This window comes from Narcine bancroftii, unplaced genomic scaffold (genome assembly GCF_036971445.1).
Source record: "Narcine bancroftii isolate sNarBan1 unplaced genomic scaffold, sNarBan1.hap1 Scaffold_116, whole genome shotgun sequence".
NCBI lineage: Eukaryota > Metazoa > Chordata > Chondrichthyes > Torpediniformes > Narcinidae > Narcine > Narcine bancroftii.
The window spans coordinates 234,152-306,240 of record NW_027211851.1 but is presented as its reverse complement, the minus strand read 5'-3'; the positions used below and the strand labels follow the sequence as shown (position 1 = coordinate 306,240).

The window sequence follows — 72,089 nt, the reverse complement described above, 5'->3', positions numbered from 1 at the left end:
TGTCCAGTGTCCACTGCTGTTAAACTCTTATTAATATCAACTTCAATAGATGTAATTTCTTCACACATACCAGCCATTTATTTCCTTCATACCAGCAAATTGATAATTTAAAGTTTCAAAACCTTAGTTCACAGAAGACATCATATTTTCATTTTGATGGATCAGTTCTGTAGAGGGGCCTTGAAGTCTGGGGAAGGTATCTGGTGAAACAACAGCTTTCATTGGAGAAGGAGATGTTCTTCAAGCCTTAGGCCTCCCTTCATTGAGTCCAATTGCAGCAAGTAGTCATTCTTGCTCTTCTTCTTCTTGAACCTCTGAGTTGTCCTCCTCCACCTCTTCTCTTCCACATCATACCTGGCAGCCGGACTGTAGATCGGATCCAGAATTTCCTGCAAGTGAGAACATCTCCAGATGCTCCGCTGCATACAGGCAGTCCCCTTCCCGGTATCTAGAGCTCACATTCGGGCATTCACCCCCCACTCTCCTTAGTCAAGCCCGGCTCGTGTCGAATTCCTTACTTGCACTCCTCCTGGCCCGGCCAAAAATCTTGGCGCCATCTTTCATCTCCGGATGTGCAGAGGTTGCAGACATTTCTTCCAGCTGCTCCCGACTTGCACGTTGAGGATTCAGATCCATGTCTAACTTGTCCTGAAATTCCTTCTGGAAGGTCGTCCTTGCTTCTTCTGCACTTTTCACAGGTTGACAACCTAGGTTTTTTCGAAGTTGCTTGTAATGAAATGGTATTGTATGTACTGACCAGTACAGGCACGGGCTGGCACCCCCCACCCCCGCCTCCTGATGACATCCTCTCCTGGACTCCTCCCTGGACTCCTCCCCTGTGATCCAGGCCTTCACTTCCCTCACTTGAACCCGGGCCTGCAGTCTTGTGTGTAATAAAGCCTATCGTTCCCCTCAGTCTTTGTCTCTGTGATAATTTGGGGCAACTGATCGTGCCCAACACTGTTTTTTTTCCTTTCTTCATTTCCAGAATTCTACAGTAGAAAATTATTGTTCAAAACATTGATAAAGTCAAACAAGACATTACAGTTCGAGTATTGAACAGTTCAGTCAGGGAGAGGTGCCTTCGAACTTCTTTTTCCTACGCCATCTTGCCACACCACCCCCCCCCCCCCCCTCAGCTGACTCTTTGAACACCATCCAATCCATGGACTCAAGGCAGACCTGCAGCTGTCTTCCCTCCCGTGACCACCTTCTGGTTGTCCTGATCTCGTAAGGGTTGTGAGCAATTTTAGGCCCCATTTCTAAGAGAGGATGTGATGGCCCAGAGGTGGTTTACAAGAATGATCCTGGGGATGAGAGGAATAATGTTTGAGGAGCATTTGATGGTTCTGGGCCTGGACTCGCCCGAGTTTAGAAGGATGAGGCAGGACCTCACTGAAATCTGATGAATAGTGAAAGGGCTGGATAGCGAGGATTTTGCCAGTAGTGGGAGAGTTTAGGATCAGTGGGCACAAACTCATAATAAAAGGATGTCTGCTTAAAACGGAGATGGAGAAATCTTTTCATCTAGAGCAGTGATTTTCAAACTCCTCCTCCACACCCCCACCCCCTGTATCATATTCCACTAAATCCCTTTGCCAGAAGTGCTCTGTTAGTAAGGAATTAATGAGCTATGTGATTGGGGAAAAAATTTTCAAAACCACTGTTTTAATCATATGACATTGACTTGTTCTGTGCGTGGTTTCATAACTCCAGAGGAAATGGGCCAATGACAATTTTTCTCAAGCAAAATATTTCCTTCACAATTGGGTCCACTGCAGTCTTTCTCAGCCTTTTTTCTCATTCATATAACACTTTAAGCAATCTCTTACTCATTTTTTGACTCTCCAATTAATAAAGTCCCAACCTGTTCAACCTTTCCCTGGAGCTCAACTCAGGAAGACCTGGCAGCGTCCGAGTAAATCTTCTCTGCACTCTTTCAATCTTACTAATACCCTTCCTATAGCTAGGTGACCAGAACTGCACACAATACTCCAAATTTGGCCTCACCAACATCTTATACAACCTCACCATAACTTCCCAACTCCTATTTTTAACATTTTAATTAATGAAGGCCAAGATGACAAAAGCTGTCTTTAGAACCCTGTCTTCCTGTGACACCACTTTCATGGAATTATGTAACTGTGTTTTATCTCTTGCTACCAATTTCTATAACTTGCTGTTCAATTTCATATCGTTGGCTTTTGGATTATTTTATTGTGTCCCTTGACCTCGAGAGTTCTGGCAGAGCAAAGGAATTTTGTTTTCTTTTGTCAGGTCAAATTTTGTCACATTGATCCAAAAACAAGTATTTTCACCATTCCTTCATTTCAGATTCTCTGCAGCTGTCGTATTGTACCTCACAGTGACGGCATTGTGTTTGTCTTGTTTATCCTTTACCCCTCCATCCAGACAGATGTGTTGATCAATGAGTGGACTCCACTCATCCAGCACCACTGCCATTTCTGCTGCTCAGGCTTTTCATCCCACGTAATCAATTTGTTATTTCCCTCTCTTCTTTTTCTCAGCAAAGAGAATCAGGTTTATTTGATCATCTTTCTGAATCTCAGTGAAAGGTTATCGACCTGAAGGTTTTAACTCCGATTATTTTTCAAGTAGATAACCTGCTGAGTATTTCCAGCATTGAGTTTTTATTTTACTGCATTGGTGTATTACTGAGTGCTTTGAATGGGAGAAGAAATGTGGTTTGTGTTAAGTAAAGATGTCTAGATTATGGGGTGGATTTAGAAAAATAGACGTAAATGTGGAGGGTTCATGGAAATAGTTGATACATCTTTTCGATATTTGGAGTCTCCTGCCAGAAAGCGTGGGATACTCACGGGCTTAATTCAAACCCGCTGGCAGCAAACTCTTAATGATGTCCCACCTTGTCCCGTGGAGCCCAGCACATATAACCATATGACAGTTTACAGCACAGAAACAGGTCATATTGGCACTTCGAGTCTGTGCCAGTTCACATGAACAACTCCACTAGTTTTCCCCTCCAACACTCTGCCCTTATCCCTCCAACCCCCTCATATCCATGTACACATCCAACCTTCTCTTAAATGACAGAAAGGACCCTGCCGCAATTATCTCTTCTGGAAGATCATTCCATTCTGCCACCACTCTCTGAGTGAAGAAACATCCTCTAACATTCCTCCTAAAGTTTTGCACCCTTACCTTGAACTCATGCCCTCTTGTTCCAACCTCCCCTGCCCTCAGGGGAAAGAGTCTACTCACGTCCAGTCTATCTATTCCTTTCATAATTTGAATACCTCTATCATAACCCCCTTCATCCGTCTACGTTTGAATGAATAAAGTCGCTGTCTCCTTAATCTTTCTCTGTACTCTAGATGTTGTAAGCCACGTAACATTTTTGTAAATCTTTTCTACACCCTCTCCATGTTACCTATTTTATTCCTATATTTGGAGACCAGAACTGAAAACAATTCTCCAAACCTGGCCTCACCAATGCGTTAAACAGTTGCTGCATCTCTTCCAGCTATACTCTTGTCTATGATATGATTTCTGAATGCCAGCAGATCATATCTCAGGATAAGATATTGGACCAATGTTTCCTGCATCTTGGAAGAAACACCTTATTGACCAGAGACACAGCTTATCTCATCCATCAATCAGAACATCTGTCAAGCTCATGTCAAATAAATATGTATAGCATGGACTGAGAAAAGGTGTCGAGCAATGGATTTGCATATGTACCTCCTGCCAGACTGCCAAGATTCAGTGCCACACTAAGGTACCTCTTCAACATTTCCCGACGGTATGCAGGCAGTTAGAACACGTGCATGTGGACCTGCTTGGACCATTGCCAGAATCTCAAAACATGAGATACATTCTAACAGTTGTAGAACATTTCACGTGCTGGCCAGAGGCTGTCCCGTTGCCATCCAGTGACACTGAGACAAGGGCCAGAGCATGCATCGTCAACTGGATTTGGTTTTCCCACATCAATTCAGTCCGCAGAACACAATTCACCCTCATTCCCACTGGCAACTGAAGTCCACTTTTAAGGCCCGACTCACTGGTCCCAGTTAGGTTGATGAGTTGCCATGCATTCTTTTGGGAGTGCACACAGCTCCAAAGTAAGATATGTCTGTATTTTCCGCAGAGATGCTTTATGGTCTGGTCCTTACAGTTTCATGGGACATTGATTTCACAACCAATTCTGATCTGAACATCCTTCAGCAGCTTCGACATGGTATCACGATCAGCAAAGCTTTTCCTACCCACTGGCTTGGATCCCCTTAACAGAATGTGCCCCACCACTCCTGGACGCTGATTTTGTTTTTGTGCGCAGACAGGACCCAGGAATGCTGTTACAACGACCGTATGAGGACCTTTTCTTCATGGTGAAGAAGGATGGGTTTGAGTATACTTTGGACGTTGGGGCACATTCGCAGCTGTTTAGTTTGGACAGACACAAGCCTCCCCATGTGGATCCCGCTTCACCCATTCAGTGCCCCCAGCCCAGACGATGAGGGTGTCCACCTAAGGTGCATGAAGCTGGTGTTTTACTTTCTGGCGACCGTTCTGGGGGGTGTAGCAGCTGTGTAGCGGGCCGAGTAGGCAAGTTTCTTTGGCAGGCACATGAAATCGTAAGGCAGATAGCTGGGAACTCATCCATTTAATTGACCACATGCACGTGGTGCTGCTGCCAAGGAACAGCAAGTTGGTCTGTGATTTCTCCTGCCGGAAGGTGCAGGACACTCACAGGGCCCGTGGATCTGCAGCAAACACATAATGATGTTCCACCTTGACCCATGGAGCACAGGACATGCTGTAAATAGAAGAAGCCTGTAAAGACTGAATAAAGCAGTCTTGTATTGATTAAACTGTGTGTGTGTGTGTGTGTGTGTGTGTTGCTTTAATAGCTCTGTCGAAGTAGCCGCTACATATATAAATATTTGGAGGATTATTGCACTTTGAGGATACTTTTCATCCATCTCACAGCCTGTGGGAAGAAGCTATTCCCCAGCCTGTAAGTCCTGATTTTGATGATGGACGTGGTGAAAGATGCTGTTCACTAGATCAAAATGGTCTTTGTACTATTCCTTGAGCCCGATTTGAACAACATTCCCAGTAAATGTCATCTACAGAAAAAGGGAGACCCCAGTGATCCTCACTACTCTGCATCATTCCTGTCTGATGCTTTACAGCAACTAGATCATCCAATGGTGCAACCAGACAGGAGACTCAACTGCGCTCCTGTAAAATCTCAGAATGAGAGCCGTTGGCCTTGACCTCCCCAGCCTCCTTGGGAAATGTAGGCCCTTCCTGACCAATAAAGAGATGTGATTGTTTTGTGTATTAATACGTGTGCTGTATGGATGGGAATTTTATGTGATTGTATTGTCTATTCTTGCTCTTCAACAATCTTTAGTGGATAGAAAAAGCGCAAATCTAAATAGGTCATATGCATTAAATGGTAGACTATTGAGATGTGCAGACAACAAAGGGATGTAGGAGTGATGCTAAATAGTACCCTCAAGGCTGATACTCAGGTAGATGGTGTGGTGAAGAAGGCATTTGGAATGTTGGCCTTCATAAATCAGAGTATTGAATTCAAGTGTAGGAAGGTTATGATGAAATTGTACAAGGCATTGGTGAGGCCAAATTTGGAGTTCTGTGTACAGTTTTGGTCACCAAATTATAGGAAAGATATAAACAAAATAGAGAGAGTGCAAAGAAGGTTCACAAGAATGTTGACAGGATTTCAAGGTTTGAGTTACAGGGAAAGGTTATGCAGACTGGGGCTTTTTTCTCTGGAGCGTAGAAGATTGACAGGGGACTTGATAGAGGTGTTTTAAGATTTTAAAAGGGACAGACAGAGTAGATGTGGATAGGCTTTTTCAATTAAGAGTGGGGGAGATTCAAACTGGAGGGCATGGTTTAAGATTGAAGGGGTAAAATTATAAAGGGAACATGAGGGGAAATTTCTTTACGCAAAGGGTGGTAGGGATGTGGAATGAGCTTCCGGCAGACAGTTGAGGCAGGATCATTGGTTACATTTAAGTATAGACTGGATAGTTACATGGAGAGGAGAGGACTGGAGGGGTATGGACTGGGTGTTGGTCAGTGGGACTAGGAGGGTGGGAATTTGTTATGGCACTAGTTGGGCCGAACTGGCCTGTTCTGTGCTCTAAGTGGTTATATTGTACCTTAGGATGTACAATCATGTACAGATTGTCTTTAAATAGTCATTTGGCCCAGATGTCTATTCAGTCCAAGAATACTTTCAGTTACAGGCTGATTTTGAACAATAACGCCATTGATTCTTAAACAAACATCGTTTTTAATTTTCTTTAAACAAAAAAAAAACAGGATCAAACTTTAACTTATCACTATTAACAGTCTTCCATTACCACCATCTAATTTTAAGTGCAGGTCTATTTAATGTGCATAAAGTTCTTTGACACAATTCCAAGTTCACCGGTGTCTATCAATTCTTATATTGTGCACAGAATTCAACATTTATGAATTTGCACCAAGCTCTGGTGCTTAAAAGTAAATGTGTACCCTCCAGGAAGGCTCTTATTGGTTTCAGAGAGGGATTGCTTGCTCATTGGACACACATAAACTGATTCCCTCTGATCAGCCATTTTGGTGTCTTGCCAAAGAAACTTGACCCATCAGGGTTTTCCAAATGATAACCTCTTCTGCAGGTCACCATAGAGTTCCTTTTGTTTCCCTTTTTTCAAGTGAAACATCATTTCTATCCAGCTATTTCCTCTTATATGGACAACAAAGTTTTTCAACACGCTGAACTGAGAACTAACACCCCGTCTTCAAAACAAGATGCCAGCTTGCCATCTCTCTCTCTCTCTCTCTCTCTCTCTCTCTTTCTCTCTCCCTCTCTCTCTCTCTCTCTCTCTCTCTCTCTCTCTTTTTTAGAAAAAAGCCTACTTGGTCTCTCCTCTCTGCTTGCAAAACCACATGAACTTCTTAGAACAGCAAACTGGAACCAGCCAGATTACTGCACCGGACCCAAACTTCTGAGTCCATTCATCTGTTCCTTTAAAAGCAATAATCAATTTACACCTGCTTTTGAAATTCTTTAGTAAAACAGTCTCCTTGTTTTGTCTTTGCAAAGGCTCTTGGTGCCTGAATGACTCACTCTCAGCCAAGCTCTTGCATTTTAAATAAGAGCTGTATTGTGAAGTGTATGTGTTTGTTTGTGACCTAAACGACTCCTCCAATTCATCTCTTTCAAAAACATCTCTATATACAATATAAAATATATAATCTGTCACAGGACAGACGCAGCAGAGGAGTTGTGATAAAATCAACGGTGTCCTTGCAAAAATAAAAAGTGGGAAGAGGTATAATCTGGTGAGTAGAATTTGTAATAGTTTGAAACTTGAACCTCTCTCTGTATTTCAGCAGACAATTTACTGTCATGTAATTAAAAAGTGTCATATCACACAAAATTGCTTTTTTCCTGCTGTAAGACAGACAGACTCACCTCTGGCAGAAATTGCCTGAAATGCCTCTTCCACCCACCATCCCCTGCCACCCTGAACCCTGGGCTAAGTCACTGAGGGTCTGTGGATTCTCTTTCAATGCTCACAGACCATCCAAGTCATTGGCAATGTGAGCTCCAGTTTTGAACCTCTGACATAATTAGGAACCATTTAGCACTCACTCATCCAAGGTCTGATACCTGACATCCTTTTAGCCAATTCTGACCCACTTTAGCAATCCACAGCCTGGTGTGAGTTCCTTGATTGCTTTGTCCAGAAGCCCGCAGTCTGTGTGGGTTCCTCTCCTCAAGTCACCAACAGCCTGCCACCTATGTGGGTCTTTCAGTTGCAGAACCCCTCACTGGTCTGCTTCCTTGGTCACTGACCCATGGATTGAATCCTCTGCTTCTGAGATGTTGGTGGGGTGTGGTCTTTCTGTTTTATGGTGCCCTGCACTAGTCCTCCACTTCCACAGAGTTTGCGGTGGTGAGGAAATCTAACAAATCTAAATAAAAGATTTTGAACTTAGAGGAGAATCTCACATGTCTAGAGGGATGGAAAGGGCATTATTACAAATTGAAGCCTAATATTTGAATATTCAGTTGCCAAATTTGCAAAAGCATAGAGTATATATTTCTCAAGCTATATGTAATTCTTTCCAAAGGAATACAACTTTGAATATTTGCATGTCATCTTGGCATCCCTAAAAAAATATATCTATATATATCTGATTTCCAAGTAAATGCAATACATGTCCTCATCACCGCTAACGTTAATTTAACTAATTTAAATTGATATATTAATAGATTTAATTTGTGCCTTGTTCCTTCAATATTTCCTAATAAAATTAAGGTCAGATTCTGCGGAAAAACATATCCTATAACTTGTTCCATTAATATTGTAATTCTCCCCAAAAAGATCTTGCATTAGGACAAAGATAAGTTGAATGCAAGAAAGTTGCAACATCTTCAACACACCTAAAACATTGATCTGATAATTCTGATTTTATTCTATTCAATTTCACTGGTGTAAGAAGTAACTGTAGAAGAAAAACTAGTTGTGAATTCCTTCCTCACTGCTGCAGTGTGGAACTCTGGTCAATAGTTCCAGACTGCTGAGTTGAAGTGAATTAATACATCTCCCCTGGATCACGTGATCTCTATTGCCAAATCATCTTCCTGTAGAGCTTTTCAAATCCAACAGCCTGAGTCACCTGACTCCAGGTGCAGCTTTCAGATAAAATCCTTTCTGACATCTGTTACATGACTGATGTCAAAACAATTATACTGAACTAATTTGTATATTACATTGAGATCCTTATATGGATCTGCCCATATTTGCCAATCAATTACAATATTCAGATCCATTTCCCACCTTTGTCTCAACTTATGAACTCCTCATTTAAAAGTTCCTACTTGTAATAAAGAGGACATCATCAAATAATTGTTTTTAACAATTCCTCTAAGTTGGAAATAGCAAAAAGATTGTGATGAGTTATACGATATTTATTTCTCAGTTGCTCAAATGACATTAATTGACCCCTTTCATAACAATCTTCAACATTTATAATCCCCTTATGAAACCAGCTATCCAGAAATTGATGATCCTTTAAAAAAGATACGAGGATTTTGAATCAAAGCCATTCTGGGTGATGGACATCTACTTACACCAATTTCATCATTTATTTTATTCCATATATTAATCAAATGTTTCAACAATTGTGTATCTTTATCACCAACCATTAATTTTGATTCCCACTTGTACATAAATTCTTCTGCTTTTCCCTCTCCTATTTTATTTGATTCTATTTTAACCCTTTCAAAAAAAGAAGCAAGAAATCTCATTTGAGCTGCTCCATAACAATTTTTAAAATTAGGAAGCTGCAGTCCTCTCAATGCAGAATTTGCATTGGGTTACTTGTAACATGGGATTCAATTGGAAATGGGTTCACGTGACATAAAACCACGATGCAGAATGTTTTCTAAGAATGGAATTCAAGAGGAGGGTTGACTAGATCTCCAGCAGGATATAGATCACAAGATATAGGAGCAGAAGTAGGCCCGTCGAGTCTGTTCCAACATTCTTCCACTCACCCCCACTCCTCAACTTTCTCCCAATAACCCTTGATTCCTTGTCAATCTCTGCCTTTAATACACCCAATGACGTCACGTGGGTTTCATGACCCACTGACACAATCAATTTTTCCACATTTGTTTTAAATTGACACCCTTTTATCCTGAAATTATGCTCTCCTGTCCTAGAATCCCCTACCATGGGAAACATCTTTGCCATATGTACTCTGTCCAAGCCTTCCAGCATTTGAAATGCCTCTGAGGTCCCCCTTATCCTTCTGTACTCCAACTAGTACAGTCGAAGAGTCGACAATTGTTCCTCATACACTAACCCTTTCATTCCTGATATTATTCCAGTAAATCATCTCTGGCCTTCTCCAACACCAGCACAGCTTTTCTCAAATATGGCACCCAAAACTCTAATTCTGATTGAATGGAAAGGCAATTCTCCAACGACACAAACACAACAGTTACATGATATTATGTCTTGTTGATATTTACCACTCGGGAAGGTTCTGGTTGGTTTTCAGATAGAGGTGTGTTGTTCAGGGAAGCATTAGGGTGTTTTTGTGACTCAACGTACCAGCATCTGAAGTCCATTTTCTCTTCAGAAAAGCTCGATAGGTTAAGCATGGAGCAGAGCTGAGCCACGACTTTGCAGATATTTAAGGGAGTGTGTCGGCAGGGTTTGTTCTGGACCAACAATCTCACCAAATGACTCTGCTTGAAATCAAGATTCAAACCATTTTGAGGAATACAACAGGAATTGTTCAACAAGAGCCTGGTATTCCCTGAGGAGTTTTCTTTCAATAGTGGAAATGATTTTTTTTTAAAGCCAGTTAATCTTCCTGATACAGATCTTTGTATTTAACTTTCAGGTTGATATCTGTTGTTAACTTGGAGGCCTTTAATGGGGTGACTGGGTGGAATCTTTGCTTTAACCAAGCAGTTCTCTTGCAATTTTCCAGCTGTAGGATGCGGTGCAGTTGCTTGCCAGTTGCGCAAGTGGGATGATGATGTGAAACTGCAAGTCACAGCGTCATTTTTGTTTTTGAAAATGCCAAGGTGAAAATTTTGACTTTAGTCTTTTTGGTTTGCTTAAGTTTACAGAGGAGATGTTGGGTCAAGCTGAGAAGACAGAGTTGGATGCCCATTTGGCGAATGGGCTGAGCAAAGCAGAAAGCACAAAACGAGGGGCTGAAAAATTAATGAAGCAAACTGAAGTGCCGTTGAACCCAAACCCAGGTAAAGAATTTAATTTGAGCAGCAATACTTAAGAGATCAAACGATTTGGGCTTTTAGTGGTGACCTATTTAAATGAACAAAATCTGATTAGAATAGAAGTTTATCTAATGTTTGGAAGTTGCCACAAAAAAATGGAGCATATAAATTAGATGTTGTAATTAAGATAAATGAACAATACAATGAGCCTGGTGTCACAGCTGTAGAGCTCGTCGAAAGAACCAAAGACTTGTTGATCCAAACCAAGGCTTTTATTAGCAAAAGACCGGAGCTCTTCACAGGTGGCCGACCAGTCCGGAATGATCCGACCTGGCTAGGGACACAGCCCTTTAAGGCCCAGGTAATGGGTGTGGCTTAGCTCTCAGCCAATCGCTATAAGCACAGTCTAGATACAGTAACTATATACACTACTATATACACTATGTACATTGGTGATAGATATGTACTATCACATTCACCCCTTCTTGGAGAACTGACCCTGGGAAAAACAAAACGAGGGAGAGAATGAAAGGAAGGGGTAGGTCAAGGACTGTAGCGGTCAGGGGGTCTGACCATCCGGTGTGACCGCCGTGGTGCCGGGATCGGGGTCGCTGGAGTGGTGTCGCCAGCGGGCTTGTCGGGTGCGACTGCTCCGTCGCTCAATTCCCCAGTCGTGTTGTCGGCAGGGTGGCCCGGGTGCGGTTGGACCTTCTGCTGCGGCACGGGGCCTGGAGAATAAAGAGTTGGGGAAGGTTGGGTTGGGGGGTTTGCTGGTTCTCCCGCGTCCTGAGCTAGGTCCCGCACCGAAACAGTGTCCTCCCGCCCGTCTGGGAACCCAACGTAGGCGTAATGTGGGTTCGCGTGGAGTAGAGTCACCCGGTCGACCAAGGGGTCGTTCTTTGAGTGCCGGACGTGGCGTCGCAAAAGGACGGGGCCAGGGACGGTGAGCCATGCCGGTACAGTGGTTCCTGATTCGGATTTCCTCGGGAAAAGGAACATCCTTTCGTGGGGGGTGGCATTTGTTGCAGTACATAGGAGGGAGCGGATGGAGTGTAAGGCACTACTGAGAACCTCCTGCCAGTGAGAGGTGGGGAGACCTTTAGACCGGAGAGCCAGTGTAACCGCTCTCCATATAGTGGCATTCTCCCTCTCGATCTGGCCATTACCGCGTGGGTTATAGCTCGTGGTCCTGCTTGAAGCAATACCACACTCCAGAAGGTACTGTCGCAGCTCTGCACTCATGAATGAGGAACCCCTATCACTGTGGATGGAATTGGGGTACCCGAAGATGGTGAAAATAGTGTGAAGGGCCTGTATCACTGAGGTGGCAGTGGTGTCTGGGCAGGCCACAGCGAATGGGAAGCGGGAGTACTCGTCGATGGCTGTAAGGATGTAGGTATTACGGTTGGTCGACGGTAGGGGGCCCTTAAAGTCTACGCTAAGACGCTCGAAGGGGCGGGTGGCTTTGATAACGTGGGAGTTATCCGGACGGAAGAAGTGGGGCTTGCATTCAGCGCACACCGCACAGGCTCGGGTCATGGAGCGGATCTCCTCGACTGTGTAGGGTAAGTTGCGCGCCTTGACAAAGTGAGCAAACCTAGTGACCCCTGGATGACAGAGCGCCTCATGGAGTTTCCGTAGTCTGTCCATCTGTATGCTGGCGCACGTCCCCCTGGAGAGCGCGTCAGGCGGGTCGTTGAGTTTACCAGGCCGGTACAGGATGTCGTAGTTAAAGGTGGAGAGTTCGATTCTCCATCTGGCGATTTTGTCGTTTTTTATCTTACCACGCTGGGTGTTGCTGAACATGAAGGAGACTGCACGTTGATCAGTCAACAGTGTAAAGCGCCTCCCAGCGAGGTAATGTCTCCAACGACGCACTGCTTCAACTATGGCCTGCGCTTCCTTCTCGATCGAGGAGTGTCTACTCTCAGGACCCTGGAGGGTTCTGGAGAAGAAGGCTACAGGCCGACCGGCCTGGTTCAAGGTGGCTGCCAGGGCGAAGTCGGATGCATCGCTCTCGACTTGAAACGGGACAGACTCATCGATCGCGTGCAGCGTCGCAGCAGCAATGTCAGATTTGATTCGATCGAAAGCCGCTGTGGCTTCGGTCGAGAGGGGAAAGGAGGTGGTCTTGATAAGAGGACGCGCCTTGTCGGCATAGTGTGGAACCCATTGGGCGTAATACGAGAAAAGGCCCAGGCAACGTTTGAGAGCTTTCTGGGTATGTGGGGGGGGTAAGTCCATTAGGGGACGCATGCGGTCAGGATCTGGCATGACTATCCCGTTCTCCACCACACAACCTAGAATGGCGAGTCGAGTGGTCCGGAAGACACACTTGTCCAAATTGTAAGTCAGGTTCAGCCGACGGGCAGTTTGGAGAAATTTGTCTAGGTTAGCGTCGTGGTCCTGCATGTCGTGGCCGCAGATGGTGATATTGTCCAGATACGGGAAGGTAGCGGTTAGCCCGTTCTGGTCCACCATCCTGTCCATTTCCCGCTGGAAGACCGCGACACCATTAGTGACCCCGAATGGTACCCTGAGAAATTGATATAGCCGCCCATTCGCCTCAAATGCCGTGAATGGTCGGTCCTCACAGCGGATCGGGAGCTGGTGGTAGGCCGAACGTAGGTCAATAGTGGAGAAAATGCGGTATTGGGCGATCTGGTTCACCACATCCGTGATGCGTGGCAGGGGGTACGCATCCAGGAGTGTGAAGCGGTTAATGGTCTGGCTATAGTCGACCACCATCCGTAGTTTTTCCCCATTCTTGACAACCACCACCTGGGCTCTCCAGGGGCTTGAACTGGGTTCGATGATGCCCTCATCCAGCAATCTACGCACCTCACTCCTAATGAATTGCCTGTTTTCGTAACTATATTGCCGACTTTTGGTGGCCACAGGCTTCCAGCCAGGGGTGAGGTTTGCGAAGAGTGCCGGCGGGGCAATCCGGAGTGTGGAAAGGCCGCAGGACTGGCCCCGGGGCACAGGGGCGGGTTGCTCGGGTGCTTCGGGGGTGGGGCGATGGCAGACCGAGAGGGGGGCATGGGGTCCCCCAAAGTGTAGGGACACCGTTCGGAACTGACACTGAAAGTCTAATCCCAGCAACACTGGGGCGCACAATTGGGGAAGGACGAATAATTTAAAGTGGGTGACCGTTACGCCCTGTACTTCCAGCGTGGCAATGCAATACCCCTTTATCCCAGTCGAGTGCGACCTCGTCGCTAATGAGATCCTCTGGGTAGTGGGAATAATGTCAAGTCCCCAACGGAGGGCCAGATCTGGCTGAATAAAGCTGTCAGTTGACCCAGAGTCAAATAAGCAATTGGTGTAGTGTCCATGCACTTTAATCAGTTCCATTGCTCTGGTGAGGGGATGAGAGCATTGCTGGTTTAATGTTATTGAAGCAGTTGACCGGGGAGTTTTGCGCGATGACGTCACGCAACGGGATGACGTAGTCAACGCTCGAGGAGCAGATTGGAGGACTTCCCGGAAGTGCTGTTGTGGCGGCGTTGGCGGGTGAATAGTAAGTAGTGGGGTTTGTAGTTGTTCGGTCGCGGCGGTCGGGCCCTGGCGGTCGTCGGTGATGGACGCTGGGGTGAGTACCTGGTTGGCCACGGGGGTGGCTGCGGCGGCGGTAGCGTCGGCCCCGGGGGTGTCTGTGGCGGCTGCAGCAGCGGCGGTAGCGTCGGCCCCGCGGGTGGCGGTGGCGGCGGCAGCAGCGGCTGTAGCGTCGGCCCCGCGGGTGGCGGTGGCGGCGGCAGCAGCGGCGGTAGCGTCGGCCCCGCGGGTGGCGGTGGCGGCGGCAGCAGCGGCGGTAGCGTCGGCCCCGGGGTTGGCTGTGGCGGCGGCAGCAGCGGCGGTAGCGTCGGCCCCGGGGGTGACTGTGGCGGCGGCAGCAGCGGCGGTAGTGTCGAGTGTCCCGCACAGGGGCGAGAGGCGGGCCATCACCATGGTTGCGAGGGTGGGCTGCCCCTTCCGGGTTCGGCGTCTCCGTGACGTCAGGCGTTGCCGTGCAGGGGAGCCCTCGCTCTCATTGGACGAGAGCTCTGTGGAAGAAGTGTTTGAATGGGATAGTGGCGGTTGAGCTTCACACGAGGCACTGTGTTTGCCGGCGGCCATTTTAGACCTACAGACTGCAGCAAAGTGGCCGTTTTTAAGGCACTTCTGGCACTTGGCTTTTCTTGCTGGGCACTGGGACCTGCTGTGCTTGTCCCTCCCGCAGAAATAACATTTCGGGTTCTCACGGGGCAGGGTAGCAGCAGCCGACAGGCCGTCAGGGGTAGGGTAGAAGGGCACTCTACTCACATCAGAGCGAGGGGTCCAGTCCCTAGAGAGCTCGGTGGACTTTAAGGCTGCATCCTCCATTGTGATTGCAATCCGGGCCACGTCCTCTAGTTTTTCTACCCCTTGTTCGAGCAAGCGCAGCCTCACTTCATTTGATCTGAGCCCAGCCACATAGGCATCCCGGACGAGATCATTTGTGATCTCGGCAGCAGTTTTGACAACACAGTTACAGTCCTTGCCCAATGCCTTCAATACTTGTAAATATGCTCTGCTGGACTCAACGGGCTGTTGCTTCCTCGACGCAAGCACGAGCCGGGCATGAACTCTGTTCACCGGTTGGTTATACATTTCTTTCAGTACCTTTATGGCTGCGGTGTAAGTGGTCTCATCCTGGATGTTCTCGTAGACTCTCAAGGACACCATAGACAGCAATGCTGTTAGACGCAGGTTATCCTCCTCCACCTCAATGAGCCTTAGGAAGTTTTCAAAGTTCAGCAGCCAGAAGTTAAAGGCTTTGAAGGCTGTAGCTGACCGTGGGTCGATATCAAGTTTTTCTGGCCTAATTAGATGCTCCATCCCTTTCAAAAACATTTTTCTTTTGCTAATAAAATTGTAGAGCTCGTCGAAAGAACCAAAGACTTGTTGATCCAAACCAAGGCTTTTATTAGCAAAAGACCGGAGCTCTTCACAGGTGGCCGACCAGTCCGGAATGATCCGACCTGGCTAGGGACACAGCCCTTTAAGGCCCAGGTAATGGGTGTGGCTTAGCTCTCAGCCAATCGCTATAAGCACAGTCTAGATACAGTAACTATATACACTACTATATACACTATGTACATTGGTGATAGATATGTACTATCACAACAGCATCTGCTTTAGTCTACAGTACATCACCATTAAACCTGATCCCCACTTTACTCCTGGTGTCAAATTATCTACCTCAACATACCGTAAATCACTGTTAAACGTTCTCCCACTGTGAACCTGGTGTCACAGTATCTGACACAGTTCATAGTATATCACTGTTAAACCTCACAAATGTGAATCCTACGATAAAATAATGCACCCCTTCTAAGTCTCACAGTATTCTAATCCCCACCTATTTAAAAAATTCCAAAAAAGAGAGAAAAATCAATCCCAAAACAAGCTACTCAAAAGTAGTAGCCCCCTAAAAATTTGGGTGCGGTAAAGTCCACAAGTGGCAGGTGACTAAAGGACTCAGTGTCACCCACCCCCAGTCAGACTTTCACAAAGTACTGAAACAAAAACATTCAGCCCAGTGATTCCAGTCCCACTGATTGTTCCGGATCTTCAATATCGAGAAGACTTTGCGTCAATTCAACTTTTTTCCCATTCTTTCCATATTTTCCAATCTTCCCATTTCCATTCCCATTGACCCTTCCCTTCGGTGACAATGGTGACGATTGCCCATTTCCTCGTACATCTGGCAATGAATTAGCAAGTATTAAAGCATCATGGTCATTCTCAAAAAACTGAGATTGAAAATTCCCATAAAAATCTTTCAATACTGCTGCATGACGAAAAGCAAATTTATATCCTTTTTGCCACAATACTTCTAAGGCTGAATTAAATTCTCGGTCTCTTCTGATAATTTCTTGACTCAGAACTGCATTAAAAAAAACCCTATTATTTTGAACCATCAGTGGATCCTGATTTTGCCGTGTTTTCTGCACCACCAATCGGAGGATCATCTCTCTGTCTTGTTATTTAAAACAAGGAATCAAAACTGCTCGTGGTAATTGGCCTGGAAACGGTTTATTCCTTAACGCTCTGTTCACTCGATCTAATTCCAGTCCATCTGGAACAAATTACCTGCCCTTCACTTCTGGGATCCATTTCTTCAAAACCTTCACGGGATCCGAACCTTCCATATCTTCCGGAAGACCTACTATCTTAAGATTATTTCTACGACATTGGTTTTCTAATGAGTCAAACTTCTTCAATAATTCCTTCTTCTGAATCCCCCAATCTACAAAAGGATCTTCCACTATTTCCATTTTTTCTCTATTACGCTCCACTTGACACTTGCATTCAAGAAAACCTCCTCAATCTTTTTAAAATGTTCTTGCAGTGTCCACTAATCGTGTCCATCTCGTAACATCACTCTTAACTACATTAATATCTTGCTTCATAAAAGTTATTTCTTCACACACAGTGTTCATTTGAGTTTTCATTTCCAAAAATCCTTGAGTCATCTGATGAGTCATCTGCATTGATATATTTGCCATATCTTCCATGAGCTGAGCAATCCCTCCCAGAATTGCAAACACAGAATCCAGTCCAGGATCCATCACCTCCCTTTGAGGCCGACCGACTTTTGCCTCAGTTCCCAGTTCTTCAAACTCTAATGAAGTTGAGCTCTCTTCTTCCTCCAAAGCAGTAGGTCCTCTTCCAGTGCAGCTGCAGGTCTGGACACCCGACAACAGCATGCCTACCTCGTCAACTGGCCATCGCTCGGGCTCCCCCATAGCCCACACCGTCTCCAAAGGTTCATGGACCCCCGACGCACTGTGCATGCCCGGTAGGGCCACCGACTGCGCAGGTGCGTCTTCTGATGCTACACTGTACCTCTCCTGACCACCAGGCAATGCTGCAGGCTCATGGGCCTGTCCTCGCTCAGCTGGCCCACCCTCACGCCTGTGTTCATGAGTGCACGAGTCGAAACCGCTGAACTCATCGCTGAGCTGGTGCCATCTTGCGATAGCGCAAGTGGTGCCGACGGAATACTTCGCCGGGCAGGAATCCTCTGAGGCTTGGAGACGCCAGTCGACAACTCCGTTGCTTCAAGTTGAACTCGGCCATAATTCTTCAACACTTTTGTAAGGTAATTTCTTCTGGAACTGAGTTTTCGATTTTTTCACATTTGTAGCTATTTTGATCCTTCACAATTCCAAAGTCTATAAACAGTATTTTTAATCACTTTTACAACTTTTAAAATCGAGCATTTAATAGTCTAACTGGGGAAGGGTGGAACCACATGTCTACCCTCTGCACCATCTTGTCACAGTATCTAACACAGTTTATAGTAAATCACTGTGAATGCTGACTCTCAGTTTCTGCCTCAATCTACCGTTCATCAACGTTAAACATTCTCCCCCTGTTAACTTCGTGTTAAAGTATCAGCCTAAGTTTACCATACATCACCATTAAACCTTCTCCCCATTGGGAGACCGGTTTTACTGTATCTGCCACAGTTTATCGTACATCACTATTATACCTTCTCACTACTGTGAACTCGGTGTTACAGAGCCTGCCACTCTACCGTACATCACCAGTAAACCTTCTCCTCAATGTGAGCCTGGTGTTACTGTATCTGCCACAGTTTAGTGTACATCATCATTAAAAATTCTCCCCAATATGAAGCTGGTGTCACCATATTCGCCAAAGGTTATCGTACAACTTTGTTCAACATTTTCCCCACTATGAACCCGGTGTCACAGTAACTGCCTCAGTTTCCCATACAACACCAATAAAGCTTTTTTTGCCCACTCTGAGCCCAGTATCAATGTATCTACATAGTCTCCTGTACATCACCATTAACCTCCACCCACAGTGAACCAGATTTCACAGTATCTGCCTCAGTTTATTATACATCATTTTAAAACCTTCTTACTACTGTAAACCTGGAGTCACAGATTCTGCCTTATTCTACCATACTTCTCTGTTAAACCTTCTCAGTACTGTGAACACAGTGTCTCAGTATCTGCCAAGGTCGTCGACTGTACATCTCCGTTAAATATTCTCCCAACTGTGAACCTGGGGTCACAGTGTCTGATACAATTTATCGTACATTACTGTTAAACCCGCCAGATAAGCTCCAGATAACGAAAGAGGAGTTCTCGCATCTGAAGGAACTGGGGATCATTCGTCGCTCTGACAGCCCTGGGGCTCACCGCTCCACCTGGTCCCAAAAGCCTCCGATGGCTGGCACCCCTGCGGAGATTATCGACGGCTTAATGACATGACAGTATCTGACCGTTACCCCATCCCTCACATTCAGGACTTTATGGCCAATCTGCATGATATGAGAGTATTCTCCAAGGTCAATCTGGTGTGCGTGTATCATCAAATCCCATTGCACCCCGAGGACATCCCCAAAACGGCCATCATCACCCCCTTCGGTTTGTTCGAATTTTTATGCATGCCTTTCAGGCTCAAGAACACCGCCCAGACCTTCCAGCACCTCATGGATACAGTGCGCAGGGATTTGAATTTTGTGTTCATTTATCTGGATGACATTCTTGTCGCCAGCAGAGACTGGGCACAACACAAGTCTCACCTGCACACCCTCTTCTCCCGACTGGTTGAATTCAGCCTAATGATCAGCCCGGCCAAATACCAGTTTTGTGCAGAAGAAAATTTGGATGGGATGAAACTAATCCAGAATCCATTGCACAAGATTGGAAAAATTAGATTGAGCGTCTTCAAATACTTGGAAGTTTTGACGTCAACAGACTTTGGAGTGGCCATATTTGCTCAGTTACACCATTTTTCTGATGTAAGTGAAGGTGGTTTTGATCCTGTCAGTTACTGAGTCCTGTGAAATAACCAAGTGCGAGTCGATGGTGGATTTGTAATGGGAAAAGCCAGAGTGGCTCGATTAAAGTCAGTCACCAGACCTTGAATGGAATTGACTGCTGCTATTATGGCGAGCAAAATGGACGCTATGTTAAGAAGAGAATTACAGATGGAGTTAGCAGATCCTGTGTTTTGGACTGATAGAACATCAGTGCTTAAATATATTAATAATGAAATCATGAGGTTTCATCTCTTTGTGACTGACAGAGAGAATGAAAACCTGCACAACAACAAATGGCAGATTTACCACAGGACAGAGTTTCACCTGATGAATTCCCAGTTACATCCGTGGAAGTTGATTATTTTGGTCCTTTGCAAGTAAAGTGCGGACGAAGTGTTGAAAAACGATATGGAGTTATTTTCACTTGTTTGACTATGAGAGCAATTCATATTGAAGTAGCGTCATTGCTTGATACAGACTCTTTTATTAATGTTCTTTGGCGTTTTATTCCTAGACGTGGTCAAGTAAAAGAATTATGTTCTGATAATGGATCTAACTTTAAAGGAGCTGAACGAGAATTATGAAAAGTTATTCAAAATTGGAATCAACATAAATTCATGATGCATTACTTCAGAAAGAAGTTAATTGGATATTTAATCCACCCATAGTTATGGGTGTGGTATGGGTAAGGGTTAGTTGGTTGTGGAGAACGTTTACAAAGGTCTGTACTGGGCAGTACTGGGCAGCAATGCTTAATGTTGGAATGGATGCGGAAGCTCTGTGAAGGGGTAAGGGAGGGACTGGCCAGGAAGTCTGCAGATGCTGGGTCCGAGGGCAATGCACAAACATGCTGGGGAAACTCATGGATAGTTTTGTGAGGAGCAGGTCCTGCATCATGAGTCAAATTGAGTATTTCGAGGAGGTGTCAAAGGAAATAGATGAAGGTCAAGGTCTGTATGTGCTGCACGTGGATTTTAGTAAGGTGCTTGACAAGGTCGTCACGGTGGCCTCATTCAGAACATCGGGAGTCATGGGATCCATGGAGCCTTGGCTGTGTGGATTCAGAATTGGCTTGTCTGCAGTAAACAGAGGGTAGTAGTAGATGAAACAATGACTAGTGGCTCTCCAAATGGATCTGCTCTGGGACCCCTGCTCTTTGTGATTTTTATGAATGATGATGGGAGTGGGAGGGTGGGTACATCAGGGGATGACACAGAGGTAGAGATGTTGTAGACAGTGTAGAAGGTTGTCATAGGTCATCCAGTTTGCAGAGAAGTGACAGATGGAGTTCAATCCTGTAAATCAGATGTACTTAAATAAGCAACTGGTCCAGGTTTTTTTCCAGAGTCATTTTCAAGGGCACGAATAACAGTTATTCCAAAGAAGGTTGGAGACCCATTAAAATTAGCTTCATATAGACCAATATCTTTATTAAATGCGAATTACAAGAACGTGAGGGCAGAGCACTTGGTTAATGGCAGGATTATGAACAGTGTGCAGGACTGAGATATATTTAGATCCTGCGCCATAAATCGCTCAAAGTTGCTGTGCAAATTGAGAGGGAGTTTAAGATGGTGTATTGTGTGCTGGCCTTCAGGAGTCAGGGGATTGAGTTCAAGAACTGAGAGGTAACGCTGCAGATGTACAAAATTCTCGTCAGACCACACTTGGAATATTGTGTGCATTCCTGGGGCGAGAATACCAGTGGACGTCTAAATAAGGTGAGATGAGGGAACTTTAGACAAGATGTGAGGGGGATATTTTATTCACACAGAATGTAGTGGGTGGCTGGAATATATTGCCAGGGGTGGTACTGGAGGCTCATCCAAAAAAGGCATGAAAAAGATTTTAATATAGGGACAGGAATAAAAGAAAAACAGAAGGTACTGGTGAGATGGAGGGAACAGTAATATTGTTGTGGGGTAGGTTCAGATGGGTCAGCTGAAGGGACTCGACTGATCCATCCATGATTTGTCCAGCATCTTGCTGCTATGTCATGGTGAACCAGGGTGTTGCCTGATGGAGTCACGTTGCTCTGAGCTCTGCAGAGATAGACCGTGCTTTTCTCCAAAACACACTTCCTCAGGTAAAGCAGAGGAATGGAAAGGGTCCTAGTGTGCAGGGGTAGGGAGGGGGGTGAGGGGGAAAGAGTTGGGGCCCTCCAAAGTCATCATGATCAGGCCTCGGAGATGGCATCTCTATCACTCGTATTTCTCTTCCCAGGAGAAGGAGCGATCTCAGAGACAAGACACGAGTCCAGAAGAACATTGCATCCCAGCTGAACAGAGGACGGACAACATCATGATGGCCTGAACCCCTCCCCTTCTCCCTCTGGCCCTGCCATCTCCATTCCCCACCTCTTCCATATCCCTTCACCCACTTCCCCTCCCATTTCTCCCCTACCTCTCCTCCATTCCAATCCCCTCCCACTCACCTTCCCCTTCACCTACCCTCACACCTATGCTCTAAACTTAGCCCTCCTCCCTTCACCTCCCCTTCCCCTCTCCTTTCCCCCTCCCCTTCGCCTCCTACCCTTCCCCTCCTCCCCTTCCCCTCCCCTTCCCTTCCTACCCCTAACTTAAGGGAAGGAGGGATAGGGGAAGGGGGTAGGAGAAAGGGGGGTAGTGAGAGGGTAGGGGTAGGTAATGGGGTAGTGGTAGGGGGTGCGGGTATGGGGTAGGGTTAGGGGAAGGGGGTAGGTGTAGAGGATAGGGGTAGGGTTTAGCTTCGGGTTGGGGAAGGTGGGTAGAATTAAGATAAGGGTCAGGGACGGGTAGAGGTACAGTTAGGTTTAGGGTTAGGAGATGTGGGCTCGGGTTAGGTCGAGGTTTAGGGTTAGGTTTAGAGTTCGGGGAAGTGGGCTTTTGTTAAGTTTAGGGGAAGGGGGTAGGAGTAGGAGGTAGAGGTGGGGTGTGAGTTGGGGTTAGGGGAAGGTGGGTAAGATTAGGGTTGAGTTTAGGGGACAGCGTAGGGATAGGGTTAGAGGACAGGGTGGAAATAAGAGTTAGGGTTGGGGACGTGGTGTAGTGTTTAAGGGTATCGGTAGTGTTAACGTTAAGGTTAGGGTTTGTTAGGGGTTAGGGTTAGGTTGGGGAGGGGAGCGTGGGCGGCGAGCGGAGCACAGGAAATGGGGAGGTGATGAGGGAGGGGAATGGGCAGGGAAATGAAGAGGGGTACGGTGTAGAGGAAATGGGAGGTGAATGTAGGAAGGCACCCCTTCCCCCACATTATCCCTGCCTCCTCTTCTCCTTCCAGAGGAAGCCGGACCTCATTCCGGCCAGAACCTCCCTGTAGTTTCAGAGACTCTGTTTCAGAAAGTGCCTTCGACGCTTGCCGCTGGACAGACATCTTGTCTCTTGATTCATTCTATACCGTTGATATTAAATTTAAAAATGGTTTGGTCTTTTAAAGCTTGAACTCAAAAGGCTGGTCCAGATAGACAACACAGAAACAGGCCCTTCGGCCCCACTCTCCTGCTGGCTGTGCTGTTGTAATCAGTCCATATTCCTCTCCACCTTTTCATTCTTAGCTCCCATCAAGCTCATGTTGCCTTGTCAATCTCACGGCCTGTGGGAAGAAGCTATTTCCCTCCCTGGCTTCTCTGCTTTTATTCCTCCATATCTCCTTCCTGATGGCAGGGGGACAAAGATGCTCTTTGCTGGATATCTGTGAGTCTATTTACCGAGCCCATCCCTGCAAAAAATTCAGGGGTCCCTTGCCTTGAGGTTCCACCCATGTTGCCTCTCCCTCAGCACTCTCTCGTTAGAACACAATTGCAACCTCCTTCCCCTCCTCTCCCAGGTCTCAGTATCCCCCTGACAATTCCAGTCAGCTGCCATGTCTACACCCTGCCCCACCTGCTATCGAATGCCCTGCATCCTCCTTCCCCATTGGTTTCCTCCTGTTATCAGGCATCAGGATGGACCCCACCCTGTTAAAACTACCCGTATTCTCACTGTTTTCTCTGCGCCTCTGCCCTCCATCCAGGGGTCTTGGTTGTCTTGTGGTGATGGTGGAGAACAAAGTACCAACTCAAGGAGATGGGGAGCTGTAAGGAGACCCCCAGTTCCAGGTGACAGGGAGAACCACAGAGATGCCCAACTCTGTCAATCCGGTAGAACCTGGTCATCAGGTGCAAGGAGCTCTTGGTACTGCTGCATGTGAGGCAGGTGTGGCCCAGCCCCATACCTCCACCCTGTCAATTCCCAAAACACATTTCCTATTCATGTGGGGGTCCAAAATGGATAGAGTCTGGTGGACCATGTACATCGTCAATCAATGGGGGAATAACCCTAACCAGCATGGCTATTGTGTATGGCTGTGCTTGGAAACAAAGTGCAAGGGCACCAAAAGCCGCTATGTGCTGAGGTTCTACCTGGCTCAGGTGTTGCGAAAGATTGGTCTGGCCCTGATGCCACACAATGTCCTTGTCAGCTGGACTTTGCCCCATCACCTTCATGGGAATGGTTGCATAGACAAACACTATTGACCACAGGGCCATCAGGCAGTGGTCAGGATGGAATTCCTGCTGACACAGAGACTAGGACTTGATGAGATACTGTGGGGTGGTACCCTGAGCAAAGCATCGAGAGACAGACATCCAGAACTGCTGGATGACCAGAATCTCAGTGAAAGATGCCCTTTGGTCTGCCTGAAACCCAGATAAGAGAAGCAAACACTAGAAGCCCAAAGCAAAGGGAGGAAGGTTTAGGGGAAATATAAGGGGTACTTGTTTTTACACAGAGTTGTGGATGCCAGGAATGCCTTGCCAGGAGTGGTGATGAAGGCTGAAATATTAGCAGCATTTAAGGGCTTCTTGGACACATGAATGAAGGAAACATAGAAGATAGGAGCAGGAGTAGGTCATTCGACCCTTTGAGCCTGCTCCGCCATTCAACGAGATCATGGTTGATCTTAAATTTCAGTACCCCATCCCCACCTTCTCTCCGTAACCTTTAATACCCTTATACTGAAGAAATATATCTAATTCCCTCTTAAACATATTTAATGAACCTGCCTCTACTGCCCTCTGTGGCAATGAATTCTACAGATTCACCACTCTCTGGGTAAAGAAATTCCTCCTCATCTCGGTCCTAAATGGTTTGCCTATTATCCTCAAACCATGGCCCCGGGTTCTGCATTTTCCCATCCTTGAAAACATCCCATCTGCATCCATTCTGTCCAGTACTGCCAGAATTTTACATGTCTCTATGAGATCCCCTCTCAATCTTCTAAACTCCAGCAAGTACAATCCCAATTTGCGCAATCTTTCGTCATGTCATTCCTGCCATTCCAGGTATCAGCCTGGTGAATCCCCTCTGCACTCCCTCCATTGCAAGAATGGAGGGTTATGAAGGAGGAAGGGTCTAGTTTTTATTTTGCTTGGAATTGATAGGTCAGCGCAACATTGAGGTCTGAAGGGCATAACTGTTCGATGTTAACCTGCTGGTCTTTTAGCACATGGAGATGTGGGTGAGGGAATGCTGCCCACCGGCCTATTCCAGGTTGCTGAGAGATGCACTGAGGCTTGGCGCAGCCAACACGAGGGTGCTGTGGGGAAGGACTCTAATCCTCCGGGTCTTGAGGGGCGGAGACTAAGGGGAACCCCTTCAACCACAGAGTGCAGGGAGTAACCACAAGGTGTCAAAGTGGTGGAATGATGCTAAACAGAGAACATTTGCAGTGAAGGGAATATAGGCATGCAACACGAGGATGAGAAAAGACATGGAACAGTTGTCCTCTTGGTGTATAATTTTAGAATAAAGTTAATTTTGGGGTGAAAAAGAGAAAAGCCCGAACTCAGTCACCTTTGTTTCATGAGATACATTCTCCAATCCAGGAAAGCTCCTCTGTACCCGTTCAAATTTAACCCGAGGAAACTGTGTTCATGGTGGAAATCTCTGCAAACACACAACCGGACCTATGCACAGAGAGACAAATTATACACGTGCAGTCCCTCCCAAAAAAGAAATAAATTCTGTTGAATCAATAGCAGAGTCACGGAGTCTTTGTCTGAGCCGGTCATCCATCATTCTCCATTCTCACTGCTCGCAGGAAGAATCTGTTTCTGGGCCTGGTGCTACTGGCTCCGATATTCCTCGACCTCTTTCCTGATGAGAAGAGCTGCCAAATGCTGTGGGCAGGTGGAAGGGATCCTCGACGACATTGACAATGAACCCGGTTTATCCCATTGATATTTGGGGTGGGTGGGTTGGGGGGAGAGAGTCCCCATCATCCTATCTGCCACTCGTGGTCCTGCCGATCATTTTTTAAAAATATTTATAAACTTAAAACCACAACAAATTCACACAATTAATAATAATGCTCATCTAATGTGTGGCATCTATAAAAGAAAGAATAAAGAAACCACCCCCCACCCCCATACCCAATATCCTACCCCCTCCCACTTCTCTCTTCAATGGAAGTGTCTGCTACAGTGGTGACCTCAGCAGGACCCAGCCCTTCAGTTGGACGTGAAGATCACGGTCCAGGCGGCTCTTCAGATGGTTTGGTTGAAGCTGTCAATGTTCTGGATGTCGCAGCCACACGTGGGGTTCAAACAGGCCAAGGATCAGTTCCACCTCCAAGAGATCACCGCTGATGACATCCATTACTCCTCCATGATGTTCTTGCTCATCAGGACATGGCAGCAAGGCTCATCGACTTCTGACATCAGCCTCCCGAGCAAGGCAAATAGGATGCCCTCAAGGAGCTCTTAACCCGCACCTTCAGGCCACGCCTTCATCCTCCACCTCATTCTGTTCCTGCTCTCACTGTCGCATGGCCCAGACAGTCATCCCAACATGACTCCCCTCATGCTATTTCTTTTCAGCTCTCACCAGACGCCCTGGACCCACTTTTCAGGAACTCTTCCCTCTTCCTCCCTATGTCATTGGTATCTCCATGTACCACAACCTCTGTCCCATTTTAGGATGTCTTGGACACCAGCAGCAACACCCCAGACACTGGCACCAGGGAGGCACCACCTTGAAAAGGTCCAGGGTCCTAGTCCAACAGTCATTTTCCTGAGCATCCAGGCAGCAGAGAAATATCAATGGTTGCTCAAAGCAAAATCCTCATGCGGTGCCCACCAACAATTTGAGGCACAAAGTTTTGTGGGTCTTTTGGGTTACTGGTGCCAACATATTCCCCATCTCACCCTGTCCCTCCATCTACTGTACAATGTTGCCCAGAAAAAAAAACTCTCCGCTTCATTGATGACCTGAACAACAAATGGCTTCTTAAATGGTAAAACACGCTGTTGAACACCACTGCCACTGACCACAAGCACCCCCCAACCCCTCAAAACTGGAAGACTCTTTGAATGACTTGTCTCTGCAATGAAGACAATGGTCTAGTGGAGCCTCGAGCAAAAGATGCAAGGTCGCCGAGTCCCACACAGCTTCTGGTTCAATTCCCTCCTGGAAGCTGCCTCCCGCGACTCCCCATCTGAGTGTCAGATGCTCGCCTGCTCACCACAGAGAACCAGATGGCAGCAGAGACAGTCACACTCCAGCCACACCTCCCCAACATGTGATGGGTTAAATCTGCGGATGCCACTCACAGCGGACCGAAGAAGTGGTACATGGCAGACCGCACAGCGGCCGGGCCCGAAGGGCTGAGCCACTTGCAAGAACAGATCATGTCCTGTCCGAAAGTGACAGCCTCCCACTTGAATGACCCCGAGAAGAGCTTGGCACCATGGCCTGGGGCAAACCGTTCAACACCCTCGATGCTGGACAGCAGGAAAAAGCTTGGTTTACTGACGGCTCCAGCTGGTGGATGTGCGAAAAACAACGGTGTAAAGTGGGAGCGCTCCAGCCCACCACAGATAAAGTACTGACATAAGAGGGTGAGGTGGAGGGGAGAGCCAACTGTCCAAGCTGGCAGCTGTGGCACTGATCCGAAAAGGGACAACCAGGCGGGCCCAGGAGCCTCTTTTCCGATTAGTGCCACAGGATTTCTGGGCTGTGCCAAACAGCACGTCAGTGTGGATGGGTCGGCGTCAGGAGACAGGGAGGCAGATCCATGGCTGCCTGCTCTGAGGACAACAGCACTGGCAGATCTTCTGAGAGGTGGAACAACAAAAGAATAGCCAGGGTCCACCACGTGGATGGACACACCTCCAGGAAAACCGCTGAAGCTGACGCAATGCCACTGTGGACTGAGCTGCTCAAATATGCTCTGCCACTATTTTCCCCAAGCAGAGTGACCCCGGAGCCTTGGCAGCATTGGTGCATCATAAATGTGGGCATATGGGGGCACTATGATGGCCAGAGGATCTGGGGGTCTCATGATGTTGCAAGAACTGTGATGGCCAAATGCCCTATTTGTCAGCAATTAAAACCAAGGGCCGCATTCGCTGGGGTTCGGGAGCTGACCAAGTCTGATAAATTGACCATATCAGGCCTCTCCCCTGCCAAAATAAAAAGTGATATGTTCTCACGATGGTCAGCACATACTCAGATGTCCTGCCAGCGGGCCGACCAAGCACCATTTTAGCGTGCTCCATATGTGGAATACCCTATCGGATAACGTCCGACCAGCAATGGGTGGTGATGCCAAGTATTTGGGGCCACCTGCATATCCCCTACCACCCACAGGCATCCAAGATCAATGAGTGAATGAATGAGCTGTTCAAGGTATCATATGTGACAAGTTGATTGTCAAGTCTTCTATCCACGAGTGGTTGCAAGTGTATCGATTAATCCGGCGAGTTTGTGTCTGTGTGTGTCTTTTACTCCTCATGCGACTTCACTACATGTCAATAAAAGACAACTGTGTTCAAATTCGCCACCCTTGGGACCCCTCGAATCAGTTTCACACACATAATAATTGGTGCAGTGAGCAGGGTCCTTCGAGTTCCGACTGAACACAGCTGCAGTGGAGATGCTTTGGAATTGGGGCAGGAAATCGAGTGCAGGCAGGGAGAACAAGATCTGCGGGTGGACTGACGAGAGTGCAGGGTTCGGGAGCTTGGCAAGCATGCTGGCGGACCACGGCAAACTGGTAGACTGGTCCAAGCTCCTGGATCCACATCTTGAGAAAATAGGTCACCACGTGTGGTCCCACTTCAAGAAGTCGGGGTTCCCAAAATCTAAGGGGAATCAGAGGGTGCCTTTTGGCTGCCAGTGTTTCTCCTGAGAAACCAATGTGAGATCATAGAAAGGAAAGATTTGGAGAGGGCCCAGGAAAATAAGGAGATAAAGGTGGTCCAGCAGCGCTGCTGTGCACTGCAGGAGGCAGCGCAGACTCCCCCAACCTGAGCCACTGATGTCGAGATGAGAGGGACAGAGGAAGCCAACAGGCATGCCGATCAAGGTCTGACTCCCCCCCACACTCCCAGTGAGTGAGTTTGTACTGGCCATGGAGCGATTAGCCGAGGCCATTTGCCAGGATTCAGGCATTAAAGGTTTCAGAACAGGCCAGGAAGAGCATGAAATCAATTTATTTGCAGAAGTTGTTCTGATATATCTGACAGACCCAACACACTCATTGCCCACACTCAGGTGCTCCACCCTGGAGGACTATGGGGACATCTCTGGGTATAAGTTCTTTTGGGATATGTGCAAAATCATGTCACTTAGGAAGGGGGATTAGAGCCAATGTCAAGAAAATAGTCAACAAATGTGGCGGCAAAATGGGATCAAATATCTAGGAGTTAGAATAGATAACAACGAGTAATTTAGACCAGCTGAATTATTCTCCCCTTGCTTGGGGAAATTGAGGAGGATTTAAATGGTTGGATGTCCCTGCCCATTACACTAGGGGTGTCACAGAGAGGGGAGGTGTCACAGAGGGGGGAGATGATGACACAGAGGGGGTGATGATGTCACTGCATGGGGCAGCCATAGCTGAGTCGTGCCATGGCACAGCAACAAAAGAAAGATGTCTCTCCTGGAAGGGGATTCTGGCCCACGTGTCGGAGTAGGACGCTGTCTCATCCCAGGGACCCTCTGATCAACAGGGTTGTGTTTGGAAGCACCCTGCACCCTTGGGTGAGATAAAGAGCCTGTTACAGGCTCCCCTACTGGGACAGAGACTCCTCTGGCACCATCCTTTACCCAGTGTGGGCGGAGAGAATGGAGGCTACATTTAATCCCCTCTCCCCATCCTGAGTGCAGGGCACTTTATGAGGCAGCTGGAGGGGACTGTGGAGGGGAGAACAATGGCATGTGAGGGGATAAAGGGATGGGGTCTGTAGGACAGGAGGGGAGAACAAAGGAACGGGGTAGCACCACAGGCTAATGTCAAGGGAGATTGGATCAGAGATAGGGGACATAGGGTTGAGCTGGGGGGATGGGGTGCGAGGGGACGGAAAGCACTGGGGAAACCATGGGGGTGGTGTTGGGTGGGGGATGAGAGTGTGGTAGAGGATTTGGTGCAGGGGAGAGTGTGAGGTGTCTGAGGGAGAAGAGAAGTTGCGAGGGGGTTGGAAGGCAGACCTTTCAACAGAAATGGGACAGAGCTCCCCCTCCACCTGGAATGGGATCTGTCCACTGAGAGACAGGACCGCTCCTCCACCCGCCACCCCCCCCCCCCACCGTGGTTACAAGATCCCTTCCACCCTTGCATACACCCCCACACCCCCCCAACCGGGATAGGATTCTTTCCCCCAGTGGACCTTGATCAAGGTGCTAGAAAGTGTTTCTGCTGCGGCGGACCCAACAGAGTTGAGCGGTGAAGTGTGGGGCTCTCTCCGCACCACCTGCTCCCTCAGGCGACGAGGTCTCGCTTGCATCATGGAAGATCACGGTGTTGCTGAGCTTCTGGGAATGTGGAGGGCTTCTGCTAAACCCGTGGTAGGGTTCAGAGTGGTTCATCTCCCCGGGACGTGCTGAAGGTCAAGATGACCCGATCCTCTCAGTGAACGGCTGCAGAACTGGCCTCAGTCTGAGGAGAGTGATCATAGAAGGACCTGGGGTGGCAATATTTCTACTGAGAGAAGCTGGAACGAACCACCAGAGGATCAATTCTGACATTTAGGTGACCCTTGGAAGGGAGTTAGAGGGAGGGGTAGAGACTAACTTGGACAGCAAGGCTGGGTTGGGATAAATGACCTGTTGTGTACCCTCTGGGTGTGTAAATGCTGCTGCTTCTGCCCCAGAGGACATGGCAATAAGGTCACAACAGAGGTGGCCACACCGTGTCATGGACCCAACGTCCCCAAGGTGGTGTCCTGCACAGATGTTAAAATCATCGACAATGGATCTTTCGGTGTGGTGTACCAGGCAAGGCTGGTGGACTCCGGAGAGCTGATTGCCATCAAGAAGATCTTGCAAGACAAGAGATTCAAGGTGAGGGGGAGGAGCAGTTGTGTGGAAATGAAAAACCCTGATATTTAAATTTAGGGCCTACAGCACGTTCACAGGCCCTTGCGACACATGAGCCCGTTTCACACAATTACACCCAATTGACAAACACCCCAAACACATTTTTGAAGGGTAGGTGGAAAGAGGAGCATCTGACAGAGACCAAAGCAGCCATGGGGTTTGGAAACAGAGAAAGTCACACAAACCCACAACAGCAGCCCCCCTCCCCACACACAACCCCCCACCCCACACACACACACACACTCACACACACACACACACACACACACACACACACACACACACACACACACACACACACACACACACACACACACACACCTGGCAAATATCAAAGATTTTCTGCAAATTCATTGTTTAGTAGAAGCTGGGAAAACAATCATAAAAACTGAAATGATACTTCATTGAACCCCCTGACAAGTCCCCACTCCAGCTACACGAAAAGTCCCCCCCACTGACTCTCGAAAAGTCCCCTACTTCGGCCTCCCTTGGAGTTCCCCACCTCTGACCTCTTGACAAATCTCCTCCCCGCCTCCCCCCTCAACTTGGACAAGTTGCCCCTCAGGGCCCCGACCCATCGCCCAGCCTTGCTGATGTTCTTCTCTCGCCATAGAACCGCAAACTGCAGATCGTGCGAAAGTTGGATCACACCATCATTGTCCCTCTTCTCAACTTCTCCTCTGTAGTCAAGGTAAGATCCACCTGCACCCACCCCACCCTCACTCTGAGAATAAGTATTGGTATTGGTGAGGAGAGAAAGGGTAGTGAGGGGAGAGGGGTGGAGAGGATGATGAGGATGGATGTTGATTGGCAGGGAGGGGCCCTTCACCCACCTCCCCTTACCCTCAGGATATAGACCCGGCCAGTGTGGAGGCAGAGTGGGTCATGTTATATCGTTGTGTTGCCAGATGTTCATGTACCAGCTGTAGCAGAGCATGGCCTACTTCCATCCTCAGGGGGTTTTCCATTGAGACATCAAGCCCCAGAAGATGCTGGTAGATCCCGAGATGGCCTTCTTATTGCTCCTTTATTTCGGCAGGTAGATCCACCCATGTCTGTCTGTTCACCACCTCAACGCGGTCCTGATCCCTCTCCACAACACGGCCTTGTCCCCTCCCCACCAGCTCTCACCCCTCCCCCACCAGCTCTCTCCCCTCCTCCCTCTCCCAACTTGCCCCTTCCACAGCTTAATAACTTATTCTAAATATGATTGTGGGGGCCTTAGATGGAATGAACAGCCAGAAACCTTTCCTAAAGTGTCAGGTGCAAATCTCAGAGAGCATCCGCTTCAGGGGAGGGGAGATTTTTTTTATGCAGACAGTTGTGAGAGCTTTGAATGCGTCACCGGAGAAAGTGGTAGCGGTTGGTAGAATACGTACATATAAAAGTCTCTGAGACGAGCATGTGGATGTAAGGGAACAGAATTTTTACATGATAGAGGAATTTGGGGATATGGCGAGAAGGCAGGGTAGGTCGAGTTTGGTCATAAATTAGATCAGCCATGATCGTATTGAATGGCGGAGCAGGCTTGATAGGCCATTTTTGTCCTATTCCTGTTCCCACTTCCTATGTTCCTATGGGTGTGGTACAGGTCAAGGTTGTGGAGAACATTTACAAAGGTCAGTACAGCCTTTATGGGCCAAAGGGCCTGTACTGGGCAGCAATGCTTGATGTTCTAATGGATGCGGAAGCTCTGGGAAGGGGTAAGGGAGGGACTGGCCAGGAAGTCTGCAGATTCTGGGGCCGAGGGCAATGCCCAAACATGCTGGGCAAACTCATGGATAGTTTTGTGAGGAGCAGGTCCTGCTTCACGAGTCAAATTGAGTTTTTAGAGGAGGTGTCAAAGGAGATAGATGAAGGTCAAGGTCTGTATGTGCTGCACGAGGATTTTAGTAAGGTGCTTGACAAGATCCCCACGGAGGCCTCATTCAGAATGTCTGGAGGCATGGGATCCATGGAGCCTTGGCTGTGTGGATTCAGAATTGGCTTGTCTGCAGAAAACAGAGGGTAGTAGTAGATGGAACAATGACTAGTGGCTCTCCAAAGGGATCTGCTCTGGGACCCCTGCTCTTTGTGATTTTTATGAATGATGATGGGAGTGGAAGGGTGGGTACGTCAGGGGATCACACAGAGGTAGAGATGTTGTAGACAGTGTAGAAGGTTGTCATAGGTCATCCAGTTTGCAGAGAAGTGACAGATGGAGTTCAATCCTGTAAATCAGATGTACTTAAATAAGCAACTGGTCCAGGTTTATTTCCAGAGCAATTTTCAAGGGCACGAATAACAGTTATTCCAAAGAAGGTTGGAGCCCCATTAAAAGTAGCTTCATATAGACCAATATCTTCATTGAATGCGGATTACAAGAATGTGTGGGCAGAGCACTTGGTTAATGGCAGGATTATGAACAGTGTGCAGGACAGAGAAATATTTAGATCCTGCTCCATATATCACTCAAGGTTGCTGTGCAAATTGAGAGGGAGTTTAAGATGGTGTATTGTGTGCTGGCCTTCAGGAGTCAGGGGATTGAGTTCAAAAACCGAGAGGTATCGTTGCAGATGTATAAAATTCTCGTCAGACCACACTTGGAATATTGTGTGCATTCCTGGGGCGAGAATACCAGAGGACGTCTAAATAAGGTGAGATGAGGGAAATTTAGGCAAGACATAAGGCGTACATTTTATTCACACAGAATGTAGTGGGTGGCTGGAATGCATTGTCGGGGTAGTAGCGGAGGCTTGTCCAAAAAAGGCATGAAAAGGATTTTAATATGGACAGGAATTCAAGAAAAATGGAGTACTGGTGTGAGGGAGGGGAGGGTTCAGGGGTAGGGGGGATGATGGGGGAAGTGTTGGGACCCTCCAAAGTCATTGTGTTCAGGCCTCAGAGACAGTATCTCTATCACTCGTATTTCTCTTCCCAGGAGAAGGAGCGATCTCAGAGACAAGACACGAGTCCAGAAGAACCTCGCATCCCAGCTGAACAGAGGACGGACAACATCATGATGGCCTGAACCCCTCCCCGTCGTATCCCTCTGGCCCTGCCAACCCCATTCCCTGCCTCTTCCATGTCCCTTCACCCACTTCCCCTCTTCTCCTCTACCCCTCCTCCATCCCAAACCCCTCCCGCTCATCTTCCCCTTCCCCTGCCCTCACACCTATGCCCTAACCCCAGCCCTCCACTCTTCACCTCCCTCTTCCCCTCCGCCCTTCCCTTCCCCATTCCCCCTCCCCTTCCCCTCCCCCATCCCCTCCCCTAACCCTCCCCCTTCCCCTCCCTTTCTCCTCCTCCCCTTCCCCTCCCCCTTCCCTTTCCCCTTCCTACCCCTAACCTAGGGGAAGGAAGGGGAGGGGAAGGGGGTAGGAGAAAGGGGGTAGTGGAAGGGGGGTAAGGGTAGGGGTTGTGGTAAGGGGTAGGGTAGGGGGTAGTGGTAGGGGGTGCGGGGATGGGGAAGGGGTAGGAGGTAGGGTTAGGGGAAGTGGGTAGGTTGTAAGGGATAAGGTAGGGATAGTGGTAGGGGGTGCGGGTATGGGGAAGGGGTAGGGTTAGGGGAAGGGGGTAGGTTGTAAGGGATAGGGTAGGGGGTAGTTGTAGGGGGTGGGTATGGGGAAGGTGTAGGAGGTATGGTTAGGGGAAGGGGATAGTTGTAGGGGGTGCGGGTATGGGGAAGGGGTAGGAGGTAGGGTTAGGGGAAGGAGGTAGGTTGTAAGGGATAGGGATAGGGTTTAGTTTAGGGTTGGGGAAGTTGGGTAGAGTTAGGGTTAGTGTTAGGAGACATGGGGTAGGGCTATATCTTGGTTTATGGTTAGGTCTATAGTTCGGGGAAGTGGGCTTGTGTTAGGTATAGGGGAAGGGGGTAGGAGCAGGGGGGTAGAGGGGGAGTGAGGTTTGGGGTTAGGGGATGGTGGGTAGCATTAGGGTTGGGGTTAGGGGGTGGCATAGGCGTAGGAATAAAGTTAGGGTTAGTGGATGGGGTGAGGGTAGAGTTAGGGGACGTGGAGTGGTGGTAGGGGGTATCGGTAGTGTTAAGGTTAGGTTTAGGATTTTGTTAGGGGTTAGGGTTAGGAGTAGGAGGAAGGGAAGGGGTAGGGGAATGGGGGAGGCGAGCGGGGGACGGGAACTGGGGACTGGAAGGGGGAGGGGATGTGGGAGGGGAACGGGCAGTGGAAAGGGGAGGGGAACGGGGTAGAGGAAAGGGGAGGTGAACGGTGGACGGCATCCCTAGCCCCTCCCCTCCCCTTCCCTTCCCCCACATTTCCCCTGCCTCTCCTCTCCTCCTTCCAGAAGAAGCTGGGCCTCTTTCCGTCCAGAACCTCCCTGTGGTTTCAGAGCCTCCGTTTCAGGAAGTGCCTTCGACGCTTGCTGCTGGACAGACATCTTGTCTCTTGATTCATTCTGTACCATTGATAATAAATTTAAAAATGATTGGGTTTTTTAAAGCTTGAACTCAAAAGCTGGTCCAGATAGAGAAAACATAAACAGGCCCTTCAGCCCCTCTCTCCTGCTAGCTGAGCTGTTGTAATCAGTCCATATTCCTCTCACCCTTTTCATTCTTAGCTCCCATCCAGCTCATGTTGCCTTGTTAATCTCATGGCCTGTGGGAAGATGCTATTTCCCTCCCTGGCTGCTCTGCTTTTATTCCTCCATATCTCCTTCCTGATGGCAGGGCGACAAAGATGCTCTGTGTTGGATATCTATGAGTCTATTTACAGAGCCCATCCCTGCAATCAATCAGGGGACCGTTGCCTTGAGGTGGCAACCATGTTGCCTCTCCCTCAGCACTCTCAGAACACTACTGCACCCTCCTTCCCCTCCTTTCCCAGGTCTCAGTAACCCGCTGACAATTCCAGTCAGCTGCCATGTCTATACCCTGCCCCACCTAAACCGATGGATCGACCAGCGCCTTCTCCCCTGAAGAGTTCGAGGAATCCACTCTCTTGCAATGTCCTGCTATCGAATGCCCTGCATCCTCCTTCCCACTTGGTTCCTCCTGTTATCAGGCGCCTGGATGGACCCCACCCTGTTGAAACTACCCGTGTTCTCACTGATCTCTCTGCGCCTCTGCCCTCCATCCAGGGGTCTTGGATTTCTTGTGGGGGTGGTGGAGAACAAAGCACCAACTTAAGGAGATGGGGAGCAGTACAAAGACCCCCAGGTCCAGGAGACAGGGAGAACCACACAGATACCCATCTCTGTCATTCGGGTAAAACCTGATTATCAGGTGCAATGTGCAAGGAACTTTCGGTCCTGCTGGACGTGGGCCAGGTTTGGCCCATCCCCACACCACCACCCTGTCAATTCCCAAAACAAATTTCCTATTCATGTGGGGGTCCAAAATGGATAGAGTCTGGAGAAGGACCGTGTACATCATCAATCAATGGGGACAAGGGTGTAACCAGCATGACCATAATTGTGTGTGGCTGTGCTTGTAACCAAAGTGCAAGGGCACCAAATGCTGCTCTGTGCTGAGGTTCTACCTGGCTCAGGTGTTGCGAAAGATTGGCCTGGCCCTGGTGCTGCACAATGTTCCAGTCAGCAGGACTTTGCCCCTTTACCTTCCTGGGAACGGTTTCATAGACAAACACATTTGACCACAAAGCCATCAGGCAGTGGTCAGCAGAGCATTGCTGACACAGAGACTCCAGGACTAGATGGGATACTGCGGGGTGGTCCACGGAGGAGAGCATCCAGAGATAGACATCCAGAACTGCTGGAAAACCAGAAACTCGGTGAAAGATGCCCTTCAGTTTGCCTGAAACCCAGATGGGAGTAGCAAACACTAGAAAACATCTGTCTAAAGCAAAGGGAGGAAGATTTAGGGGAGATATCAGGGGTATTTTCTTTTACCCAGAGTTGTGGGTGTCAAGAATGCCTTGCCAGGAGTAGTGATGAAGGCCAAAACATTAGGGACATTTTAGGGGTTCTTAGTTACATTGAGGGGCTGAGATCAAGGAGGATATTCTCCAACAGCAGAGGGTGGCAGTAACCACAAGATGTCAAAGTGGTGGCAATGAAGCTAAACAGAGACCGTCTAATGTGACTGTGCGCCTGGCTGCGGGAATTTGGACTTACGATATAAACCTTGCTAAGTGCTAGTTCAGGTTGGAAACGTTCGACTTCCTTGGGGGTCAAATCAACAGGCACGGAACTAAACCCTGCTTGAAAAGGTAGAGTTTGTTAAGTGCTTCCTCAAACCCCACATAATGAAGGGGCTGCAAGAATTCACTGGTACGATTAATTTTTATCACTGATTCATACCGGTTGTGGCCGACATCATTTTTTTGTTTTTAAACTTTATTTAAGATTTTATAACATGAATAACATATAGAATTATATTTAAAAATTAAGAACAAAATAATAAAATTACAATACAGTATCAGTAATCTAAATAAACTATACCCTCCCCAATAATTATTACACATTAATAACCCAACTCAAATTAGTCCAACCCCCCCTTCCCCCCAAAATAAAGAGTGAAGAATTAATAAAGTTAATAATATATGTGAGAAAAAAACCCACTTACAAAAAAAACAAAAACATAACCAATTAAAATACTAACAAAAAGAAAAGTAATTAATACTAAGATATCAGACTTAAAAAACATATTTAAATCAAACTTAAATGCATATATTTAACAGAGTTAAGATGAAACATATAATTAACAAACTTAATATAAAAAATTAGTAAAATCATAACATTGTCTATCAAAAATTCTGAAACAATAATCAATTCTTTAAAAAAAATTGTAGCATGAGAAAAAAAAAGATGAAAAATAAAACTTTCTCAATAGAGATAAACCTTCACCAAATATCAACTAACTTCACATCTAACATCATATTAGTCACATAAACCACCATCTTAAAACAAAATTCCAACCTCATCAAACATTGTACAATTCAAATTTGGTACTCTTCCACCATTTTTCCCTTTTAACCTTGAATAATTACCCAATAAAAGCTCCAAAACCACATTTAAATATCCCCAATCATTACGTTAAAATTCAGATATCCAAATATAAAAATACATCTGCAACGAAATCTATATCTTCAACAAATGGAGCATAAGCCAAAAACAAAATTCAAGCCTCATTAAGAATTGTACAATTCAATTTATAACTTTCACCATTATTCCCTTCGTTCTATAACTAAAATAGCAAAATAATATACACCAGAATTACCACTCCTTTCACCTTAAAGTTAAAGAAAAAATATTAAAAAAAAACTTATCCATCCCATTCACATTTAAATTTCAAATATTCCTTATCTACTGAATAAACTTTACAAAAAAAACCACATGAATTTTTAGTTTTTTAAACAATCAAATACTTTCTTATGCTTTTTTTTATAAACACAAAAGAAAACCCTTAACTCTTTAATCTAATAATACAAAAAAAGGAAAAAAAAACAGGTAGGAGGTTAAAAATACCCCCTCCCGTCTAAACCGCGCAATGCGGTAACTCCCAAAAAAATGGGTGTGAGATAACTCACACGTAGCAGATGACTTTCAGGAAATAGTGCCCATCCAGTTCTCTCCCCCAACTCTCACTTCATCTTAAACTAACATCATCATTATTTAATATTTTAAAAAAAATTTAAAAAAAAGAACAACTCTTCTTTTATTCTGCTCCAACTGCCGAGTCACCATTACAACCATTCCTTCTTGTAGCACGGCTCTTTTCTTCCATCTCTTGTCTCCTTAGAGATCGCGGCGGACTACGTCTCTGTTGAAACCGAGTAATTGGCAGCTCTTGAGCAAATGCTATAGCTTCCTTTGGAGAATCAAAGAATTTTGGTTGGCAACCATCTTGAAAAACCTTCAAAACAGCTGGATATCTAAAGGTTGCCTTATAACCTTTCTTCCACAACAACTCTTTAGCAGAATTGAATTCCCGTCATTGGAACATAACTTCTTGACTCAAATCCGCATAGAAGAAAACTCGATTATTTTGAATCATCAAGGGTGATTTTCTCTGTTGTGCATTTCTAATAGCCACTCGTAAAATTATTTCTTGTCGTAATAATTCAAGCAACGAACCAAAACAGGTCTTGGACTTTGACCTGAAATAGGTCTTCTACGCAAGCCTCTGTGAGCACGTTCCAGTATTATACCTTCCAGGAAATGTTCTTGACCCAGCACCTGCAGAATCCATTCAGTAAAAAATTTTCTTGGGTCTGGTCCCTCCATTCCTTCCGGCAAACCAATAATCTTTATATTGTTCCGTCTGGATTGGTTTTCCAAATAATCAATCTTTTTCACCAAATTTTTATTTTGAGTTTGTAAGTCTTTGACCATTTTGGTCACATCTGAAACATGATCTCGTATTTCGTCTATATCTTCTTCACACGAATTAAATTTATCTCTCACTTCAAGCTTAAAAGCTCCAAACTCAGCCATCTGTTGAGAATGTATTTTCACCACAGAGTATTAAACCTAGTACCAAGTTCAGTCATAATCTTGGATAATCCCTGCATTGTATAAGATCATTTAGATTCAAGATTCACAAGAATCTTTTCAATTGGAAGAGATTCTGGCTCAACAGATTCCTGCTTCTTCTGCATAACCAAAGGGTCTTCTTTTGCTTCCTTCATTCTGGTTGCCTTCCTTGTAGTATAGCTGCGTGTGGAAACCCCAGCCACAGCCTCTCCAGCAATGACTGGAGGACGCTGGCCGGGGTTTTCCCCAGTCCATCAAGTTGTATAGGTTCTTTTATCTCAAAAGGTGCAGTTTGCAGTGCCACCGCTACAGTTGACAAATGCCTTTCCCCAGCTGGTACTTGAACTGATGTTACTACAAGTGGTTCATTCATAACATTGCCGTCAGATGGTACTGCACATGTGCGAACCTGAGTAACTCTTTGTTCTAAAGGCTGTTTGGCGCCCACTTTAGAGGGCTCTACCGATGTAATATTGAACTCTACATCCGAAAGCTGTACCTTTCTCCTGGGATCCATTTCAGGCTGAGTCTCGATGTCTTTCCTGTAGGTAGGCTCCAAAACTTGAACTTTTGGAAAATGTAGTTTTTTGATAATCTGTTGTCGTTTTTTTTTGCTCTTTTCCACCAATTTTACCATCATAAGTTAAATTAACATCACGGAAGTTATCTAAACTTTTAAAGAATTTTAACGGGCATTTCTAGACAAAACATTAAGATAGAGTCAGGAGAGGACTGGAAGGCACGTCTGATCCTTACACCATCTTGCCACGCCCCCCCGTGGCCCACATCATGCGGAGAAAGGTAAAGACATTACCTGGGACAATGAGGATTTGGAGGCGTTCCAGAAGGCCAAGGACGCACTGGCCAACACAACCCTTGTGGTACACGCCAGGCCAGAGACACCCACCACTCTCACAGTAGATGCTTCCTGCACAGCAGTAGGTGGTGCACTGGAGCAATTCATCAAAGGGGAATGGCAGCCCCTGTCCTTCTTTAGCAGACATCTCTGGCCACCTGAACTCAAATACAGCGTCTTTGACTGAGAGCAATTGGTGCTGTACCTGGCAGTCAGGCACTTAAGGTATTTTTGGAAGGTAGACAATTCAGTGTCTTCATGGACCAGAAGCCATTAACTTTTGCCTTCCATAAAGTGTTGGACCTGTGGTCGGCCAAGCAGCAGCGACTCCTCTCATATGAGTCTGAGTTCACTACCGACATTCAACACATCATGGGTGACGCACTGCCCCATCCCCGCAATCAAGTCTATCCAGGCCCTGTCCCAGTGAATAGACTACTTAGCCCTCGGCAGGGGACAGCAGGATGACCCTGAGATCCTTGCAAGCAAGAGAGCAGTGTCCAGGCTCAGGCTGGAGGATGTTAACATCGATCCTGGCAAGTAGACGCTCCTCTGCGACATTCCAATGGCAAACCCCACCTCATCGTGCCGACAGCATTGAGATGGCAGTTTTATGATGAGGTGCACAATCTGACGCACCCAGCCATCAGTACTGTCAAAATGGTGGTCAATCGGTTGGTCTTGCTGAGCCTTCAAAAACAGGTTGTCAGTGGGCCAAGGCCTGCACACTCTGCCAGATGACCAAAATACAGACATACGTGAAGGCACCATGCCAGACATTCGAGCCAGCACCACATAGGTTCAGCCACATCTACAATGACATTGTAGGGTCACTACCGGCCTCCCGCGGGATGAGTTACCTTCTCACCAAGATTGCCTGCTCCTTGAGGTTCCCCGAGGCGGTCCAGCTGGCTGACACAACCACTTGTGTCCTCCATTAAATTGGAAGCGGTAATAAATATAAAGGAAAGTTTGATAATAAATAGTCTCCCTTGCAGTTGGGGTACAATGTATTTCTTGAGATCAGAGGAATCCTGGAGCCAAGACAAAGTGATCCTGTGTTTCCCAAGGATTAGATTGAGTTGTTGGGGTAGTTGTAAGTGGAAGGGCCGAAAGGTCTCCTGCTCCTTCTACTGCCTTTGATTTCTGTCTTGCGATGCTGATTGGGTTCACCTGTGTGTTCGCTCGCTCGCTGATTGGTTGCTTCAGTTGCGCGAGCCAATGGGTTGATTGGGTGAGGCCGCTATGGGATTGGACGCTAAAGTCGGGTTGGATTGATGGGCGGTTTCGCGGGCTGATTGGCTCTTGCTGTGAGGAGGCGGGACGTTGGTGGCGGCGTCGTCTGCTCGGGGTCGGTCGCGTCGCCGCGTGCGCGAATGGGATGAAGTTGGCGGCAGCGCCGGGACCTTCCTCAGCCGCGCAAGTGGGCGACCCGCAGCCCGCCGGGCCCCACCCAGGAGTGGCCGGTACCAGCGGGGTGTTTGGGTGGAGCCGAGGGTTCGGTGAAGGGGGCGGGGAGGGGATGGGGATGAGGGAGAGGGAGGGGGATGGGAGGGGCGGGAGCCCGGAGGGGGCGGGGCAGGTGAATGAGGGGAGGGGGCGGGGGCGGTGAATGAGGGGAGGGGGCGGGGCCAGGCAGGGGTAAGTGGGAGGGTGAAAGGGGAGTTGTAGGGCGAGGGGGAGGCTGGGCATCCAGAGAACTTGGAAGAAGGAGAAGTGAGATTGAACCTTGAACCAAAGAACTTTTCTTAAATTTATACACATTACAAACATGTGCGCTTAGAATTAGAAGGGGGTTCATTTGGATTAGTTAAGTATAGAGTTAATTTAAAGTTTCATTCTAATTTCATGTTTAAATTTGATTAAAAATAACTTCTGTTTTAAAAACCACTTGTCTTGGTGAATGTCTCTTGCTGCTGGGTTTTGGGATCCTATGGGCTCTTAACAATATGTGCTTGGATATTGACATTGGGCCTGTTCAAAGTAGGAAATGGCTTCTACCAGCAGCAGTTTCTGTTTGACAAAAAATATTGATAGGTGGCTGGCCACATACGTTTCCTAAAAATTAATACCCTCATCCTCCCTAAACCACATTCAGCCCCGTGACATCTTTCTACGTTGCATTACTGGGACCACCAAGGACCTGACCCATTTCCCATCTCTCCTTGCAATGCCAATATGGCAGCTGCCATTAAGAACTGACAAATCACATTTTAATTCAGCAAGTAACATGAAGGTTATCCTGACATCCTGCTTAAAAACAAGGGTCAACAAACCTTCCAAATTTTGTCACTTCATTTTTATTTCGATTCCCATGGGGCATAAGTAAAAATGTCCCATCCATTTGCTCACCAAATTATGAGTAAAATCATGATCCCTGTTCATGAAAACCCATAACATTCAATGTTACACAGATAATCTAGGAAGAATTCTGTAATAAAAGTGAATGAAACATTGAAAGAATTTCCCCCTTATAAATGCTGAGATTATGGTGCGTCAAGAGACCAGGTGAGCAAAAAGAGGCCAAATCGCTGCAACACTTGGATAATCCAAGATGGCACAGACTCCCCTTCACTGCCGAGAAGGAGCCCACTCCTAGCACCATGTATGGGCTGAGGAGCCCTACACTTCCACATAGCGGCAGCCAGCTGGAGAGTGACTCCACGACACAATGACGTAAAGATGGAAGTCAGGGAGTACGTCACCAGAAGTGGGTTGGCCAGCGAGCACACGTGGGGAATTTAAAACAGTATGTGGTAGTGCTGCCACAGCAGATGCTACAAGGCGATAACTTCTTACTTGCTGCAACCAAACAGGTCTGCAAGATACACCAACCTAAATAGAAAACTTGACGAGAAATCCCAGAGATCATAAATTCAAAAGGATTAGTGAAATATTGACTCTGTATTGTTAACACCAAAGTCCCTATATTTTTAAGGCATTTGGACAAGTAACTGAGAAACATTGCATTTTAAACACTTGGTACATCAGGATCAGAAGGATTGGATCATTATTGTTCAAGTGACACTACTTTAAAAAATAACATCTAACTTTATGAAGAATGTGATACAACAACAGGAAAAACGGATGGAATCAGACACATTCTATAAGCATTGGGAAGCAAAGAAAAATGGATTTGTGAGAAGTGGCTTCACGTTCACAAAATCTGCTCGAGACAAAAGTTGAGAACAAAGAACATTTATTTACATTTACAACATTGCAAGGTTGGGTACTCTCCCCCTACCTCGGGAAAGTACACCGAGGGCGGGAAGCTTATTTGTTTTTATACATTTTTCAATTCATTTCCCCTTACATTTTTCCTACATTTATCCTTCTTGGATTGGTTTGGCACTTTTCCCTATTCGCCTGACTCTTGACTGAGTCCGACTTTCTCCTATCCCGTACTCACACCTCCTTTCCCCACCCCCTATTAAACAAGCTCTTTGTGTGTGTACGTGCATATTTCTTAAATTCCTCTGTTATCTTGTTTACTCTGTTCTGCTGTTTTTCATGCGCCATTTTACACAAAGAACATTTTAGCTTTTTTCTTGCTTTTTCTTTCTACCTTCTATAACTGTTTCAGAACTCCTAACATTAAAATAATAACTGTTTCTAAACTCCTTCAATTAAAATAATAACTATTTCTAAACTCCTTCAGATTTGTTTTCCATCCCTTCCTAAGCGACCCAATGACCGCCGACAGGTCCTCCCCGACTTGCGACCGTAATGAAACCCGAAAGGTCCCACAATGGACGCAAGTCAGAGATTTGCCCCTGTGCGAGGAGCCCTGAAGTCTTAGAGACTATTTTTAAAATCAAACGAGAACAGAGAACAGAGACAAAATGTACGACCCAAAATATGCAGATTGATTTTGTGACTCAGTTTCTCAGGGTCCATCGGCTGGGGGCAGCCATCTTAATTTCAGTGCGCATGCGCGACTTGTTAGTTGGCGCTTTCACAAAGACTTTGCTGAGTGGCCCTCAGTCGGCACGTGCGTATCAGCCGCACATGCGCGAACCCAACTTCAAGTCGCAAATCCACAGCGCATGCGCCAACCAGACTTCCAAAACTTCACCAGTATGGAGGAACATAATCAGGTTGCCAGGCAGGGAAATAACTTATTCCCACAGGCCCACAGGTTGACAATGTAATGTCAGTTGAATGGGTCCATCGAATGAAAAGGTTGAGAGGGATATGGTTTGTTTGCAAGCAGCTTGGCCAGCAGAAAAGAAGGAGCGAAAGGACTGTTTCAGAGTTGTCTATTTGGACCAGTCATTTGAGTTGAATCTTTAAAAAATTCATGACAGGCTGGACTATCATTTTAGATGGAGATTTTAGATTGACACCTGCAGCCCAGGAACAGGCCCTTTCAGCCTATGAGCCACAACCACTCAATTACACCAATGACCTACAATCCCCGGTACGTTTTAAATGGTGGAAGGATGAGGAGCAACTGGTGGAAACCCATGCAGACATGGGAAAAACGTACAACTCCCCACTGACAGTGTCAAATTTGAATCCGGCTCGCTGGCCCCTTAACAGCGTTGTTTTAACCGAGACGCTAACCTTGCCACTCTCAATGGTTCCCAGGGTTCTTCCTCCGACTTTCCATGAGCTGTGATTGCTTCAAATTCCAGTGCCCTTGTTTCCCTGAGGCTCTGACCCCTGCCCAGTGACTCTGTCCCCAATGCCTATCCCTGGCCGGATAATCATCGCTCTCTTTCCCGGTTCTCACCCAAACTTTCTTACCCCATTTCCACCACCTACAACCCCCCTGTCATGTCCCACCCACTCACCCACAGGGCCAAGGGTAATGAGGTGGGGGAAGGTCCAGGCTGTAGTCACACAGCTTGTCGAAGGACAAGTGAGAGCAGGAGTCCTGGGGCAAATGGTGAAGGGTAGTGTGTACTGTAGCAGCCAGCTACAGGGGCACAGCTTCCAGTGTGGGGGGATGGAGAGAGAGGACTGGCTCAGATGGGACAGATGTCCCAGTGCCAAGGGTCAGGGAATTCCCCAGCTCAGTGAAGGTCTGGGATGCTGCCACCGGCAAGGAGACGGGACCACTGCTCTCCCCACATCTCCACCCTCTGGGGGTCCCTGGAGCAGCAGGTTCCAAGTCCTGTCAGTGGGGGAAGGGGGAGGTTCAGTAACTGGGGTGGGGCAGTTCCGATGCATGATCGATTGGAGATGGGCCTAGTGAGAGGATCGGTCCAGTGGGAGGTCAGACATGATGGGGAATGGGCCTTTGGGGCAGGCCCAGTGGTGGGCTGGGGCTTCAGGATGGGTCTAGTGGGGAGGCGGGGGCTTTGGACACCAGCCAGTGGGGGACAATGGCTTTGGGAATGGACCTGGTGGGGGTCAGGGACTTTGGGGAGGGACCAGTGGGGTATTGTGTTTGTGGGATGACCTGTCGGGCAAAATAATTAGTGACAGGCCGAGTTGGGAACTGTATTGGGAACTGAATCGGTAGGAGTTGGGAGGTCCCGGTGGGGATGCAATTGGGAATGGATCCAGTGGGGGATGGTATTGGGTCTGATCTGGCGAGGGATGGTATTGGGGTTGGATGCAGTGGGGGAATGGATTGGGGATGGACGCAGCGGGGGACGGGATTGGGGACGGATTCGTCTGGAGACGGGATTTTGGATGGAATCAGCGGGGACAGGATTGGGGATGGACCCGGCGGGGTTGGGATTGGGGATGGATCCGGTAGGGGACGGTATTGGGGTTGGACCCAGTAGGGATGTGATTGGAGATGGACCTGGCGAGGGATAATATTGAGGATGGACCTGGTGGAGGAGAATTTTGGAGATGGACCCGGTGGGGGATGGACCCAGCAGGGGACTGCCCATTAACTCACTCTTCAATGCCTCACACCATCTTTGCCGAATGATCACAGCCGCATGATCACCGCTCTCTTTCCCAGGTCTCACCCAAAATTTCCTACCCCAATTCCACCACCTACAACCCCGTCGTCATGTCCCACCCACTCACCCACAGGGTAATGAGGAGGGGGCAGCTCCTGGCTGTGTTCACATAGCTCGTTGAAGGACAAGTGGGAGCAGGAGTCCTGGGGCAAGAGGTGAAGGGCAGCTTGTACTGTAGCAGCCAGCTGAACTGGGCCACATTCTCCAAGGTGGAGGGAGAGAAAGGTCTATCTCAGATGGGACAGATATCCCTGTGCAAAGGTTCAGGGGATTCCCCAGCTTGGTGAAGGTATGGGACGCTGCCACCGGGAAGGAGATGGACCACTGCCCTCCCCACATCTCCATTGTCTGGGGGTCCCAGGAACAGCTCATATTCCAAGGCCTGTGGGTGGCAGAAGGGGGAGGTTCAAGAACTGGGGTGGGGAAGTTGTGATGGGTGATTGATTGGAGAGGGTTCCAGTGAGGGAATGGGTCTGGTGAGTGGACAGACCTGATGGGGATGGGCTTTTGGGCACAGGCAAATAGGTGAGGGGGGATGGGATGGGGACTTTAGGCTGGGCATGTTGGGGGACAGGGGCTGGGTGAAGGCCCTGGTGGGAGTCAGGAGCTCTGGGAACAGTCCAAGCAATGGGTGGAGCATTGGGGACGGGCCCAGTGGGGGACAGAGGCTTTGGGGACGATCTCAGCAGGTGTAGGGGTTTGGGGACGGGCCTGGTGGGAGATGGGGGCTTTGGGGATGGGCCTGGTGGGTGACAGGGGACAGTATTGGGGATGGAGCCAGAGGAAGGAGACAACCCCTGGAGCTCCAGTTCACCATTGGGTCACTCACCTTGGCCCACGGACGTACTTTGATCTGCGAGAACTTGAATTCGGTGCACTTGGGGTTCATCTCTCGGATCTGCTCCCTGGTTGAGGTCCCCAACACCTATTGGAACAGAAACCACCTTTACTACTGGCTCAAGGTGAGGGGAGCAGGAGGGTGACAAGGGGAGGGGATGCAGTGTATGCGTACCAGGTCAGGGACATGGGATGAGCCCAAGAACTGGGGTGGTGGTGAAGGCTGAAATCTTAGGGGCATTTAAGAGGCTCTGAGTAACATGGATGAAAGAAGAATGGAGGGTTATGAGGGAGGAAGGGGTTAGTTATTTTTATTTTGGTAGGAAAACATCAGTTGGCACAACATCGAGGGGTGAACTGCTTGTACTGTGCTCTCGTGTTCTATGTTAAAACCTGTCAGTCTTTCAGCAAGCGGAGATGTTGGGGAGGGAACGCTGCCAACTGGCACATTCCAGGCTGCAGGAGTACATGATGAGGAATGGACGGAGACTTGGCGCTGCCAACACGAAGGCACTATAGGGATGGATCATAACCCTCCCATTACTGGGCACTGAGAGGCTGAGACCAAGGGGAACTCCTCCAACAGCAGAGGGGGGCAGTAACCACACGGTATGAAAATGGTGGCAATGAAGATAAACAGAGACGTATACAGCAATGTGCAGTGAAGGGAATATCTGGATTCAACAGGAGGAGGAGAAAGGACTTGCAACGGATTTCCTCTTTGGAAATAATTTCTGAATAATGTCAATTTTGTGGGGTGGGGGGGTTAGGGAAGAGAAAAGCCCTACTTAGTCAACTTTACTTCATGAAATACATTCTCCGATCCAGGAAATCTCTTCTGCACCTGCTCCAAAGTACAAGGTCAAATTTATTACCATTGGATAACACAACTACGACCTGATGAAACAGCGTTCTTGGGGTAAACACATGTAAACACACAACCAATCCCTCACACAACAGACAAATGATACATGTGGAGCACGTCCAGAAAAATAACTCCATATTGTTGAATAAATAGCAGAGTTGAGGAGTATTTGTATGAGCAGCTCATGAATCATTCCACGTTCTCCCTGCTTGGAGGAAGAGGCTGTTCCTGGGCCTGGAGGTACCGGCTCTGAAATTCCTGGATCTCTTTCCCGACGGGAATAGCTGGATGATGCTGTTGGCCGGGTGAAGAGGTCCTCGATGATTTTGTCAATGATCGTAGTGGATCACATTGATATTTGGGGTGGGTGGGGGGGGGGGCAGGAGGGTGTCCCCAGTGTTGCTCTAGGCCACTTTAGGTCCCGTGGAATGACCTCTGATCATTTAAAAAATATATTATTTATAAATTAAATACACAAAAAATTAACACAATTAATAATAATACAACTGAAATACAAATATATGTGGTATATATAAAAGAAAGAATAAAGAAATCCCCCCATAAACCACCTCATCCCCCCTCCATCTGGACATTAGCAATCTGGCCTCTACTCAGCTCCCACGACACAGATATAGGCGACTGAAAGCAGCGAACAGTGGTTCTGGGGAGGTGGGGGATCATGCTAACTGGGAATCCACCCTATACACAAGATGGCTGACATACGTGGTGACCACACAGAGTCCACGGGGACCAACAACTTTCATCCCAGGGGACAACCCGCACGGAAGGAATCAACAAGGACAGGAATACTGACCAATCGGAGGCCGTCGCGGATGTGACATCACTCCTGTCGACAGCAGCGGGGAGAGAATAGAAGAAGAGCTGCCAGTGTATTGAAGCATCTTTAACTTTGATTGCTTGAGTGTGTATCCTCCTTTCCACCTTTCACAGTAGCGCGAACACTCCAATTTCACATCGGGACTCACGTGTCCAGTTTCCTGATATGAAGAATGAGAAGTGCACACATATTGTCAAATTTGTTTCTGGGATGTTTTAACCGGGTGATAGGAGGAAAGTTTGAATATGGATCTCTTTGAAATTGGAAAAAAAGGGAGATGACCTTACAACATTATGAGAGGACACAGCAGCAGGGATCAAGAGACGATAATGCAAAGGAGCCGAACACCAAGTGTCACAATTTCCCAATAACCGATCGGCTGCTTAGACTTTAAGAAATGTCTTAAATGAAAATGAAATATCCTTGGAATTCTCTACCCTATTGAAGGTTCATTTGAAATTGGGATCCATGGACTTGTGATGAGTTTATTGGTGGACACATTCGTAGAGGAATCATATGCATTTAACTTAGATGCAGATACTTTGAAAAAATTAACAGACATTAAATTGGAAGCGGTAATAAATTTGGAGGAAAGATTGAGAATAAATAGTCTCCCTTGTATTTGGGGTACAATGTATTTCTTGAGATCAGAGGAATCTTGGAGCCAAGACAAAGTGATCCAATGAAATCTAAGGATTTGATTGAGTTGTTGGGGTAGCTGGAAATGGAAGGGCCGAAGGGTCTCCTGCTCCTTCGACTGCCTGTCTTCTGTCTTGCGATGCTGATTGGGTGCGCTGTGTGTTCGATCGCTCGCTGATTGGTTGCTTCAGTTGCGTGAGCCAATGGGCTGATTCGGTGAGGCCGCTATTTGATTGGACACTGAACTCGGGTTGGATTGACAGGCGGCTTCGTGGGCTGATTGGCTCGTGCTGTGAGGAGGCGGGACGTTTGCGGCGGCATCGTCTGCTCAGGGTCCGTCGCGTCCCCGCTTGCCCAACGGGAAGAAATTGGCGGCGGCGCCGGGATCCTCAGCCGCGCGGTCCAGGGAAAACGGGCGACCAGCAGCCCGGTGGGACCAACCCGGGAGCGGCCGGTACCGGCGGTGTGTTTGGGTGGAGCTCAGGCGTCGGTGCGAGGCCTGATGGCGCCGACAGGGCGAGGCTGGAGGCCGCGGGGGTTACTTGCGGCGGGAGGTGGCGGGGGCGGGTGATTGGCAAGTCTGGTTGGCGCATGCGTGGTGAGTTCGCGAATATGTTGCAGATACGCATGTGCCGATTGAGGGCAACGAAGCATTTGCGCAAGCGCCAAGTGATGACTGGCGCATGCGCACAGAAATTAAGATGGCTGCCCCCATCCAATGGATCCTGAGTCACAAAGTCAATCCGGACATTTTGGGTCTTTTGTGCCCTGTGTCTCTGTTCTCCTTTGTCAAATCATTTTATTTTAAAAATAGGCTCTAAGGCTTCTTCGCACGGGGTCAAAACCTCGACTTGCGACTATCGTGGACCCTCCCCCACCCCGAAGCGACCATTGTGGGACCTTTGGACTCCACTACGGTCGTAAGTCGGGGAGGACCTGTCGGTGTCATTGGGTCGCTTCGGAAGGGATGGAAAACCAATCCATTTTTCTTTGCTTCCCAATGCTCATAGAATGTGTCTGATTCCATCCGTTTTTCCTTTTGTAGTATCACATTCTTCATAAACTTAGATGTTATTTTTTTAAAGTTGACATACCATGTGTTTAAAATGCAATGTTTCTCAGTTACTAGTCCGAATGCCTTAAAAATATAGGGACTTTGGTGTTAACAATACAGAATCAATATTTCACCAATCCTTTTGAATTTATGATCTCTGGGATTTCTGGTCATGTTTTCTATTTCGGTTGGTGTATCTTGCAGACCTGTTTGGTTGCAGCAAGTAAGAAGTTATCGATTTGTAGCATCCGCTGCAGCAGCGCAACCAGATAAAGAGACGTCCCCACAAGGTGAGTGTAAAACAAAGACTGGCTTTACTGGTTTAAATTCCCCACGTGTGCTCACTGGCCCACCCACTTCTGGTGACGTGCCCCTGACTTCCAGCAGTGACGTCATTGTATTGTGGCATCACTTTCCAGCTGGCTGGTCGCTACGCGGAAGTCAAGGGCATCTCAGCCCGCACATGGTGCTAGGCCCAGGCTCCTTCTCAGTGGTAAAGGGGACTCTGTGCCATCTTGGACTGTCCAAGTGTTGCAGTGATTTGGCCTTTTATGCTTGCCCGGTCACCTGGTGCGCTACAATCTCAGCATTGATAAGGGGAAAATTCTTTCAATGTTTATTCACTTTTATTACAGAATTATTCCTAGTATATCTGTGTAACATTGAAAGTAATGGGTTTTTATGAACAGGGATCATGATTTTACTCATAATTTGGTTAGCCAATGGATGGGACATTTTTTGCTCATGCCCCATGGGAATCGAAATAAAAATGAAGTGACAAAATTAGGAAGGTTTTTGACCCTTCCTTTTAAGCAGGATGTCAGGATAACCTTCATGTTACTTGCTGAATTAAAATGTGATTTTAATTCTTATGGCAGCTGCCATATTGGCATTGCAAGGAGAGATGGGAAATGGGTCAGGTCCTTGGTGTTCCCAGTAATGCAACGTAGAAAGATGTCACAGGGCTGAATGTGGTTTAGGGAGGGAGAGGGTATTAATTTTTAGGAAACGTATGTGGCCAGCCACCTATCAATATTTTTTTTATCAAATAGAAATTCCTGCTGGTAGAAGCCATTTCCTACTTTGAACAGGCCCAATATCATTATCCAAACAGATATTGTTAAGAGCCCAAAGGATCCCAAAACCCAGCAGCAAGAGACATTCACCAAGACAAGTGGTTTTTTTAAACAGAAGTTATTTTTAATCAAATTTAATCATGAAAATAGAATCAAACTTTAACTTAACTCTATACTTAACAAATCCCAATTAACCCCCTTTTAATTCTAAGTGCACATGTTTGTAATGTGTTTAAATTTAAGAAAAGTTCTTTGGTTCACAGTTCAATCTCACTTCTCCTTCTTCCAAGTTCTCTGGATGCAGGCAATTCTGCTGTGCACAGAATGGAATGTGTATACATTTCACCAGGATTTGGTGCTCAAAAGGTAAATGTTTACCGCTCAGGATAGTTCTTGTAGGGTTTTTCGAGAGAGATTTGTTGTTCCAGGATTTCCACAACTGAGGTACCACCATTAGTCACCTCAGTGTCTCACTGATGAACCTTGCCCCGTTAGGGTTTTCCAGATGGTAACGTCTTTCTGCAAGCTACTACAGAGTTCCATTACTCTTATTCCAAACAACAGGAATTCTTTCTTCTGCTTAACCTAGTGGTAGATAAACAAAACCGAGAAGTGACTTTCCTGGAAGCAGCCTGAAGAAAGGTACTTGTAGCCATCCTGGCTCCATTTCCAGACAATGGTCATTCATTTTATGACATCAGTTCGATTAACACCTACTTATGAATGTGCATAACATTCTCCAGAGATCTTCAATATTTCTTCAGTCTTTCAAATAAGATGTTTTAAAATGTATGTGTGTGTATGTATGCAACCTACTCTAAATCTTACCAAAATCCCTAATATTACCAAATTCTTCAAATATATTTATCTATTACAATATCATGTAAGGACCATTTAAGAGACTCTTAGACAGGCATACATAGGTGAAATAAAAACAGGGTTGTAGCGGAAGCACAGCGCGATATTACAAACTACCACCATCAGTTCACAGACTTACCTGACACGTCGCGGGCTCACAGTGCTGGGCACCAAAGTACAGTGAGTGGATCAGATGAAGCCCCTGCCTAAAGGCACGGGGCACTAATGGCTCCTAGCTTTAACCTGCTGGTCCTGTGGACCGGAAGGTGTTCACTAATATTCTTATTGACAGGCAGGGAATAAAAGGTCTGTGTATGTCTGCAATAAACCAGTCTTGAGTTGACGACCTTTGTATGTGTTTGCCTTTATTTAGTAGCATCTACCGCAGTAGCCGCTACAGGGTATTATTTTTTTGTTAGAAATATCAAGATCAACACAACATCGTGGGCCAAAGAGCTTGTACCGTGCTGTAATATTCTGTTATTTCTGTTATTGCTTGATTTTGAATATCTGTTGTAAGTATCACATTTGTGGCCCAAAATGTGAAGTTAATAAAACATCAAAAACAAGTTTTATCAGGTAAACTTCTCAGTGTCTTTATCTTCCTGTTTCCTTTGTTCTCCTGTTTGTGCTCTTATCTCCCTCTCATACCACGTGACGTCCGGTACATCTCATACATATTCATTATCATGACATCCCTCCTTTAATCAGAAATAAACTTTACCTTCACTTACCAATATCCCTCGGAAACATACAAACATCGTAACTAATGGTAATACTATAACTCAACTACATAAAATTTACTTCCTACAGCACTCATACATGCACTTTATGATATAAGATTAAAATACTGTCCCAAAGTTCTAATTAAAACTATGGCACAAAGTCTTCGTATCGTTTGGGCACTTTCCGGTTTCGTTTCGGCCTGCCTGCGATATTGTCGTCGCTTCTCGGTTGTTCACTCTCAGCGTCGGAAATACTGCTCGCCACGGCTTCGGGTGTTTCTGGCGCTCTAGTCACTTCATCAGGAGTGCTGGTAACTGCCTCTGGAACATCATCAGGTCTCTCAGTTTCAGCATCTCGTATTGGCCTTTCAACCTCTTCGCTCGATGTATCTTTGGACTGGTACATTTTTACACCTGATACATTTCTCTTATACTGGACTCCAGTCGGAGAATTGACTATCACCATACTGCCACTTCTGGATACGACAGTATTGGGTTGATGGTAATAAGGTGTGTCTAGTTTACCACCAGTTTCATGCCTCACTAGAACATTATCTCCTGGCATGATGTCTGAGTACTTGGCTCCACGTTTCGAATCTGTGTACAGCTTTGCTGCACCGTTCTTTTCAGCATCGTGGTCCCTCATCTCCTGGTCATCTCGGATTTCCTTTATTTCTGGCAATTTTGTGCGGATTTTTCTCCCAAAAAATGCTTCTGCAGGACTTTTTCCAGTGGTTGCATGAGGCGTTGCTCGATAGACAGCCACATAAGATAGCAATGCTTCTCGCCAATTTTGTCCTTCTGCGTGTGCAATCCTCAATCGTTTTTCAATCGACTGATTTTGTCTCTCTACTTCTCCGTTGGCTTGTGGCCATTTCGGAGTTACTTTATGATGGTGGATACCTGTGGTCCTCATGTATTCCGCAAATGTCTCTGAAATGAATTGTGGACTATTGTCTGAGTATAATGTAACAGGTAATCCTTTGTGCTGTGCACACGTGGGTTCGGATCCCATCCTCGTCGCCAATGTCACATTTGTGGCCCGAAATGTGAAGTTAATAAAACATCAAACACAAGTTTTATCAGGTAAACTGACAGTAAGCTCTGTGAGACTTCAGTAATGTAGCAAATTTGCACAACAACATTGCAGTCAGAAGTTTATATCTCCTGGTTGACTTGATATTTTCACATTTTTACACAATGCTTTCTAGGTCTGGTCAGTAAGAAAAGAAATATTGTTTATGTCTGAAAGTAACACTGGAACAGAGTCATTAATACCAAGGTAAATATCACCCTTTAGTGGCTGGTGAAGTTTCCTGATGGGCACAAGTTATCCCTCAGTGGCTACAGTGATGTGAAAATGTGGGTAAATTATTTTGTATATGATTTATACATGTTAAAATTAGCTGTTTTTTGTTCCAATTTCAGGTAGGTGTGGTTGCAAAGTGGGTAAGGATAGAAAATACTTGGGGATCAAAAACTGGGGCTTGTATTTGATGGTGTGAAAGTCAAAATGGAAACTCAGAATAAGGCTAATCTGATTAAGCAAGCCACTGGCTCTCATACATCCACCAGAAGTGAATCTAGAATTGAATTATGAGTCTTTTATGGTGGGTATCTTCAAAGTCTGTTGATTGCAAGACTAAATTAAGAGCCCTTTTGCCCCTGGCTGTGCTGAAAGATTGTTTTTTTTAATCAACTAAATCTTTCTGAGAGGGAGAATAGAGTGAAGCTGCTTTCCTACTCATTGGTGATGAATCTTACAGTAAGATCTTTCAAATAATTACAGATTCCTAATTCCTCCCAGTCCTCGGGCATTTTCTCCTGCAATCTACATCAGTTACCACCATCCAGGGATTCTCATGCAGGGTAATGTTTCACAATCACCTCCTCCAACCATGTCCTTGCACTCTGTGGCAGGAAACCAATCCAGAGTAAATGACAGATTGGCTGAGTGCCTCCACTTGGATCACAATGGCCATCTTGGCTCATGGTCGCAAGCTGTTTTAAGTTCCATTCCATTCCCACTCTGACCTTTGTCTTCTGCCTCCTCCATTGTCTGGGTGAGGTCAATTCCAGAGGAACCATCTCTTATTGCATTTTTGAATCGATGGTATGAATATGGAATTTTCCAAGTTCATGTAACCTGCCCACACCCCCCCCCCCATATTTTTATCTCTCTCCTGTTAATTCACCCAGTTCCCCTTGTATTTTCCCTTCCAAACCAGATGACTTATAAAAGTGGGCAGAGTAATGGCAGATGGAGTTTAATCGGGACAAGTGCCTTGCACTATGAGAGGACTTGTAGTAGTGTTGCAATGAGGGATCTTGGGGTGCAAGCACGAGCTCCTTGAAAGTGGCAACACAAGTGTAGAGCGTTAAAGAAATTATTCTTCATTGAGCAGGGCATGAAGTATAAATGTGGTTAGGCCACATTTTGAGTGTTTTCTGCAATTCTAGTTGCTGCATGACAAAAGGAGTTTATCAGGGGGTTGCTTGGTATAGAGCATTGGCTCTGAGGAGTGATTGGACAAATTTGGATAGTTTTCTCTGGAGCATTGGAAGCTGAGTGATGGCCTGGTTGAAATTTATCCAATTTTTGTAGTCCTGGAGAAGGTAGATTTCTTCTTCCCCCGCCCCCGTGGGAGATGTAAAAATACTACGATGCCTATATTGAACATGAGAGGGGGAAAAGGAGAAAAGTGAGGCAGGTTTTTGCACAGTGCGGTGGGGGTATGGCCCACACTGCCAGGATAGTGGTGAAATCACCACGATTTAAGAGGGTTTTGGTTGGGCACATGAACAAGAGGGAATGGGTGATGTGTATGGACCATGTGCTGACAGATGGGATTAATTTAAATGAGCATCATGGTCACCACAGACATTGTTCACCAAATGTCCTATTCTTGGGCTGCTCTGTTGGGTGATGATTCATCTCTTTTCAAGGATTGTTGCCGATGGGCAGTAAACTTTTCACAGAGGTCTATCTACAATGAATGTATTTAGAACATTTCCATGAGTTAATTCCCTGTAGAAACAGCAGTTTATCATAGAAACATGGAAGATAGGAGCAGGAGTAGGTCATTCGACCCTTCGAGCTTGCTCCGCCATTCAACGAGATCATGGCTGATCTTAAAGTTCAGTACCCCGTCCCCGCCTTCTCTCCGTAACCTTTAATACCCTTATACTGAAGAAATAGATCTAATTCCCTCTTAAATATATTTAATGAACCTGCCTCTACTGCCCTCTGTGGCAATGAATTCCACAGATTCACCACCCTCTGGGTAAAGAAATTCCTCCTCATCTCGGTCCTAAATGGTTTGCCTATTATCCTCAAACCATGGCCCCGGGTTCTGGATTTTCCCATCTTTGGAAACATCCCATCTGCATCCATTCTGTCCAGTCCTGCCAGAATTTTATCTGTCTCTATAAGATCCCCTCTCAATCTTCCAAAATTTGAAGGCCATCATTACTGAATCCATTGTAATCAGCCTTCACCTTGTACAATGTCCAGTTGAGACAAGAAAAACAAAATGCAACTTTTAACCTCGGGGAAAGATGAGTAATCCTCTGTACCATAGAATTATTGCTGAAAAAATATTTGGAAAATTTTGTGAATTCAGCTTCCAAAGAGGAACCACAACAAGATTTTTAAAAATTAAACCCAGAACATTTATTAGAAGATGTTTATCACAATAAACATGTTAAGGTTCAGTGATGATCGATTCAAGAATGGCATGTGGCAGTAATAAAAGGATTGCAGGATAGATATATTCCAAGGAAAAATAAAGATTTGGATAGTGGTTAAAATGGTTTTGTAGCCAAATTTGCAGAGGTCACCAAGATAGGGGACAGAGTAGGAAGTGTAGAAACCGTAAAGTTGCAGAAGGATATAAACAGATTAGGAAACTGGGCAAAATGATGGCAGATGAGATTTAACACCGAGAAATGTACAGTTGTACATTTTGGCAGTGGAAATAAACAGGAAGCATACTATTTGGATGGGATGAAAATTCAGACCTTGGATGTGCAAAGGGACCTGGCTCTCCTTGTGCAAGGAAACCTAAAAATTAATGAGCAGGTAAAATTGGTCATGAAGAAAGCGAATGCTATGTTGGCATTCATTTCAAGTGGAATAGTGTACAAGAGTAAAGAGGTGTTGATGAGGCTCTATGGGGCACTGGTGAGACCTCATTTCGAGTACTGTGTGCAGTTTTGGGCTGCCTATGTGAGAAAGGATGTGATGTTGTTGGAGAGGGTGCAGAGGAGTATGACGAGGATGATTCCCAGAATGCAAAATATAATGCACAAGGAGTGTTTGACAGCTCTTGGGTTGTATTCATTGGGGTATCGTAAATTAAAGAAGAAAGCTCATGGAGACATTTTGTATTTTGAAAGGTTTAGATAGGGTGGATGCGGGTAAGATGTTTCCCTTGGTGGGTGAATCCAGGACAAGAAAATTAGAGGTTATCCATCTAAAACTGGGATTGGGAAGAACTTCTTTCACCAGAGTGTCATGGAGCTGTGGAACTTACTGCCTCACCTCATACAGCAGTGGATGCCAGATCACTGGGAGTATTTAAACAAGAAATAGACAAGTATCTCATTAGTGAGGGCATGAAGGGATATGGGGATAAGGCTGGAAATTTGAAGGAGTGTAGAGTAGCTCATTGTGTATTTACAGAGCAGACTCAATAGGCCTGGTGGCCTGGTTCTGTTCTTTTGTCTTGGGATCTTGTTCTCATTTGAGAGAGATTATTGAAGGAAACTGAGAAAAATGGAAACATTCGAGGCAATTGTTGGAGTAGGTTATTTGTTTGTCATCTCTATGTAAAACTCCAAAATTATCTGTCACTTTGGATCAGTGCTGGTCCCTCCAATCCCTGAGGAACATAGTCTTTCTAATATGTCATGTGTTCTTTCAGCTACAAATGATTCTCTTTTTCAAACATGGCCACAGGTTACTCGTGCTTCATTTCTGTCTTGCAATCTTTTTGGGTGGTTTTTCAGTTGTAAATGTGGAAAATTCCATTTTGGGAGTGGATTTCTTGTCACATTTTTCCGTGATGTATTTGAAAAAACGTTGTTGTGTGGACTGCAGCTCTTGAATGCAAGTGAGCTGCATTTGTTGTCCTTCCAATGCCATCTGCTGCCTGACAAGCCTTCAACCTGATTCCTGCCCTTTCCAAGCCTTGCTCAAGTGTTTTCCTCGCCTCGTGACCCCATAGTAACGGTGTACAGACATGCAATAAGCCACCATATAAAGGCAGGGTCTGAGACGCAGGCTCGTAATACCCCTGGATTATCTTAAAATCGCAAGATTGGATTGGCAAGAGTTGGGTGTCGTCCTCAGATCTGACAGCTGCTGGGCTTCACAGTTGCATATGGTTCTGAAAAAAACTAGGGATTTGCGGCCTTGCAGAGATGATCGTCCCCTGAACAATTCCACCGTTCCTGACTGATACAATATTCCAAATTTACAAGACTTCTCAGCAAACCTCCAATGCAAATATGCATTTACTAAAATAGATCTAGAACGTGCTTACTATTAGATTCCATTTGAGTCTCCAGATGTCACAAAGACAGCAGTGATGCTCCCATTCGGCATGTTTGAGTTTCTGAGAATACCATTCGGTCTATGGAATGCAGCTCAGACATTCCAGTGGTTCATGGACCACGAACTCACTGGCCTTGGGTTTGTTTGGTGCTTGTGTTCATCAATTAGATTCTGGTTGTTAGTGTGGATGAAGAGGAGCACAAGAGCCACCTTATCTCATCGTTTCCAAGGCTTGAGGAATGCGGCATCGTGATCAATCCCAGGAAATTGTTTCTGGTGCTTCTGATCTTGTATTTTTGAGGCCTAGCGTTATGCAACATGGTATTTTGCCTGATGAATGGGAAGTACGTGAATTTTGAGAATTTCCTCCCCCCGTTAAGGTTGGACAGTTGTGATGGTTTTTAGGTATGAGGAATTTTTATTGCTGTTCCCTGGTGAATGCCACAGCATCTCTATTACCTCTTGCTGAATGACTCAAAGGATCTTATGTCTATTTCAAAAAGACCTTAACTTTGAAAGACGATGCTGTGTATGCTTTCCATGTTGTGAACACTGTACTTACAAATGCCACTAAGGTTGTACATCAAATGCCCAAGGTCTTGGTCTCTTACCACAGATGCATCTGTCAGTGCTGTGGGACCAGTGTTCGAACAACGAGTCTGTGGGCAATTGGAAACTTTGGCATTTTTTGTTCCAGCCAAGTGGTCACCAGCTCAGGGAAATATAGTACATTTGGGCAAGAACTCTTAGCTATCTATCTCGTAGTGAAACATTTCAGTTTTTAAAAAAATATCTTTATAGTTTTGTATACAGTTCAATATAATAATAGAATCGAATCCAAATGATACTTTCAATTATGAAAATGGAATTAAAATATAAATGTGGTACTGTACATAAAAGTGATTTTTTTTTCCCCAACAGGAAGGACTAGGCTGTATGTGTGGGCGGCTATGAGGCAGGAAATTTTCTCTTCACAATCTATCTCTTCCTGGTAGAAGAGCATCAATCAAACTGGTTAAGGAACATCTTACCTGGCTTCGTGTTAAACAGAATGTTGGATTATGCGCAAGGACTTGCTTGTTGGGTGAACTCCCTAATTAAAGCTGGGGGATTTTGTTGCTTTGGATTCCTATTTCCAGCACGTGCACCTTGTGGCTTGGAAGGTCCACTTCTGCCATCTCGGCAATGTACTTATCTGCTCACGTGTGAGGACAGAACTACCAGGTGGAAGGATGAAATTCCTATCATCGGCATCTCTGCAGAGACAATTGCTTGGACTTTTGTGGATCATTGGATTCCATCTTTAGGTGTTCTGGGCACTATTACAACAGATCGAGGGTCTCAGTTCGAGTCAGCATTGGTCTGAGCTCTCACTGATCCTCTGGGCACTACCTGAATTATGGCTAAGCATTTCAGGGCCAACAGCTTCTTTGAGCATTTTCATTGACGATCGAAAGCACCATTGACAGCAGGTGGCAAATCATCTACATGGAGCGAACGTTTGCCCATGGTTCTCCTTTGCGTGACTACAGCTCTTAAGGCAGATCATGGATGTTTAGTGGTAGAGCTAGTCTATGACTGTATGCTGACCTTGCCAGGGAGTTTGTGAATCTGAGTCCAGACACAGTGCTCCATGAACAGGTCAGTTATCTTGACCATCTTCGAGAAAATGAAATTACTCTGATGTTCTCCTATGTGGCAGCATCATCTGCAGTAGATGTGCCAAATGATTCACAAAAGTGTTCTCGTGTGTTTCTTTGACATGATGTTGTTTGTAAACCACTTTAGCCCATTTACGATGTTTCTTTCCAGGTCTTATGGCAATATCCATAGTGTTTTTTGATTGACAGGAATGGAAAAGGTAACACTGTTTCCATCAACAGGATGAAGCCAGTGTATTTCGAATGTCCACGTTCTGCATCAGGGCCAGAGCGAAAGGACCAGTCGTGCACCTGCATCCCCTGTCTTCCAGAATCATACGAGATCAGGCTGAACTGTCAACCCTCCAGACCGTTACACTGGGGACAGTTCCATTCAGTCGCCTCCTTGCATGGAGCGGAGGCTGGAGGTGGGAGGGAGGGGCTGTCACGGTGATGCATCTGCCTGCTTTGGGAACAGTGCCAGTTGCCACTGATGATGTAATTGGATCGTCGCACTGGAGGAATAGCCCACGGGTGCAGGTGCGTTAAGCGTGAGTATATGGGTGATGGATCTCGGATGCAGGAGTGGGGGAGAGAGAGAGCATCAGGATCACCATGTGGCACTGAGCTAAGGAGAAGGTCAAAGGGATTTGGCTGGGTGATGTTTGGAGAGTTGAAGAATGCAATGTTGTGTCTGAGGAGGATAAAGAAGTTCGACTGCATTGTCTTCTGGAGGAAATGAGTGAGGGTATTCTTTAATTGTTTGTAAATGGTGGTGTATCAGTGCCATTACAAATCTAACCCTTCCCTACCTCACACTCATTACCCTCTATTATTTTTCCATCCATGTATCTTAGAGTGTTTTGAATGTCCTTATTGTACCAGCCCCCACCTCCACCCCAGCAATGCATCCCAGACCCTCACTGCTCTGTAATTTTTTTTAAACTTGCTTAGACGATCAAATCAAAAGTTGAATGAAGTTCTACTGCAACATCTCGTGATCTAATCCTCATTTCTTTGCAGATTATGTTTGTCTTAAATAGACACTATGAAGGAGAGGGGGAAGGGTGGATCCCTTATTATATCTGCTGGTCAAATACTGCGAGCTGCATTGTTACAGCACATAACAGCAAATGTAACACCTCATCATCAGATGTTGAAGAATACTGGGGAATATTAATGATCTAAAATACCCAAACTGGAGAAATAAATTGAAATAAATGCCTTTGGAATGAACTTTGGAAGGCATCATTGGGTTTTCGTGACTTGCTCATGAACCAGAATTTCTCTCACATGGGTTCTGGCTCCTGAGACTATTCTCTTGCTTCCATTTCAATGAAGTGGCTACTTTCCCTTCCTGGCTCCCATGCAAGCTCCCTGTGGCTTCTTTTGTACTGACTGTTATTATGTTGTTGCAAAGTACTGTCCATCCATCTTTTCTCAAAATCTGGACTAATCCGTACCAACTCATGAAATATTGATGCTCTCCATTTATTGACTTTCTTGATTTGAGTTTCTTCCTGTCCAACATGGTTCGACAGTGGATGGCACAATCGCAACTCTGTTGCGCTGCCAGTGATAGGGATGGGGTTCAAATCCTGCTCTCTCTGTGAGGAGTTTCTATGTTCTCCCTGTGTGTGCTTAGATTTTCCCCGGGGTGGGGGAGGGGGGTCCAGATTTTTCCCACTGTTCAAAAAGTATGAGCGTGTTGAAGGTGAATTGGGAGGCACAGGTTTGTGGGCCTAAAGGGTCTGTTACTGTGCTGTAACTTACCTTAAAATATCGCATTGACTCTGATATGTCACTAATGTAAATCTTGGTAGTAATGGTGTGTATGATTCTGCTTTGTCTTGATCTCTGCAGCTATTGGCCTCGTCTCTCATATGGAACCCTATAACTTGGGTGTTTTGGAATTACCTTGTTGTGAGGAGTATATCTGAATGAATAGCTTCGCGAATTGCTCACCATGTTCGTGTTTAAAGTCCATCTATCCTTGTCTGCCAATTCTGGACTGGAAAATTGTAAATGTTATTCCACTCCTTAAGAGGGAATAGAAGCAAAAGACTGTAAATTTTAGACCATGTCTTCACATAAAAAAAAAATTATCACGTAAATTTAACAAATAATTCTGAAAATGAGGCCATTGTAGATGCTAATGCATATTTCCATGTCAATTTTTGCAACAATACTCTAGCCAAAGTACCTTTCTATAAAAATATTCTGATGCCTGCATAACTCTTTAAAGAATATCTTTGGAAGCGAACATGGAATTGATTGAAAAAGATATTGAATACAAGGAAAAATATTCACTTCAACACAATTCACATCTACCATTCATGTCAAAGGAAGATTTTTCCATTTAATTAAATCAGCTTTAATTTTATCAATAGAGAAACATAGTTCAACTTACACAAATGTTGATAATCCACATCAATTTAATTTTCTTAGTCCATCTAAGCTGTGTAATCTGTTAACAAGCAGGATAATCTTCCTCCTAATTGGTAACATGTTCCTCTTATCCCGATTAACCTTATAACCAGACATTTCTCCATATTTTACCAAACAGGTTTGCAGATGTCATAATGATTCTGAGGATTTGTTAAATATATTGGTACAAAGGAACCTTATATTCTCTTCATTTATTTTAATCCCACTAATTTTATCATTTTGTCTTATAGCTTGGGCTAACGGTTCTATCACCAATGGTGACAAAGGACAACCTTGCCTTGCGGAGCGTGTTAAATTAAAGGTATCTGAAATTTGTCCATTTGTCACCATCCTCACCAAAGGATTTTTATACAAGGCTTTAACTCAACCAGGTAAAAAAGGCCCAAACTTAAATCTTCAAGTACTTTAAATAAAAAGTACCTTTCAACTCGATCAAAGGCTTTTTCTGCATCTAATGCCACTATCATTGATTGATTCAAACAATGTCTTGACACATTAATCTAACAATATTTTAAGAAGAAAATCTATTCTTAATGAAACCTGCTTGATCAACATGTATTAAACGTGATAAATACTTTGCAAGTCTATTAGCTACTATCTTATAATCTACATTTAATAAAGATATTACTCGATATGAGGCAACTCTCAATGGGGCTCTTCCTTTTTTGCAATAACTAAGTCTAGGTCTAGAAAAGGATTCTGGAAATGGTTTTGCTCTTCTGTGGCTTGTTTAAGAACATCCATCAAAACAGGAGACAAGACTTCATAAAATTCTTTATAAAACCCTCCTGTAAACCCATCTTCTCCAGGTGATATTCAATATCGCTTCTTCAATTTCTAAATCATTGAAAGGAATTTCCAATTCTGTGCTATCTTTATTGTCCAAAACCGATAAGTCCAAACTACCTAAAAAAGACTCAACACGTTCCTCATCCTGACTTACTTCAAAAGGATATAAATTCTGGTAAAATGAGTGAAATTCATCATTCATTTCCTGAGGTTTAAAAGTGACTCCGGTATTATTTCATCACATTTATTGTCCTTGATGCCTGTTCAGTCTTTAATTGCCAAGCGAAAACCTTATACACTCTTTCTCCTTACATATAGTAACGCTATTTGGATCATTGTATTAATTTTTCATATTTATATGTTTGCATTATATTATAACAGTTTCAACTGAATCAAAAAAGTCTTTTCATCCACAGTCGAATTTCGTTGGAATTCCTTTTCTAACATTGTTATTTCCTTCTCCAAATTTTGCCTCTCTGCCAAATGCTGCGTCTTAATTCTTGTAGAATAATTGATTATCAGAAATCTTAAATAAGCTTTTAAAGCATCCCACAAAACAAATTTACTTTGTACTGAATATGTATTAATTTGCAAATAAGACTGAATATGGTCTTTGATATAACTTTGAAACTTTGGTTGCTTCAATAACATCCTATGAAATCTTCACCGATAAGGGTCTCTACATTATACAAACCAGAACATGTGCAGGTCCACAATCCTTTATCCAGAACCCTCGAGGGTGGGCGGGGGTCACTGTGTTCCGAATTTCAGATTTTTCTGGATTTCGCAAAGACAGATTTAAGCCCACCAAATTTGTGCTGCTGTATCCACCCCCACTCCCTTCTAGTCACGCTGCCATTTTCCCCCACCCCTCGCCCACCTGATTCGCGCTGCATCTCTCTCCCCACTTGCTGGTGTTTGGAGCTTTCCGGATTTTAGATGTCCGGATAAATGATTGTGTACTTCTTCTTAACAATGAAGAATGATCAGACAAAATCCTACTCTTATACTCTGTATGTATAAATCTACCCTGTAATTGTACTGACATTAAGCAAAAGTCAATTCTCGAAAAAGAATCATGTCTGGGTAAATAAAAAGAAAAGTATTTTTCTGTGAGTATTAACTTCCTACAGATTTCCACCAAATTCAAATCTTTCATTGAGTCTAACATCCATTTAGCTATTTTGGTTCTTTGTACAGTTTTTGGAAATTTATCCAACTCTCAATTAAAATCCCCACCAACCAAAATATTTTCATTAGCTTGACCCAGATTCAAAAAAGTTACAGAAATAATATCTTCATCATCTTCATTGGGTGGATAAACATTCATCAAAGTCCATACTTCAGCAAAAATTTTACAATTCACCAACAGCTCTCTACCCAATGTGGCAGAGAATGATTCCAACTGAAACATTATCTTTGTATGAACCAAAGTTGCAACTCACCTCTAGCTTTCGAATTAAATGAAGATGCAAAAACATGTCCTACCCAATCTCTTTTCAATTTCTTTCTCAGACAAACGAGTTTCTTGCAAAAAAGCAACATCAACCTTCATTTCTTTATATATGCCAATATTCTCTTCCTTTTAAGTGGATTATTAAGTCCTTTAACATTAAAGGTCAAAAAATTTAAATGAGCCATAACTTGATTTCCTCTTGAGATTGACACTTCACACAGCAATTACATATTTAAATAAACCCAACTCCCCCCCTTTCAATCAATAAGAAAACCCTGAAAAAATGTAAAAACCTACAAGAACCAGACCCCCCTCTGTGGACCAGGTGTAGTTCATACCACAAGTGGCAGATGACTTTAGAAGTAGTAGAGTCAATCACCACCCCCCAACCGAAATTTAAAACCCATCAGTCATCCTAGTGATAACAACCACATTAAGCTTGAGCTTCATCTTCAACCTCACTCACCAATTCTGATTCCAACTTCTTTACCCCATTCCCTTCCCAATCTTATCCCAGGACATTTTCCCCATCGATTCCTTCAAATCTGGGAAGAAATTTGCAAACGCTAATGCACCATAAGGACTCTCAAAACATTGAGACTGATCTGGCCCATAATTCACCTTAAATACCTTTGGATACCGAAAAGTAAACTTATATCCTTTCTTCCACAGCACTGCTTTGACCAGATTAAACTCTTTCCGTCAATTAATAATCTCTCAACTTAAATCAGCATAAAATAAAACCCTATTGCCTTAAACCATCGTAGGGCTTTGATCAAGGCGAGCTTTCGGAACCGCAAGCCACAATATCATTTTTCTATCCTGATATCACAAACATCTTAAAAGAACCACTCTTAACATTTGACCCGGAAAAGGTTTTCTCCTTAATGGCCTATGAGGCCGATCTAAAAAACACGACTCCAAATATCTCTGGAATCCATTTCCAAAAATAATTTTACAGGATCTTCTGGCAGACCAACTATCTTAATATTATTACGACAACTTTGATTTTCCAACAAATGTCACTTCTGGACATACCAGCGTGTAAACAAATCCTCAATTTGATCCATTATCTCCACATAATGGTCCACACGGTCCTTACAGAGAAATAAAAATGTTATCTATCCTCTTAAATTGATCTTGTCCAGTGTCCACTGCTGTTGAACTCTTATTAATATCAACTTGAATAGATGTAATTTCTTCACACATACCAGCCATTTTTCTCTTCGTACCAGCAAATTGATCATTTAAAGTTTCAAAACTTTAGGTCATAGAAGACATCATCTTTTCATTTGGTTGGATCAGTTCTGTAGACATGAGGTTGACTTCCATCCCTGTTGCAGGGGCCTTGAAGTCTGGGGAAGGCATCTGTGGTGAAATGACAGTTTTCATTGGAGTAGGAGATGTTCTTAAATCCTAGGCGTCCCTTCAGTGAGTCCAACTGCAGAAAGTAGTCATTCTTGATATTCTTCTTCTCGAACTTCTATGTTGTCCTCCTCCACCTCTTCTCTGCCACCTCATACCTGGCAGCCCAACTGCGGATCTGATCCAGAATTTCCTGAATGCGATAACTTCCACCCATGCTGAGAAGCTCAGTAGAACACAGGGGAGCATCTCCAGATGCACCGCTGCATACAGGCAGTTCCCTTCCCGCTAACTCCCGCTGGCATTCGGGCACCAACACCCCACTCTCCTTTGTCAAGCTGGCTCATGTCGGATTCCATACGCGCGCTGCTCCTGGCCCGCCACCAGGCCAAAGATCTCGGCGCCATCTTGCCTCTGAGGATGCGGAAGTTTCTTCCAGCTTCTCCCAAGTTTCACGTTGAGGATTCGGATCTATCTCTAACTGTTCCTGAGGTTCCTTCTGGAAGGTCGGGCTTGCTTCTTCTGTACTTTTCACAGGTTGAAAACCGAGGTTTTTTCTAAGTTGCTGGTAATGAAATGGTATTGTATGTACTTACCAGTACAGGCATGGGTTGGCCCACCCTCTTGATGAAATCCTCTCCGAGACTCCTCCCTGGACTCCTCCCCTGTGACCCAGGCCATAAAGTTTGAGGCACCTCTTCCTTCCCTTCACTTCCTTGCTTGGACCCAGGCCTGCAGTCTTGTGTGTAATGAAGGCTATCGTTCCCCTTATTCTTTGTCTCTGTGATTATTGGGCCAACTGGTCGTGCCCAACCCTGCTTTTTTCCTTTCTTCATTTCCAGAATCCTACTGTAGTAAATTACTGTTCAAAACATTGATAAAGTCAAAAAAGTCACTACAGTTCGAGTATTGAACAGTTCAGTCAGGCAGAGGTGTCTTCTCACATCTTTTTCCAATGCCATCTTTCCACGACCCCCCCCCTCCCCCACAACCTCCCCTCAGCTGACTCCTTGAACACCATCCAATCCACAGACTCTAGGCAGCCCTGCAGCTGTCTTCCCTTACGTGACCACCTTCTGGTTGTCCTGATCTAGTAAGTGTTGTGAGCAATTTTAGGCCCCATTTCTAAGAGAAGATGTGATGGCCCAGAGGTGGTTTACAAGAATGATCCTGGGGATGAGAGGAATAATGTTAGAGGAGCATTTGATGGTTCTGGGCCTGGACTCGCTCGAGTTTAGAAGGATGAGGCAGGACCTCATTGAAAACTGATGAATAGTGAAAGAGCTGGATTGAGAGGATTTTGCCAGTAGTGGGAGGGTTTAGGACGAGTGGGCATAACCTCAGAATAAAAGGATGTCTGCTTAAAAAGGAGATGGAGAAACCTTTTCATCTGGAGCAGTGATTTTCAAACTCCTCCTCCACACCCCCACCCCCACCCCCTGGATCATATTCCACTTAATCCCTATGCCAGAAGTTCTCTGTTAGTAAGGGATTACTTAAGGTGGAATGTGATTGGAAAGAAAAAGTTTGAAAACCTCTGTTTTAATTGTACCTCATTGACTTGTTCTGTGCGTGGTTTCATATCTCCAGAGGAAATGGGCCAATGACAATTTTTCTCAAGCAAAATATTTCCTTCACAATTGAGTCCACTGCAGTCTTTCTCAGCCTTATTTCCCATTCATATTCCACTTTAAGCAATCTGTTACTGATTTTTCGACACTCCAAGGAATAAAGTCCCAACCTGTTCAACCTTTCCCTGTAGCTCAACTCCTGAAGACCTGGCAGCGTCTTAGTAAATCTTCTCTGCACTTTTTCAATCTTACTAATACCCTTCCTGTAGCTAGGTGACCAGAACTGCACACAATACTCCAAATTTGGCCTGACCAACATCTTATCCAACCTCACCATAACTTCCCAACTCCTATTTTTAATATGTTAATTAATGAAGCCAAGATGACATAAGCTGTCTTTAGAACCCTGTTGTCCTGTGACACCACTTTCATGGAATTATGTAACTGTGTTTTATCTCTTGCTGCCAATTTGTATAACTTCTCTGTGAGTATTTTATTGTGCCCCTTGATCTAGAGATTCTGGCAGAGCAAAGCAATTTTGTTTTCTTTTGTCAGGTCAAATTTTGTCACATTGATCCAAAAACAAGTATTTTCACCATTCCTTCATTTCAGATTCTCTGCAGCTGTCGTATTGTACCTCACAGTGACGACATCATGATTGTCTTGTTTATCCTTTACCCCTCCATCCAGAGGATGTTGATCAATGAGTGGACTCCACTCATCCAGCACCACTGTCATTTCTGCTGCTCGGGCTTTTCATCCCACATATTCACTTTGTTATTTCCCCTCTTCTTTTTCTCAGCAAAGAGAATCAGGTTTTTTTGATCATATTTCTGAATCCCATTGAAAGGTTATCGACCTGAATGTTTCAACTCCGATTATTTTTGCAGAAGATGACCTGCTTAGTATTTCCAGCATTGAGTTTTTATTTTACTGCCTTGGTGTATTACTGAGTGCTTTGAATGGGAGAAGAAATATGGGTTGGGTTAAGTGGAGATGTTTCGATCATGGAGTGCGTTTAGAAAAATAAACGTAAAAGGGGAGGGTGCATGGAAATAGTTAAATCATCTTTTAAAATTGTTTTTTTAACTATGATTGTTTTCCGATGTACGTGCAGTGTTCAGAATTAAAAATTTATTGTTATGAACATGTCACAAAATTTGTCATTTTGTGGCAACAATACAGGTGCAAATATTGTTGTAAATAACATTTTAAAAAAAGAAATCCATTTGTGCTAAATGAAGCATAGTGAGGGAGTGACTGTGGTTCCTTGTCCATTCAAAAATCTGATGGCAGAGGGGGAGAAGCTGTGTTTGTACCATTGGATGTTCGTCTTCAGGCTCCTGGACCTGTTTCCCTGGTGATAGCAGTGTGAAGAAGGCCTGGCCTGGGTGGTGAGGGTCCTTGAGGATAGAGGTTGTTTTCTTGAGACTCCGCCTCTCGGAGAAGTCCTTAATACATGGGCTAAGGATGAAAGGGGAAAAGTTTAGTGGAAACATGAGTGGGAACTTCTCCACACAAGGTGGTGGGAGAGTGGAACAAGCTGCCAGCTGCATGAGGAAATATGAGCTCAATGTTAGCATTGAAGAGTTTGGACAAGTTGAGGGATACGAGGGTGTTGACAGGCTCTGGACTGGATGCTGGTCAGTGTGATGAGGCAGGATAAGAGTTCTTCAGTTGGTGCGTTAAACCATAAGACAGACAGCTGTGTTCTCACCCATTTAATGGAATGCGCATGGTGCAGCGGGCCGAGGAATGGCACGTTGATCTGTGGAGTCTCCTGCCAGAAAGCATGGGATACTCACGGGGCTTAATTTAAACCTGCTGGCAGCAAACTCTTAATGATGTCCCACCTTGTCCCGTGGAGCCTGGCACATATAACCATATGACAGTTTACAGCATGGAAACAGGCCATATCGGCCCCTTGAGTCTGTGCCAGTTCACATGAACAACTCCACTAGTTTTCCCCTCCAATACTCTGGCCATATCCCTCCAACCCCCTCATATCCATGTACACATCCAACCTTCTCTTAAATGACAGAAAGGACCCTGCCGCAACTATCTCTTCTGGAAGATCACTCCATTCTGCCACCACCACAGAAGCATCTTATAACATTTCTCCTAAAGTTTTGCCCCCTTACCCTTAACTCATACCTTCTTGTTCCAACCTCCCCCGCCCTCAGGGGAAAGAGTCTACTCATGTCTAGTCAATCTATTCCCTTCATAATTTTAAATACTTCGATCATAACTCCCTTCAACCATCGACGTTCAAATGAATAAAGTCGCAGTCTCCTTAATCTTTCTTTGTACTCTAGATGTTGTAAGTCAGGCAACATTTTTGTAAATCTTCTCTGCACCCTCTCCACCTTATCTATATCATTCCTATAATTTGGAAACCAGAGCTGAACACAATTCTCCAAACCTGGCCTCACCAATGCCTTAAACGTTAGTCTATGCTATGATTTATGAAGGCCAGCATGCCATACCCCTTCTTAACTACCCTGTCTACATGGGAATCCACCTTCAGTGAACTCTGTACCATAACTCCAAGATCCCTCTGTTCCTCTTCATTTCTCGACCCCCTCCCCTTAACTGCATAGGTCCTATTAAGATTATTTTTTCTGGAATGCAGCACCTCACACTTGTCAACATTAAATTCCATCTGCCATCTTTTCCAAACAAACCAAATCCTGTAATCCAAGAAAACCTTCCTCACCATCCACCACTCCCCCTATTTTCATATAGTCTGCATATTTGCTTACCCAGTTAACCACACCCTCATCCAAATCATGAATATAAATGATAAACAACAGGGGACCCAGCACCAATCCCTGAGGCACACCACTCGTCATAAGCTTCCATCCTGACAGACAGTTGTCCACCATGACTCTCTGCTGTCTATGTCCCAGCCACCTCTGAACCCATCTCACTATCTATTAATCCCTAGTGACTGAACCTTGCTAACTAACATTACATGTGGAACCTTATCAAAAGCCTTACTAAAATTCAAATAGATCTCGTCAACTGCCCTACCTTCATCCACTTTTCTTGTCACCTCTTCAAAAAATTCAACAAGATTCGTTAAAATGATTTTCCGTTCACAAACCCATGCTGGGTGCCACTGATCAATCCCTGTCTATCCAGATATTTGTATATACTATCTCTAAGAATACCCTCCATATCTTTCGCCACCACCAAAGTCAAACTTACTGGCCAATAATTACTTGGCCTGCACCTTGTGCTTTTTTTAAACAGTGGAACTACATTTGCAACCCTTCAATCCTGCATCACCACACCCTTCTCCAGTGATCTTTGAAAAATCACTGTCTGAGCCCCCGCTATTTTCTCCCTGACCTCCCTTAACGTCCTGGGAAAAATCCAATCAGGACCAGGAGACTTATCCACCTCCATTGACCCTGGAAGCTCCAAAACCCTCTCTTTACTAATCCCTATTCTTTCCATAACTAAGCTATTCACCTCATTTATCTCACATAATCCAGTGTCTCTTTCCCTTGTGAATACAGAAGAGCAAAAAATTGTTCAATATCTCCCCCATCTCATGCAGCTCCTCACATACACATCGTCCACCGTTCCCATTTTCCAGTGGACCTACCCTATCTTTAACCCTCCTTTTACTGTTCACGTATATGTAAAAACCCCAAGGATTCACATTCACCTTATTTGCTATGGACACCTCATACCTTCTTTTTGCCTTTCTAATTTCCCTCTTGAGGTTCTTTCTGCAATCTAAGTAAGGATCATGCATCTCATCAATCTTTTGTTTCTTATATTTAGCATGGGCCTCCCTTTTATCCTGAACCATTCCTAATTTTTCTTGAAAACCACGGCTCCCTTGAACTTTTAGTCTTGCCTTTTGGCCGATCTGGAACATAAAGATTCTGTACTCTCAAAATCTCACCTTTTAAATACCCTCCAATTTTCCTCTTCATCATTTCCAGCTAAAAGATCAGCCCACACAACTCTCTGCAAATCCCTTCTCATTTCCTCAAATCTGGCCTTCCCCCACTCGAAGACCTTCAACTTCAGACCCAACCTATCCGCTTCCATAATTAAGCTCAATCTAATGAACCCATGATCACTGGATCTGAAGTTCTCCCTAACGCTCACTCCACCACATGCTCATTTCCTAACCACATTTGGCATCTCCACATACTGCTGCAAAAAGCAGTCCTGAACACATTGTTTGAACTCTAAGCCATGCTGACC

General features: G+C 45.6%; 1 long non-coding RNA gene across 1 annotated transcript; it reads left to right on the top strand.

Annotated features, from left to right (window-relative positions):
• The first annotated feature begins 29,493 nt into the window (after nt 1-29,493).
• On the top strand, nt 29,494-34,364 carry LOC138750315 (uncharacterized). The gene is made up of 4 exons (XR_011349255.1): nt 29,494-29,599; nt 30,709-30,898; nt 31,548-31,625; nt 33,855-34,364. It is a non-coding gene; the product is annotated as an uncharacterized lncRNA (long non-coding RNA).
• The last annotated feature ends 37,725 nt before the right edge of the window (nt 34,365-72,089 follow it).